Here is a 55,127-nt window from a genome sequence, read left to right as displayed (position 1 = left end):
AGGATACTTAATTACGAGACCGCTATACCGCCGATCGACCTATATATCTAGGGACTACGGACCTCCTACTTAGGCAAGTCGGCATAGTACCTAGTATAGAAGGTTATCGCTAGTATAGTCGTAAGGGCCCGCGAATTAGTACTAGCGTATAAGGGCATTCGACCCGGAAACGAGCCGAACTATCGGGTAAGGGACGAATAGCTAGTAACGCGATAGGAAGGTAAGAAGTCGTTTATAGAGCAACTATAGAAAGAGAGGTAGAATAACTAGGGTGTAGGGTATAGTAGACGCCCTTAGCTAGCGGGATAACCTAAGGAATAGTTAGCTATAAAATCCGCGGTTAAGCACCCCCCGAAGCTTATCTACTACCGCCTTACGAGGGTATAGAGTAGTATAGTAACCTAACTACGAAGCGAACATATCGGCCTCTAGGGGTACCTATTATAGAGGAAGGTTCTAGGATATACGAATACTAGCTGCCCCTACGGCTATCGCTCCTAGAACGTACGGTACGTACTCCTCGTCTATCCGAGGTAGTCGCTAGAAAGGGGGGAGTAGATAGTAAAGGCGAGGAACCGGACGATTAGGGTACTTCTTAATAACGCTAAGGACCTACGGCGTATTACGAACTAGATACTAGAGAAGGGCTAGCTAGAACAGTACCGCCTAGTAGGAGTAGTATAGGAAGAGAGGATACGACGTAGCGCGACGAGACCGGCTAGGAGCGGGGGCTAACGGGGTAGTAATATAGACTACGCACGTTTAGAGGGAAAGCTAATATAGATAAGGAGTAGTCGGGGGCGGGAAGGGTTTTTACCTATTCGGGTTTCCCTATAAGGGCGCGCGTATTATAGGGTCCGAACGAGATAGTTATTGTTCTACGAAGCTACGAAAGAGGAGCGCGAGGCGCGGCGAAGTTATAAAGTAAAGCTAAGCCGCGCTAACCCGATACGGAAGGTCCGCGGTCTAGCCGGGCCGACGTAGCTATAGTAGGGGGTCGCGGGCTACCCGTAATAGTATCCCCCCTCCTAAAATACGCCTTAGTCCTCTAAGCGTTATCTACCTTATAAGGCTACTTACCTATCGAGCTCTATAATCGCGCGAATGCCTAATTATCCTCTAGTACCCTGTCGTTATCCGATAACATTACATTCGCTCTATTAAGACTATCCTCGAGCGGCTTCCTTCGAGAAACATATTACCTAGTTAGCTAGCTTACCCTAGACCTACGTCTATCTTCGGCTAGTACTCGCGTATAATCCTTATAACCAAAGTTAGGTATTATTATAGGCTCTATAGGCTCTACTCGAGTATCGAATATATACGGAGCAGATTCTATTAGAGGTAAGGCTCGAGGCGACTTATTCGTAACGGTGTCTTTCGGAATAACCCTAATCGTGTTAAGCCCGAGTACCTTAGTAGCTAGTAGGGACTAGTTAGATAGAGCTACGAAGCCTATAGGCGTAGACAACTCCGGCCGGTTATAGTAAAAGTCTATAATAGCGGCGGCCGCGTGTTTAAGTATATCCTCTATAGGTTACTAGGTCTTACTATCCTTCTCGTTCTAATATCTAGCCTATTACACCTTATACTATATATCTACCTTACGCTTATGCCCCTTCTTCACCTTACCTACCCGCTTACGGGTGTATATATTAAGGATATTTCCTACCTCGTATATATACGTAGGTACTGCTACTATATCGGCTACTATATTAGCCTCGGTAGTGTTAGGTTCGATAGTTATCGGTAGTAGCGGCGCTAGATACTACCCTTCAAGTAGTAGGAAATCGGGGTGGTCGGCTCGTTATAGTAGTAAGGTGTAGAAGCAGTTATTAAGTCCTACTAGAGCGTCTAATAGTTTTAGTCGATAAGAGAGTCTAGCCGGCATAACTTCCGTGATCTAGTAAGGGCCGGCATATTTCCTATCTAGCTTCTTAGATAGTCGAGTCGTACGGATGTTCTTAGTACTAAGATACACCTAATTACCTACCTTATAGTCTAGAGGAATGCTTCGGTAGCGGTTTACTACTTCTACTTAGAGAGCTTATAACATTCGTATATTCTCTTAAAGGTGCTTATAAAGCTCGTAAATTCGACGTATAAAGGTTTCTACTAATCGCGTATCTAGTCGCTAGAGAGTAGTTAGTCCTCCCTCCTTTCTAGCGTTTAGGTCAACTCGCTCTATAAACTTAGGGTTATAGCCTAAGGTAGCGTAGAACGGCGATATACTAGTAGTCTCGGATAGGTAATTGTTAATCGCGAACTAAGTAAGGTATAGCTATTCTGCCTAGTTATCCTATACCTTATTAGTAAATATACGAAGATACTATTCTATCGCCTAGTTAGTACGTTCTAACTATCTATTAGTTTCTAGGTAATACGAAGAACTTAGCTTACGATTTGTACGGAGCATCTTATAGTGTTTCTTCTAGAAGGTAGTAACCTACTACTTACTACGGTCTAATATAATAGTGTTAGGAAACCCGCGCCGATAGAACATATATTTAAGGAAAAGCCTTGCCGTATTCTATACTATTATTGCGCTAATAGGGATTAGCTCGACTTCCTTAGTAAGCCTATTAGTAACGGTTATAATGTTGTTATAGACTATACCGTTAAGAGTGCTATCTAGGAGTCTAATAACGAAGTCGACTACAATATGTTTCTAAGGCCGATCTAGAATAGGAAGTGGCTATAATAATCCTAGTGGCTAGGAGTGTAGAGATTTTGTTATACGGTAGGTACGGTAATTCGCGGTATATCTACGTATAGATCTCGCTAATCTAGGCTAGTAGAATTTACGTACTACGAGTTTATAAGTACGAGCTCGTCCTAGATAGCCTACTACTAGAGCGTTATAGTTTATCTTAATTATCCTAGTCTATAAGGCTTAGTCATTTAGTACCTATAAGCTCTAGCCGTCGTATTAATTTCGAATATATAGTAGGTCGCTATCTACTTTATAGTGTACTAGGTGAATCTTCGCTCTCTATAGTAGTATAGGAGTGCGGTCTTTCTATAGGTCCTTAATCGTAGTCTTAAGCTCGTTATTGGTTACGTACGCCGTCGACATTCGATACTCGAGTTCGGCTTCCCGTTAACTTTTACGCGTCGCCGGTTATTTAGTAGGCGCATCTCGTTCTATAGGCATGAACTCTTTAGCTTTAGGGTCTAGCTATACTAGTTCCTCTTCTTCCGGCGTATCTTCTACTATTGCCTATAGTAAGGCGATCTTAAGGAATCGCTTAGGAGGTAGTAATGTCTGATGCTAATGCTAGTTCCGAGGGTCGTTCACCCCCTACGGAAGGTCCTAGCTACGTCTCGTTAGGCTGTCTAGCTTTGTACCTTAAAGTCCTAGACGGTATATTATCTTGAAGTTAAACTATAATAAGAACTTAGCCTAACGCGCTTGTCGCCGATTTAGCTACTTTGTCTTCATAACGTATTCTAGGTTCTTATAGTCGGTATAAATCTTGACTAGCTATAAGTCCTTATTATCTACTTCGTAGGCGAGCTCGGGTCTCTATTCCTCAAAAGCCTTAATAATAGCTAATAGTTCCTTATTATAGATTTTATAATTACACTCCTATAGACTCAACTTCTTCGAGTAGAAGGCTATAGGATATAGTACACCATTCTCGTTATACTACGAAAGTACGCCGGCGTTCATAAAATCTAAAGAATCTGTCTCTACTACCGTTTCCCTACCTAGTATATAATGTACGAGTATACCGGCTTTACTAAACGTAGCTTTCAAATTGTCAAAGGCTCGTTAGCAATCTAGTGACCATTAAATCCTTCTATTCTTATAATTACTTAGTCCGTCCGACTTAGTCAGGTTTGTAAGAGGAGTAGCTATACGCGAAAATGCTTCGATAAACCGCCTATAGAAGTTAGTAAATCTAAGGAAGGCCTAGACATCCTTTAGGTTCTTAGGAGCTTCCTATATCTAAATATATTCGAGTTTCTCGGGGTCTATCTCGATGCCGTTAGGGGTTATAATTAGCCTAAGATACCTTACCTTCTATTAGTAGAATTCGCTTTTGTCGATGTCTACTATAAGTCCTATATCGCGTAGCTTAGTAAGAACCTTCCGTACGTATTCAATGTGCTCCTCTAAGGTGTCACTAAAGATAAGTACGTCGTCTAGGTAGGCCGACACAAAGTCGTCTAGGTGTTCTTATAAGACCTTATTAATATATAATTAGAACGATACTAGTCCGTTATATAAGCCGAATAGTAGTACTAGACACTCGTAGATGCCGTATCGTGTCGTAAACGCCGTTAACTACTCGTGCCCTTTAGCTATCCGTAACTTGTTAAAGGCTACTATAATGTCTAGCTTCGTAAAGTACTTCTTACCGTATATACGGTTAAGCGTCTCTTATATTAAGGGAATCGGATACCGGTTCTTGATAGTAATCGTATTTAATCCTCTATAGTCGATATAAACACGTAGCCTACCTCTAGGCTTACGTACTACTAGTACTAGTATAGGAGACTAGCTCGTCTTTTGCCCTACTTTCTGTACCTTCCCTTTAGATATTTACTCGTCTAGCTATTTCTTAACTACCTCGTTCTCCTTCTTAGCTAGGCCGTAGGGCTTGCGGTATAGTGGCTCTTATAGACTATTAGGCTTAATGTGAATCTCATGATCTACGCCTAGTCGGTAAGGTAGGAGTCCTTTATGATCCTTAGCTAAGAAAGCGTCCGTAATATCGTAGTATATCGGCGGTAACTTCTCCTTCGGGTTGTGATTAAACTGCTTGTTTAAGAATTGGTCTAGATTATTAGTAGCTATTATACTTAGCTTAAGCTCTCCGTCGTCGCTCTTACGCCTAGTAGGCATGATATAGAAGTACTTAGCCCTAGGCCGGTACGCGTACATTCCCTACGCGCGTTAAGAAACGCCTTAGTAGTCTACTTCTTCATCGTCTATATCTTCTAGGTCATATAATAAGACGTTTAGCTCCGCCCCTCCTACTATAAAGCTCGCTGCTTCTCTAGTAAAGGGCTCTAGTCCGTACCGTACTAGTGCCTACTTCTTCTTCTCGCGATAGTTTAAGGATTATACTATTATCGATGTCTTATTCTATAGATAGTAACTAAAGCAGTAATCCGATCTAAATGCTACCTCGCCTATCTCCTAGAAGATGTTTAGGTTATACGCTATAAGCTACGGTAGGCTAAAGACGATGTTATATTCGAGGTCGGTGACGTAGTATAATATTTGCTCGTAATAATTGCCGATAACTACGTCTATAAGGGCCGCGTATATAATCTGCCGTATAGTGGCCGTTCTATCTCCTAGTACTAGTCGTCGGCTTTACGTTAAAGGGATTAGGGGTATTTGTTAAGATATAGCATCTCAAAGGGAGTCAACAATTAGGAAGTGGTCTGGCAGCCTGAGGCATCCACGATAACTCAGCTTGTAGGGAGATACCTTCTCTCCCCTTTAGCTTAGATAGACATCCAACACAATCAACATATTGGTTCCTGATATATTGCTGCATGCTCGTGCTATTAGTCAGTTGAAGATTGATCTCTTACTCCACTCCGCTGCCATCCACCCGTACCTGTTCAACAGGTTATGAGCCCGGGTTTGTGCAGGAATAAGAGCAACCTATATCAGTACAGGTTACTTGTATCCCTTGCTATCGTAGCAGAAAACATCTGGGAATCAGAAGTCTACCCCGTCTATCCTATCAAGGAGCTTAGTTCGATACTAAGTGATAGGTAACCCAGACAAGGACTCTGTGCGGCTTACTCAAAGCCAATACCTTGAAGATACTCTGTAGGCAGAACTGCATCGAGATACTATTAAGAAGGACTTCAAGTAAGTCATTTGAAGCTCTGCTAGGAGAGACAGACCTGTGTCCTAGCCCCGAGACCTCACACCGCTCCTTCTTTACTTTACCAAGCAGGCCTTGGTATCCACACCTACGAACTTTCCCATTCTACACTAGAAGCCTCAGCAGGATCTGAGCCACCACCTTGGAACATACACACCTTGTTTCATTACATCCAATTTATTATGGATCCATACCAAGAGAAGACAGAGGAGAAGGGAGGCAAAATCCCAATTCTTGGGAGGGACAATTGGAAGAGATGGTTCAACCTTCAGAGATACAAGATGGAGAGCCAATCAGCATTCTTTGCAATTGATGACCTAATGGAAGTGTCTTTTGACAACATCAAGGGCAAGACTCTGAAACTCCAAGAAGAGGCTACAACCAAAGAGATCCTCAATACGCCAACATGGACAAGACACAATGCAGTATGCAACTTCAGTATCCTTAGTAGGATCACAGAAGAAGATGAATTTGAGCTTGAGGGCTCATATGAATCTGGAAGAGCTGCTGAGAAGTGGGTGTATCTCTGGAACAAGTATAGCCAGGTGCTACCAACCTATGCACATGAGCTCACAAAGCAATTTGTGACCTTTGAGATGAGTGAAGAGTTCACCATCAGATCTGCATGGACACACCTGGTTTCTCTTGGAAAAAGGATTGCTGATGTTGACCCAGAGGGTCAGCATTACAGGAAAGCTGATGTGAGGATGACCCAGCTCTTAAGCTCACTGCCACCTGACTACCATGTAGCCAGGGATACTATCATGGCTCAGCCAAAGATGGATCATGAAAGGACCTTAAAGATCCTTGAAGCTCAAGAAGCCAGGTTGGATCCCTCTAAGGCTGAGTATGGCATGGCAGCCACCTGGGTCAAGCCCTCAGGTCTAGCAAGACCACTCTCCTGCCTTCTCTGTGAGAAGGATCATCTGATCAAGGACTGCCCTAGTTTGCCTGAGGCAAGAAAGGTCCTTAGATCTCATTCCCAACCACCATCTTCCCAGAATACAACACATGTCAAGAAGAAGAGAACTCCACCACCCACTTCAAGGAGGACACCAAGAGAGAAGTCCTCTATGGAAGAACTTAAGAAAATGGTGAAGAAACTCAGCTCTGACATGCTGTCACTCCAGAAGAACCAGGCCCAGTCTTATACCTCTAAAGCAAAGAAGACTGGAAAAGGTTTCTCCGCCCAAGAGTCACCATGCAGCTCATCCCCAGAGACAATGTCTGATGATGATGAGTATGATGAAGTGGCTCACTCAACTGCAGAAGTCCAAGGCAAGTTCCCCTCGTCAGAGTGGTTACTTGACTCCTGTGCTTCATCCCATATGACTGACCAAAGCTGCCTCTTTAGATCTATGACTCCCTTGACAAGGAAGAAATGGATCAAAGTGGGAGGTGGGTTTTTATTGGCCACTCATATTGGGAATGCAGAGATGAGTGGGAGAGCTGGCAGAAAAGTTGTTTTGGAAGATGTCCTGCTTGTACCCAAGCTAGGAGTGAACCTGGTTTCATGGAACCAGTTTAGCAAGCAGTTTGGTGTGCAACCTCCATCATTTTCTCTTGTTTCCCCCTCTGGTGAGACTGTTGTCCAGACAAAGCTCCTTGGGGGGGTTCCATTCATTGATGAGATTTCTCCTCTCCTACAAGAACGGGCACATTACTCATCATGTGCACCACCAATGGAGAATGCCTTTGTGACTGCTCAATCAGAGACCGACCTGAAGCAGTGGGAGCTTTGGCATAGAAGATTTGCGCACTTTGGGAAGAATTTGCTCCAGAATCTTCACAAGGTAACAGACTTGAAAGAACCCATTCCTATCCCTAAGGATGGCTTTCACCAGTGCAGAGTATGCTCAATAGCAAAGATGAAGAAGTACAAAGGCAAAGTTACAGAGAGAAGACCTGAAAGACTTGCCCTTGTATCTATTGACATATATGGCCCACTACCAATCTCAAGACTAGGATTCAAATACTGGCTTGAGATTGTTGACAACTTCTCTAGGAAGAAGTGGACCTTTCCTCTTAGGAAAAGAGAAGATGCTCCAGTTGCTCTCCAGAACTGGAAGATCAAAGCAGAGAGGAAATCATCAGCGCAGCTGAAAGCAGTAAGACTTGACAATGCAAAAGAACTTATTGCATTAGTGAAGCAGTGGGAGAAGGATTTGGGGATTGGGCTCGAGCCGACTGAGGCATACAACTCTCTACAGAATGGACCAGTTGAGAGGTCAATACAAACCTCAGAGGACTCTATAAGGGCAATGCTTGAAGAGGCTAAAATGCCGGTTGAATTTTGGCCTGAAGCACTAGAGGCCCAAACTTATATGAGGAACAAACTGCCAAATGGCCCAGATTACGATGGGTTCAAGGTTTCACCAGATGAGGCTTTTGATGGTATCAAACCGACCATCAACCATTTGAAAGTTTGGGGATGCAAAGCTGTTGTCTATATAGACACAAGATCCCAACCTCAATAGGCAAGAAGTGACAAGCTAATGAATAGGGGTAAAGAAGCAGTATTTATTGGGTATATTGAAAACACAGCTAAAGCCTGGCTCTTTTGGGAACCAGACATGAGAGCTGTTAAACAACACACACATGCAGACTTCTTTGAGGACCAGCCTGGAGGTGATATGGGTCTCAATGTTCCAACATTGAATCTACCAAGCAGTGCACCAGCTAGGAAGCCCTTAGGAAGGCCGAGGAAGAACGTATCCTTAGGACAATCTACCTACCATTCAGGCGTCCATCAGAGCCCCCCCGAAATAGATCAGCCAATTGAGAGCCCTAAAGTCGCTCAGCCGAGAAAGCTGTTTGTGCAACTTCCCCAGCCTCCGGAGAACGTAGGGGAATTCCAGAAAATCGATCAGCCAATTGAGAGAAGCTCCCTAGATCCCCAGGAAATAGACGTTACTAGGTCACAAGTGACGGTCCCTAAATCATCCCTTAGAAAGAGAAAGGCTGACTATGATGTTGAGGGCTATGACATGAAACAGAAAGCCCCAAGATCCATGGTCCCTAAGCCCGAACTAACCACTGAAGTGGGAGAAGCAATGGACCTCTCAGAGAACCTTGCTGCTTTTCACCAAGCTTTCTTTGCAGCCATGCAATCAGTGGACAGTTCAATACCATGGGATAGCGAATTCCTGGAAGAAGTTGAGGAAATGGCCTTTGCAGCAACTGTAGAAGCCATTGCATACAAGCAAGAGGTCCCAATTCCAAAATCCTACAAGGATGCTGTGAATGACAAGAAATGGGGACATCTTTGGAAGGAAGCAATCCAAAAGGAACTAGATGCTCTACAGAGTAACAACACCTGGGAAAATTCTGTTCCACCAAAAGGAGCAAATCTGGTTACATCAAGATGGGTCTTTGATATTAAGAGAAGCATTAGTGGAGCTATTGAAAAGTTCAAGGCTAGACTAGTTGCAAGGGGCTTCTCACAGAAGTTTGGTGTTGACTTTATGGAGACATTTGCACCTACAGTAAGACAGGACACCCTTAGGGTGTTTATGGCTATTGTGTGTAAGAAGGATCTTCATCTTCACCAAGTGGATGTGAACAATGCATTCACAGAAAGCACCCTCCATGAAGACATCTTCATGTTACCACCACCAGGAGTTGAGCTTCCACCAAACATGGTGTTCAAAATCCTCAAAAGCTTGTATGGACTTAAGCAAGCAGCTAGAGATTGGAATCAACTCTGTGTGTCAAAGCTCAGAGAGGTTGGATCCACACAGTCAGAAGTGGATCCATGCCTACTTATCCATAAGAAGAGGGAGATCATAATCCTTATACATGTGGATGACATTCCAATTGCTGCACCAAAGTTGACAGATGTTCTCTGGTTCAAAAGAGAACTTGGCAAGATCTTCAAGATCAAAGATCTAGGTGAACCTGAAAAGATCCTTGGCATGAGAGTCACAAGGGACAGGAAGAGAGGAATCCTGAAACTTGACCAAGGACACTTTGTTAGGGACAGCCTAGCCAAGATGGGAATGAACCATGAGAAGGCAGCACCTACACACTCACCCATGGACAGCTATGAGGCCCTCAAACCTTCAAGCCACATGGATGAGAGGTGTGACAAGGCAGAGTACCAGAGTATTAATGGTACTTGGATGTGGCCAGCAACAATCACAAGGCCAGACATTGCTTTTGCCCTAGGAAGGATGAGCTCATTTGTGAGTGACCCATCCACCTACCACATGAAGGCTTTGAAGAAGATCACTAGGTACCTAAGATCATACCCTGATCTAGGACTTCAGTTCTCAAAGTCTGGAAAAGGACACCTTATTGGATACTGTGATTCTGATTATGCAATGGACAAAGCAGACAGAGTCTCAATCCTTGGGTATGTCTTCTTCCTCTGTGGGGCACCAGTTTCTTGGATGAGCAAGAAGCAAAAGTCTGTAGCAACATCCACAATGGAGGCTGAATACATGGCTATGAATGCATGTGCGAAGCAGTCCCAATTCCTAGCTTCACTGCTAAGGGAAATGGATTGTCCAGAGTTAGTGGGAGACTGTTCCCATCAACCAAGAATCACTAGAAACCAGGAGACTGTATCAAATTTGAGACCAGTCCAATTAAGAGGTGACAATCAAGCTGCCCTCACCCTAGTGAAAGATGCACATGTTCATGACAAGTCGAAGCACATTGACATTGCCTATAACGCTGTTAGGAAACTTTGGTGGAGGAGGCTTATTGCTATTGAGTACACCCCAACCTCTGAGATGGTTGCAGACGGGTTTACAAAACCAAAGACTGGTCCACACTTCCAGAGGTTTGTAAGCCAGCTGAACCTGTCATAAAAAGGTCCAAGTACTATTGACAGGAAGTGAGCAGACTGTAACCTCCTATACGAGATGAGTGGGAGTGTTAAGATGTAGCATCTCAAAGGGAGTCAACAATCAGGAAGTGATCTGGCAGCCTGAGGCATCCACGATGACTCAGCTTGTAGGGAGATACCTTCTCTCCCCTTTAGCTTAGATAGACATCCAACACAATCAACATATTGGTTCCTGATATATTGCTGCATGCTCGTGCTATTAGTTAGTTGAAGATTGATCTCTTACTCCACTCCGCTACTATCTACCCGTACCTGTTCAACAGTATTATATATTTACGTATAAATTTCTAGTTAAGAAAGAGAGAGGTAGAAGCATAATCTATAAGGCCTCGAGCCTTTCTATATTATATTATTACGGGTAATAATATATAAGGGTGTATAGCTAGCTGTTATTTATCTAGTACGTATACCGATATCTTAAGCTCCTTACTATAGTCTATTACCGTCTCTTACATTCCGTGTCTCTCAATCTTATACTCTTTCTGTCCTAGGAAGTTCGGGTGACCGCTATCTACTATACTTAGGTAGCGGTCGTACTATTTCCCTACTACGGATCGGCGGCTAGGGAACTAAGGTTCGCGTTCGGATTTAGCGTAGTATTACGTAGACGTAGTAGGCGATAGTCGCTATCGTACCTATATATTAGGCATTTAGGGTTAGTCGATACGTAAGAACCTATACGGTAACGGTAGCACTTACCCTACTTCTTAAGGTCTTCGCGCTACTTATAGTTAAGCGTAGGTAGGTTCTATAGATATATCGGTAGATCCTCCTTCTTCTTAGTACTAGCGTACTGTAGTAGGCGCTATACTAAGGCACCTACTATACCGGTAGCGGTACTAGTAACTACGTTACCGTTATTCTAGTTATTCTAGCCGCTATTACTATTCGAGTTACTATTACTACGGGGGCGCTCCTTCTACGGGTATAGTCGATCTGTCTCGTAGAAGCTCTCGTCTAGTACGGTGTACTCCTCGATAACGTCTTATATACTATCTAGGCGGCGGTCGACTTCGCGGTCGCCGAAGGTCTTAATAAAGTACTTACGGTTTAGTCGGTTACGGAATAGTATAAGCTCGGTCTTATCGGTCTATAACATCTAGGCGCGTAACTTCGAGTAGCGTATATAGAAGGCTATAAAGGTTTCGCCTTGTTCTTACTTATAGGTAGTAATATTAACTATAGCCTTAGTTCCTTCATTACGTATACTATATTAGCGTGTTATCTAATCTAATAACTCTTCTCTAGTCTTGAACTCGTTAAAGGACTACTATCTAGGCATAGGGATCCTCGGCTTAATACTTCGCTAAGGATCACCTTGCGTCTACCTATATACGAAGCGTAGACTATCTGCCTTAGTACGGAAGGTTACTATAGTTAGCTTTAGGAGAATACTACTATACTAGCTGTCAAAATTAGGGTTATTATTGTTCTTAAAGTGCTTAGGGTTAGGTACACCCTTACCGATCTCTATGCCGCGAGTAAGGGTGCGGTTAATAGTAAAGAGACGTTCTAGAAGGTCAACTAGTAGTGTCTAGGTACGGGTATTACGTATTCTCGAGTCACGACTATTATTAGGTCCTAGTCGCGGACGGTCGTTATTACGTCCTCGGCTATTATTACTACGGTCATAGTCGTCTCTATTGTTATTACTACTACCGCTACCGCTACCTCTACTAGTAGCTTCGCGATACCTACGTAATAGCTACTCGAGTAAGGTCTTACGTAGGCGGGAACGAGAGGGTCGGCGGCCTAAGCGGCCCCTACCTCCGTTCTATATAGTGTCTCCTACCTTAAGCCGAGCCTTTAGGTCATCGACTTCTTGTTATAGGGCCTAGTTCTTCACCTTAGCATCTTATGCCTTCTTCTTCTCCTTCTCGTAGATCTCGCTAAACTGCTTATATAGGTTATTAGCTTCCTTATATTTCTTCTCTAGCTCTTATAACTTAGCTAGGTCGTAATCCTTCTTACTCGTAAGATCTACTACTATTTTCTATATAACAAGCTCTTCACTTCGTAGCATCTTATAGATACGGTCGTATTCGGTGTATAGCGTAGTGTACTAGGTGTTCTAGAGGTCGTTAGCTCGCTCTATTATATCGAGTTGTCTACCCTTAGTAATCGCCGTGTTAACTACTTATAGTACGAAGTCGTAGGTAGTCTTCGGGTATTAGGATATAAGGGTCGTGAGGTTGTCTAGGGTGACATTCTAGTATTTAGATACGAGAATATGTTCTGCCTCGTCGAGTAATAGATACACCTCGTCTAGGTCGCCGCCTAGGTTCTCTTCGAGCTTAAACTCGAACAGTTCTATAAAGTCAATCTTACTACCTTCTTCTCGCTCGAAGGCCTTCTAGTAAGCTTTATTAATCTCTTGTTATAGCGCGACACCGGTGTCTACTATAACCCGCCGGTTGTCGTCCTATATCTAACTCTAAGGGAAAGAGGAGAGGTCGGGGAAAAGAGATGTACGCTATTTACTTTTGCCCTTAGGCTTAGGTAGCGGTAGTATACCGCCGTTTGCTATTTATAAAGTTATATTATCTAGGTTCGGGGGAGGCGTAACGGTGCCTATATCCTGACTATCTACGAGCGCGCGACTACCTACTAATAATATTGCTACGTTAAGTTCTCTAGGTATCTACGCGCTATACGCCTTACCGTGTTCTATATTCTAATACGACTCTACGCGTTCTCGAGTTCTACGGTTCTGTCTGTTCCTATTGTTACGCGTCCCTTACCTAGATCTGTAATCTAGGTAGAGTAGTAGAACAAACTATAAGGGCGCGCGTATTATAGGGTCCGAACGAGATAGTTGTTATTCTACGAAGCTACGAAAGAGGAGCGCGAGGCGCGGCGAAGTTATAAAGCAAAGCTAAGCCGCGCTAACCCGATACGGAAGGTCCGCGGTTTAGCCGGGCCGACGTAGCTATAGTAGGGGGTCGCGGGCTACCCGTAATAGTCTCGTCCTTATATATAGACGACGATAAGAAAGTGGACTATTAAGGCGTTAGTCGTCACGCTTAGGAGATATATACGTACCGGCCTAGGGCCGAGTACTTCTATATTCTGCCTACTAGTAACGAGTCTAGCGAAACGGATAGTAACGGCGAGTTAAAGCTAAGCGTAATGTTAGCTAACGACCTTAATTAGTTCCTAAATAAGCAATTTAACTACAACCCGAAGGAGAAGCTTCCGCCTAAGTACTATTATATTACGGACGCGTTCTTAGCTAAAGACTATAAAGGGCTCCCGCCTTATAGGCCGGGTAATAACTATAAAATCTATATTAAGCCCGACGGCCTATAAGAGCCTCCTTACCGCAAACCCTATAGGCTTATACCGTAAGAGAATAAAGTAGTTAAGAAATAGGTCACTAAGTAGGAGAGCGAAGGGAAAGTCCGTAAGGCTAGTTAGAAGACAAGTTAGTCCCTAGCTCCTATTCTAGTAGTACGTAAGCTAGGAGGAGGACTCCGAGTATATATTAACTCTCGAGGGCTAAATATAATAACTATTAAGAATAGGTACCCTATACCTTTGATCTAGGAAACCCTTGATAGGATATATAGTAAGAAGTACTTTACGAAGCTAGACATCGTCGTAGCCTTTAATAAGCTTCGTATTACCGAAGGGCATAAATAGCTAATAGCGTTCGCTACGCGGTACGGAGTATACGAATGTCTAGTCTTGCCGTTTGGTCTATATAACGGCCCGGCATCGTTTTAGTTGTATATTAGTAGTATGTTATAGGAACACCTTAACGACTTCGTGTCGGTATACCTAGATAATATACTAATTTTTAGCGATATACTCGAAGAGTATATCGAGTACGTAACGAAGGTTTTAATAAAACTACGCGATACCGGGCTAACCGTAGATATTAATAAATACGAGTTCTATTAGTAGAGAGTCAAATACCTAGGCCTAATTGTTACGCTAGAAGGCATTAAAATAGACCCCGATAAGCTAGAATATATCTAAAGCTAGGAGGCTCTAACTAACCTAAAGGATATATAAGCGTTCCTAGGCTTCGCTAACTTCTATAGACGGTTTATCGAAGCGTTCTCGCGACTTATATCGCCGCTAACCAACTTGACTAAGTCCGATAGCCCTAGTAACTATAAGAATAGAAGAATCGATTAGATAATAGAGTACTAGAAGGCGTTTGACGCATTGAAGGTAGTATTTAGCAAAGCGGGCATATTAGTACATTACGTACCGGGGAGGTAGATAGTCGTTAAGACGAACTCCTCGGATTCTATTAATACCGGCGTCCTCTCCTAATATAACGAAGAAGGCGTCCTATACCCGGTAGCGTTTTACTCTAAGAAGTTAAGTCTATAAGAGTATAACTATAAGATCTACGATAAGAAGCTATTAGCTATTATTAAGGCGTTTAAAGAGTAGAGGCCTAAATTGGCCTACGAAGTAGATAATAATACTATCGAACCGGTCAAAGTGTTTATAGATTATAAGAACCTAGAGTACTTTATAACGACGAAGTAGCTTAATCGACGTTAGGCGAGGTAGGCTAAGTTCCTCTCTTAGTTTAACTTCCGTATCGTCTATAGGCCCGGTGTTTAAGGCATAAAGCTAGACATTCTAACGAGACGTAGCTAGGACCTTCTATAGGGGGTAGACGATCCGCGTAATTAGTATTAGTACTAGACGTTACTACCGCCTAAGCGATTCCTTAAGATCGACTCTATACGCGTAACCGTAGAAGATGTTACTAAAGAGACGGAAACTCCGCTAAACCTAGAAGTAACAGAATTTATACTAGCCGAAGCCGCTATACCGGTAGAAGCTACTACCGTATCGAAGCCTACGATAGAGGCTAATTACGAGGCTGAACTCGAGTATCGAATAGTAATAGCGTACGCCGTAGACTAGGAGCTTAAGGTAGTAATTAAGATGCTATAGAAAGGTAACGTAATCCCGCTACTTCTTTAAAAGGCGAAGGTATACCTAGTATACTATAAGGTAGAAGGAGATATACTCTACGTCCGTAATTAGTACGGTAACTAGAGCTTATAGGTACCGGATAACTAGAAGCTACGGACTCGAATAGTAAAGATGAACTACGACGTACTAGTAGTAGGCTATCCTAGTAGAGCCCGTATATATAAGCTCGTAGTACGTGAATTTTACTAGCCTAGCTTAGTAAGATTAGTACGTAGATATACCGTAAATTGCCGAGTATATCGTACGACAAAATCTCTATATACCTAGCTACCTAGATTATTACATCTACTTTCTATACTAGAACGACCTTAGCGCTATATACTAGTCGACTTTATAGTAGACTTACTAGATAGCGAACTCGACGGTATGACTTATAATAACATTATGACCGTTACGGACCGCCTAACGAAAGAAGTAGAACTTATTCCTATTAGAGCTATAACGGCGAAGAATGTAGCGCGCCTATTCTTAAAGTACGTATTTAGTCGACGTAGGCTCCCGGATACGATCACCTCTAATAGAGGGAAACAGTTTATCGTAACTTTCTAGAGGTAGCTATATAAGATACTACGGATTTAACGTAAGCTAAGTTTATTATATTACCCCGAGACGGACGGTCAGTCTAAGCGTACTAATTAGAATATAGAATAGTACTTACGCGTCTACGTTAATAAGGTATAGAGCGGCTAGGCTAAATAGCTATACCTAGCTTAGTTTACTATTAATAACTACGTATTAGAGACTACTAGCGTCTTACCTTTCTACGTAAACCTTAGATATAACCCCGAGTTTACGGAACGTATCGACTTATAGGTAGGCGGGGATCGTCGCTAGATAACGACTCTTTAGCGACTCGATAGTAAATCCGCCGAAGTATTCGCCCGACGCCTTAACGAGCTACATTAGTTCCTCTAAGAGAACATAAGAATGTCCTAAGTCTTATAAGCTAAGGCCGCTAACCGATATCGCCGTATCTCGCCCGACTATAAGGTAGGCGATTAGGTGTTTCTTAGTACGAAGAATATCCGTACGACACGCCCTTCTAAGAAACTAGATCGACGATATACTAGACTATACTAGATTATAGAAGTTATGCCCTCGAAGCTCTCCTATAAGCTAAAGCTCTCCGATACGTTAGCTAGACTCGATAACTGTTTCTATACGTCGCTACTATAGCGCGCCGACGATACTAACCTACCGCCGCTAGACGGACAGTATCTTATACCGCCGCTACCTATAGTTATAGTTCCTAATACGACGGAAGCTAATGCCGAGGCCGATATTATAGCGGTACCCGCGGCGATCGAGTACGAGGTAGACAAGATCTTAGATATATATACGAGGAAGCGTACTAGGAAGGTAAAGAAGGGGTATAAGCGTAAGGTCGATATATAGTATAAGGTACGATAGGTCGGATATTAGGATATAGAGGATAGTAAAACTTAGTAACCTACTAAGGACCTATTTACGAGGGTAGCCGCCGCTATTATAGACTTTTACTATAACCGGCCGGAGTTATCTATACCTATAGGTTTCGTAGCTCTATCTAACTAGTTACCGCTAGACGCTAAGGTACTCGGACTTAATATAATTAGGATTAATAGAGACACCGTTATAAATAAGTCGACTCGAGCCTTACCTTTAATAGAATCTAATCCGTATATATTTACTACGTACCGCTATATAAGTCAGGTTACGGGAAAGCCTACTCTCGTAACTAGGGTTACCGGTATAAGTAAAACTCGCCGCCCTTAGCTCTACGACCGTAACGGTAGTTATACCGATACTCGAGTAGGACCCGTAGGGCCTAGAATAATACCTAACCGTAGTTATAAGGATTATACGCGAGTATTCGCTAAAGATAGGCTTAGGCCTAGGGCGTACTAGCTAACTAAGTAACGTATTTCGTAAACGGTAAAGGCTAAAGATAAGGAGGCTATACGGTAGATAGAGTAAGATCTAGAGGATAACTAGGCGTTTATAAGGGTATAGAGTTTAATAAGTAAGTGGCCGTATAAGACGGTAGGCGTACGAGTAAATATAGACGCTTAGAGGACTAAGACGACTTTTAGAAGGGGGGGTACTATTACGGGCTACCCGCGACCCTTTACTACCGAAGCGTTAGCCCGGCTATTCCGCGGACCTTCCGTATCGGGTTAGCGCGGCTTAGTATAACTATATAACTTCGCCGCGCCTCGCGCTCCTCTTTCGTAGCTTCGTAGAATAATAACTATCTCTCTCGGACCCTATAGTACGCGCGCCCTTATAAAGGTCGTTTAATAGGGTAATAGAGAGGGAGTAGAGAGATAGCGTATTAGATAGCTCTTATACGAAGTAAGATTAGTAAGCTACGTAAGTCTAACGAGGCCCTTATATAGCGGAAAGTACGAAAGCGTAAGTATATTTAGTCTAGAGGGTCTCTAACCTTCGATAAGGCGTCGTAATTAATACCTCTAGAGGAGACTAGGAGGTAGGAAGTGAGTAGAGAGTCGCTAGATAGTATTCGGCTAGTACTAAGGCTACGACGCTATAAGCGATATAGCGAGTCGGGGCATAACGTACGTACCTATTAAGTAGACTCGCTAGATAGCGAAGAATCTGAAGAGGAATTGTCCTCCTAGTAACGATTCTATAGGATGTCGTCGTATTAAGATACCGTCGTAATTAAAGTAGAAGTAGTATAGTTCTTAGTAAAAGTGGCCCGCTCGGTAGTATAGCCCGCTCGGTAGTGAAGCACGTTATATCTATCTAGGATAGATAAGTATTACTCTCAAAGAGGCTATAGGTGACTAATCAGTTACCTAATTCTTGGCGTACGTGGCCTCAAGTTTTGATGATGGGCTGTTGCCTATATGCACGCTTGGATCGCGACAGTATGTTTCTAGAATTAGATCCTTCGGGATAAGCAAGAAACACGATATACATATATATATCGTCGTTACGATAGCTTAAATATCGAGCGAAGACGCAAGGTGGACGAACAGAAACTCGAAATCTACGCGAGAAACACAAGTCCGCAGGGCGCGATGTTGCGGAAGTCGAAAAAACGAAGTAGGAGTTAATTCCTGCCGTCTCACTGACCGCCCACGCGTCTGCGCTAAACGACGACGTAACCCTTCGAGCCCTGAAACTACCTAGGTACCTTAGCGTGGATGGCACATGTAACTGAATAATGAGCGCACCTCCGAGCTGAAGGTTTGCTCACCCACGCAGAAAAGTTCCCCTCCTGTCATACATCTGCTGTCATACAATGCTTCTTCGATAGCACCCATACACCACAGTCCACCTGCTGCATGCGGACCAGCACGACAACCGCCGCACCGAACTTCGTAGAGGTGGAAACACCGCAAGTGCCAGCAATGGTGACTTCTCCAGCAGAGCCAGCGGCCACGGTCAAGAGCCAAGCCAGCGAGGCACTGCGGGACATCCTCTATGGCTCCATCGCTGGTGCCGCCGGCAAGGTCATTGAGTACCCTTTCGATACGGTCAAGGTGCGACTACAGACCATGCCGGACACTATTCCTCCGCTCTACACAGGACCCTGGGACTGCTTCAAGAAGAGCTATGCAGAAGGTGGAGTGGCGAGTCTGTACCGCGGCATTGAAGCTCCAATGTTTGGTGCAGCTGTCGAGACTGCCTGCCTTTTCTGGACCTACCGTCTGGCAAAGGACTTCCTGGGAAGCACCGTACTTCCTGCGGACGTGGGCGAGCATTTGCCACTAGGTGCTCTTATAGCAGCAGGCGCTATGTCTGGTGGTATCACGTCTGGAGCCTTGACTCCCATTGAATTGGTCAAATGCCGCATACAGGTACCTGTCGAATCTGGCATCGATGCGGCAAAGCCTAGAGTGTACAAGCAGCTCAACCCACTGCTTGTGATTGGAGAAGTCTACCGCACAGAAGGTATTCGAGGGTTTTGGCGAGGTCAATTGGGAACTTTCTACCGCGAGACGGGAGGTAGTGCAGCATGGTTCGGCAGCTACGAAACATTGTCAATATGGTTCAAGAAGCGGGCCGGGTCGAACGATATTCCCATCTGGCAACAGATGGTGTCAGGAGCTGCGGCGGGTATGAGCTACAACATCTCGACCTTCCCAGCCGATACGATCAAGAGCAAGATTCAGACTGGCGAGCTGACGAATGTTCGACCTACTTTCATGAATGTTGGTAAAGAGCTGTGGCGGGCTCACGGGCTCAAAGGCTTGTACAGAGGATGCGGAGTTACCGTCGCCAGAAGCGCACCGAGTTCGGCGCTCATCTTCACGTGTTACGAGGCGATGCGCAAGCAGTTTGGTTAAACACGGGGGGCAATTCGGCATAGATCGGTTGGGGGAGCGTTGCGTTGCATAGCGTTCTTTGCATGGCGAGGCGTTCTGGCGTTCAGTTTCTTGGAAAGAGTCTTTGGGAGGAAGAATACCGCTTCAACCCGGCATGATGGGCAAGATGAAGCATAGATGAGTATGGCAGTAGATGTATAGACTGCGTCACTGAAGAGATGCAGGAATCGAAATACTTTCTGATACTCTATGGTATCATATCACGACGTCACTCATGTTCGCACGTTGCCCTTATCCACCGGATTAGCGGGCCCGCCTCTCTGTCCTAGCACACCACCAACATCGAACCCCTCCTGCTTCTCCTCCTGCACCTTCTGCCTCGCCGGCGCCTGCTCAGCCTTTTTGCGATCAAGATCCGTCTCCAACCCTCTCTCACCACCAGAAGCTCCCATGGGGTTATCCACTGCATCTGCGACCTTGCCCTCACCAGGTGCGCCCATCTGTGCGGCATCCAGCTCCTGTGACCGGTCTAAAGACTGCTGCGTGTAGCCCTTGGTCTCTTCGCCGGGGCCTGCGCCTCGGATGCCTTGGGCCATGGCCGTGGGGGTGGCTTTGCTGTAGTCCTCGGTTTCGTTGGGGTTGCGGTGGGCACTGGGGGAATGTTAGAGAGATGACACGGGGTATAGATGAAGGTAACTCACACTGCACCCTCAGCTCGTGCGTTCTCCTGGGCCTTGCACTGTTCTATGGGCTCCTTGTCTGTGGGGTTGCCTGCTGTCTCGTAGGCCTGGTCGAGGCGTGGCTGCGAGGGACCGCTGGGTCCATGTTGGTTATCTGTCTGCATTTTGATTGATGCGGTGTATTCTTGGTACGTTGTCAGATCCAATGTACTTTTTTGCTTGTGACTGATCAAGAAGTGAAGGAATACATGTACTGTATTGTACTGATCTGAATGCAGGGAACATTATTCTGGCCCGCGTTGCAACTCAATCTTGGATCTGCCCCACCACGCGTCATGTTGCGCTCATTGAAGCTTCGAACGATCGACGCTATAACAAAACACCCACGCCAAACACCCGCGAACATACATCCTCTAAACTCAATTGCTGTATCAGAAGCTCTAACACTCGACAACAGACTCGCCTTCGATTACATACACCAGAAACGACCAACATGGCAACGACAATGTCTCGCACCGAGGTCTTGAGCAAGGTCTACAAGATGGTTCCTCCAATGCTGGAGAAGTTCCATAAAGGTATATCGCCACACGTGCTCGAATATTTGTGTTGTAGCAGATGCTAATGATCTAGAACAGGCCAGCTTGGACGAGTCGCAGTCATCGGTGGAAGCGAGGACTACACAGGAGCACCCTACTTCTCAGCAATGGCATCAGCAAAGCTCGGCGCCGACATGGTAAGTCAATACCGCAAGCTCACCAATACTTGGTTCATACTGACTTAACTTTGAACAGTCCCACGTAATCTGCGAACCCGGCGCTGGCGCTGTCATCAAAACATACTCACCCAATCTTATGGTCCACCCTTACATGCGGCAACAAAAGAACCTCGCCCAGGGCGAGACGATCGATTCCATCTCCGACAATGTAGTGGCCATGCTCGACCGCTTACACGTGGTTGTCATCGGCCCAGGCCTCGGCCGTGACCCAGCCATGCAGGAGACCTGCGCGAGAGTCATCACGGAAGCAAAGAAGCGGAATATCTCCTTCGTATTAGATGCAGACGGTCTGTATCTGGCACAGACGAGGCCAGATCTGGTGCAGGGCTACAAGGAGTGCATCCTCACCCCCAACGTTGTGGAGTTTGGTCGACTGGCGAAGAGCAAGGATATCGATGTATCGAAGGAGGATCCGGAGAAGTTGTGCGAGAAGCTGGCGAATGCATTCGGCGGCGTCACAATCATCCAAAAGGGTGCCAAGGATTTCATCTCGAACGGCAAACAGACTCTCATCTCAGATGGCGAGGGAGGTCTGAAGAGATCTGGTGGCCAAGGTGACACTCTGACCGGATCTCTTGCAACTCTGCTGGCCTACCGACAGGCATACCTGGATAAGATCTGGGACCACGAAGGTGACATGAAGCCGGATGAGCTCCTCACATATGTGGCGTATGGCGGATCTGCTATTACGAGGGAGTGCTCGAGACTGGCGTACAAGCAGAAGGGACGAAGTCTGCAAGCGGCAGACTTGACGGAGCATGTGCACACCGCTTTCCTGGATGTGATTGGCGAGAAGCCAACGGAGGAAGCTAAGTTGTGAGAAAGGAAAGCAGTGGTTGAATGTAAAAATAGTTCTATTGCATTGCATTGCATAGCATAGCGAGGCGCCGGGTCTGCAGTACTGGCTGGCATGATATACATTGCATGAGACATGACAGTATCTCTTGAGGCATCATCGTCAAGTGCAAGATGAAGGGATGAGCGAGGTATTCCATCATCTTTCACTGCTTGTCCAGCTCGATGCCATGCCGCGATCAATGCAGACCGCCATATTTACGCCTCTCCAACCAAAATCTTCCAAGCGAACTGGCGTATAATTTCCCCTTATGGACATTGTTCAAACTATCCTATTTGCTATCTCGAAAAAGCGCTACAGCAGGTCCTCTCCGCGGTCCGGCCATCGGCTTGGTTTCATGTTGAGCGCTCTGTGCCCACGGCACACCACAATTCCGGATGATCATCACCGCTATCGATATGATGCGTACTAGGATCTCAAGATCATGGAGTCAGAAATGGATCCCGTATTACGGTCTGCTGCAGCTGTCTGCTTCGGCTACACCTCCTCGGTCTAGAGAGCCGCTGTTGGAAGATCATTCGTTGCTGACGCGATGCTCATCTGTTTTCGCCTGAACATGAATCTGCCGTTTACGATGTGACCCATGGAGAGTTGCCAGACCCCGAAATCGTACCTCAAGCTCCTAATGAGCTCCAAACATATGGTTGAAATGTCCTTGATCGAACAATCATATATCTCGTCCAGCACAACACTTCCCTATCGTGACTGCTCGGGCGGAAAGAGTATAAAGCCAACCTCAACACCTCCTCCTCCTCCTCCCCTTCTCCATCCTCCATCAGCATCATCCGCCCAGTCTCTCGTTCCTAACCACATTCGTTCAAGCCATCGACCGGCTCACCACACTCTTTCACACCCTTGCCCACTCCCCCACCCACCTTATCCCTAAACCAATCCGCACCATGAAGCTCGCCATCACCACCCCCTCCCTCCTCCTCTCCCTCGCCATCTCCGTCTCCGCCGCTCCAATCGAGAATGAAAAGCGCCAACTCGGCAGTGGCCTCTCCCTTCCCTCCCTGTCCAGCGGCTCCCCCCCAACCAGTCTCGGCTCCTCTGGAGGGCCTAGTACTGGGCTCTCAAGCAGCAGTGGAACAACCGGGACTGGAACTGGAAGTCTGGGGACAGGATCAATTGGTGGTCTCGGCGGCCTCACGGGCTCTTCAGGGCTAGGGAGTCTTGGAGGCTCATCGACGTCCGAAAGCAGTGGACTGGGGAGTCTCGGCGGGCTGACGGGCCCGAGCGGTAGTACCTCAGGTCTGGGAAGTCTGGGTGGCGCTTCGAGCGGTCGTCTTGGTTCGTTAGGCGGACTCTCGAGCTCAGGCAGCAACTTCACGGGCTTGAAGGAGAAGCGGCAGTTCGATCTTGGTAGTTTGCTCGGTGGAAGTTCTGGAAGCGGTACTTCTGGCCTGAGCGGCCTGACTGGTTCTGCAGGAACATCGGGTTTCGGATCTCTGGGTTCGCTGGGAGGTCTGACAGGAACGGGAACCAGTACAGGGACCAGCACTGACAGTACCGCGGCAAGCTCTGGGACCTCCGGCACTAGCACTGGGACTTCAACGACTTCCGCCGATGGGAGCTGCAAGTGTAAGTACGCCATGAATCAGCTAAGGAGGCAGCATCGCTAACAGTCTCCAGCCGTAACCTTACTCTTCGCGCGTGGTACCGGCGAAACAGGCACCATGGGCTCAGTGATCGGTCCTCCCCTCGCCAGCGCTCTCGAAAGCCAACTAGGCGCGGACAAAGTCGCCAGCGAGGGCGTCGACTACGCAGCAAGTGCAGGCGGCAATGCCAACCTCGGTGCTTCCGGTGGTCCGGTAAGTGCCCTTCTTTCAAAGCAACCACGGACAATGCTAAAATTCGCGGCCAGGCAATGGCCTCCCAAGCACAATCCATCCTGAGCTCCTGCCCAGACACCAAGCTCGTCCTTTCAGGCTACTCTCAGGGCGCAATGGTCGTGCACAACGCTCTTAGTTCGCAGGGCCTCGATGGCAGTAAAGTTGCTGCGGCGGTTCTCTTTGGCGATCCGTTCAATGGCCAGGCTTTGGATGGTGTTGATGCGTCGAAGGTGAAGGAGTTCTGTGGAGGTGCTGATACCCTGTGCTCAGGTGGTGGCGGTACTACTTTGTCGGGCTCTCATTTGAGCTATGGTGGCGATACTGAGGCAGCGGCTCAGTTCGTTGTGTCCGCCATTGGAGCTTGATCTGGGTTGCATCCAGGGCGAGCGTTGTGATGGACTCACGTCGGATGGTGCTGGTCATTTGTCCGGGATGTATGCGCATCGCGTTGGCTGGATTTTGTACATGAGGGTTAGCATTGGTTGCAATGGTGGGTTATCGGATATGCAAAGCAGATAGGAAAAGAAGCAAAAGACGATCATTATTGGCCCACCTGGTCACAATTGGCTTCCTAGTCGTCGTGCGATCGAGTGCGGCTGGTTCGCGCGCTTGGGATGATACATGCCGTATATACAATACAAGTCTGGGTTGCATGGGCCCACCAGCGGAGTGCGTCTCACTTCTAGCACTTTACACTAGTTGGGTGTTAGCATATGCATATCAATGGTCGGATATTCTCAGACTTACCTCCAAGGGTGCTCCTCCTCTCCGTACTGTATGCCTTCTATCCAGTCCTTCATCTGCAAGCACACTGGACCTACCTCCTCGCCTTCTGGGATGCCGCAATCCACGAGTTTGCCCTTGTACGAGATGGCTCGTACAGGCGACACGGTCGCGGCAGTACCAGAGCCAAAGACCTCAATCATGCGGCCCTCATTTGCGGCATCAACAAGTTCGCGCATCGCGAACCTTCGCTCCGAGACCTTCCAGCCTTGTGGTGCTAACCTTTCTCTTGCCAGTGCGAGTACTGAGTCGCGCACTACACCTTCCAGGATCGTTCCATCAAGTGGCGCAGTCATCAGCTCTTTCTGACCCTCCGTGTTCACAATCGCAGCGAACAGGTTCATTGTTCCGACCTCAGTGACATAGTCCTCCTCGATGCCAGTAGCTGGATCCAGCTCCTTGAAGAGCCATAGATTCTGGTGGAATCCTCGCGAAGCAGCTTGCATCTGCGGCACAATGCACGGAGCGTAGTTGGCGCCAAGCTTGCTAGCACCAACGCCGCCTGGCCAGGCACGTACAGCATAGTCCGTAGCTTCGAGCGAGACAGCCTTGAAGCCTGTTGGGTAGTATGGTCCCACCGGCGAAGCAATGACATACAACATCGCACTGCCTGGCGGTCCAACGCCGAGTGTACGCTGTGTCCCAATCATGTTCGGCCGGAGGTACAAGCTAAAGCCACGCTTCGATGGGATGAACCTCTCCTCCATCTTGGCGAACCTCTTGATCAGATCTATCACAGCCTCGCCATCGAACGTCGGCAGAGCTATCCGGGAGACGCTCTTGTTCATGCGCGCCATGTTCTTGTCGGGTCGAAATAATCGCACGTTGCCTTCTTTGTCTTTGTATGCCTTCATACCCTCGAATGCCTCGAAGGCGTAGTGTAGTACGCAAGTCGCCGGGTCAAGAGAGAGATTCTGGTAGGGTGTTATCCTCGGTGGCAGCCATCCATCTGTCGCTGTCCACTCGAGCGACATCATGTGGTCTGTGAAGGCGCGGCCGAAGACGAGCTCCTCATTGGGCGTGATTGGCTTCGGTGAGGCGGTCTTGGTGATGGACAATTGGGAGACGTCGATGGCGCTGAGCCTGGGATCGCTAGCATCTGGCGCTCGTAGAGGCGTGCTATATTGTCGTTTTTGTGCTTGACCGACGGCGCATCGTGCACTCTTCTGGCCGGCGCTGGCGAGTCCTCTGGTCGACCGCGGAAGCAGCGTCCGTAATGAAGAGGAAGCCATTGTTGGTGCGTAGAGAGATGTGCAGTTCCTGAAGGTGATTGGTGATGATCGGGGTTGAAGCTTTTCTCATCTTTGTACGACGCCCAATGCCTCTAATGCATGTAGGTCTACTGCAGCGAGGAGTCGGCTTCGGTGGAAGGGCACGCCGCACGCGTGCAGCTGCGAGATCGGCCGAAGCCATCGTTTGGTCTACATATGTGCATATGTAGGGCTAGGCTACATAGTATCCTTGCGTCTCACGTCTCACGAAACAGTCAGACGGCAACAACACAGCTCACAGCCCGCCGAACATTGCTATGAACAGCCACGTCTGACACGAAGACAGCGAGCTCTTGAACGCCGTCGACGTTGTCTACGCTTTGCTTCAGAGCGCTATGGGCCCATCGGACGACATCGCTGGCGACTGACCAATCTGAGTGGGCATTGTCTCCAGTTCAAACCGGGGCCCATCAGGACATGCTGCTGTATGCAGTGTGTGAATAACCATCACACCTAACCGTCCTCAGCCTTACAAAACTGAAGTGGGCGTTGTAGACTTCACTGCTGCAGCAGCACAGCCGTCCACAGATTCTCAGAGCAGACGAAGCGCTGTTCGACGGGTGGACGGGCATTTAGGCTCGCGGCCATGCTGATCATGTACCGAAGCAGAGGCGTGAGCTGTTGATCACCGAGCCATCGTTCAGACGCAGCACCCAGGACCATTCAAGCGCCACGCGATTGTTGCGGGGAAGGTGCAGAAGGAGTCCAAGGCAAAGAGAAACATTCTGTGGACTGTCTGACTGTGCGTCTCCTACAGTAGTCCACACCTCGCAGGACCCCGTGCCTGCTGTGGCCTTTGACCTCAGCTGCCCAGTGTCTCTCTTAACATTGCCCGTCATCGCGCATCCCGGTGCCATCAGGCGCCACAACTTTCGGTTGAGCTTTACAAATCTGCATCTTCGCTGCAGGAACCATCTTAAAATCCTGCGACAAGAGACACAAGCATGAGCGCTCGCACTGCCGGCAAGGCCCGCAGTAACGCCACTGCTGTAGACAAGGAAAAGCCATGGGCGTCCGGTCGTGTCCTGACGGCAGAGCAGCGAGCGCGGAAACAGGAAGCCGATAGGAAGGCCAACCGCTTCTTGAAGAAAGAAGTCCAGGACCGACTTGCCTTGCTGGAAGCACGCGTGCTAGAGCTGGAGGGGAAACCACCAACGTCCAATCTAGAGCGTCCTGCTGATGTCTTTGCACCCAACATAGTGGATCCTGGCCAACATGGCGTGCAAGGTCCTGGTCGAGTTGTCGAGAACTACGCAGGTGAGTCTTTGGCCCTCAAGCAGGGGTGTGATATTTGGCTGACGAGACCTCCCCCAAAAGACCCCAGCAATGCGCAAGCCGCACTACTGGAGTCCTCCTCGGTACACTCACATCCCGACAGCTTCTTTGCGAATGGCGACACTGCAAATGCCAGCCAGATCTTCAACGGCGCAAACGCCATGATGCCAGGAGACATGAACGAAGACTCCCAACGTGTGGTACAGCCAGACTTTTCGGATGTGGGTACTACCGCGCGAACTCGACCATCGGGTCGACATATGACTTGCTTCTTGAACAATCTCGTAAACTACATTCGACATCTGGCGCCGAATTCCGTCTGCTTCGATGACCAATACAATCAAGACCTCATCGTCAGCGCAGTTGTCAAAGGCTGGGAGATGACTCTCTATCGATATCAACAGAAGTGTCCCTTATGGGATGTTTTACGGCTGGTGGATATCTATCTCTTCAAGGACTGTAACATGGTCGAAAGAATCAGCATACTCAGGATGCTGCATAAACGATATCTTTTCGAAGTTAACGCAAATCTTCCAACTGCTGGACCACCACCTCCTTGGTTTAGACCACAGTAAGCGAAGCTCATATAAAAGGTCTGGAAATTGGCTAACTTGACTAGATTCTCGGAGAAAGTCTTTTTCCACGATCCAGTCATAGATCATCTTACTTGGCCTCGTCTCCGCGATCGACTGGTCCAGTCAGAGAAAGACAGACTAACCAACAGGTTTTGGTCCATCTACATCAAGAACATCCGGGTCACTTGGCGGCATGAACCATTCGACATCATGAGCTTCGACGGCGATCGCCAGCTATATCGATTGTCCCCAGCCTACGAGACTGCACTTTTGGACATGAACAACTGGAAGATGGAAATGGACTTCTTCCGAGGTATCCCTCAGCTCGCTGGAGATGTACCGCCATTCAACTATATGCCGTTGCGAAGTATAGAGCCCAACTTCGGTGCTGTCCAGGGTCGGCGGCCGTCCCAGCGCAGCTTGTCGCCTAGGTTTGGGATACAGGAGGAACTTCAAGGTCAGCACCAACCAGGGACGCTGACGGGAGAAGATGAATGGATCACTGGAGTGTCGCCCACCGGCGTTCAAGAGATGCCAGTGCATACTGTCCCAGTAGATACTGGCCAGATCCATATGCCCAAGATGTCCCCGAACGGCGTCAACGGCGTCTGGCAGGACTTTTACTCATGAAGTTTTTTCACGCGACCACCAGAAATAGAGAATGATACGTCCACAGCCCCAATCGGCACAAAGCAGATTCAGGATGCCATGAGCCTCCCATACACCAGTACAGGATATCGCGTGTTACGGGTCTACCTTCCAAGAGAGTCCAAGCGGCTCGTGGTCTGCCACGATTCGCACATCACACCAGAGAGCGGCATATACGCTTGTCTTCCAGGGTAGCTCGGCGAGCATGAACGAGAAGCAGCCTCTATTCATTATGCGAGAGCGAGGATCATGTCAATGTCGATAACGAAGCCGGAGTAGGAATTGGGAGGATGTAATATGTATAGAAGTCCACGTGACGTCGTGGCGGTGGATCGATACCCATGTATAGAGAGTGGGTCCCTTGGACCCTTGTTTGTCCACACCCGCGGTATCACTAAGCTCGATATCGTCCATTGCCTACAAAGTCCTCCGTCCATTCTTGACCATATGCGCACTTCATGTTCGCTCATGCCTTCGCATGAACGCCGCGGAAAGGCAACAATCGTAATGTCATGACACGGCATCAGCATTGGTCCTTTTGCAACACCACGGACGACCATAGCGGTTGATGCAGTAGTCAAGAAGGACTGCTAGTGGTCAGGATGTTCTCGTCGGCATTGAAATCCTTCTCCTCGAACATCTCCAGCAACTATACGATCGCGCCTCAACCAAGCTCTACCGCCGGACCATGGAAGATCTTCGACGCGAAGAGGAAACAGACGGGCAAAGCTGCGTCGGTGTTTGTGTTCGACAGAAAGAGCCTCGAGGCGCCAGGTGGAGGACTGGGAGGCAGAGGCGGCGCCAGCTCTGTGAAGCGCGCACACGATGAAGTCCTGGCACGCTTGAAGCAGGAAGCTGGTGCTCTTGCGCGCCTGCGACATCCTTCGGTGCTGGAACTCGCCGAGCCAGTGGAGGAGACGCGGAATGGAGGCCTGATGTTCGCGACTGAGCAAGTCGTGTCCAGTCTGGCGGGCCTGCTGCAAGAGAAAGATGACCGCGAGCGTTCTGCCGGGAGGGCTAGTCGGGTTGTGGTGGAGGAGTCCGATGGCACACGAAAGAGACGCGAGCTGGAGATTGATGAGCTGGAGATACAGAAGGGCCTGCTGCAGCTGGGTAAAGGGTTGGAGTTCCTGCATGAGAGTGCTGGCCTGGTTCATGCGAATTTGACGCCAGAGGCTGTGCTTGTCAACGCGAAGGGCGACTGGAAGATATCAGGGCTGGCGTTCTGTCGCCCGCATGAGAGCAGTACCTCCGCGACTTCGTTCCACCCCATAAGTCTCTACGAAGTCCTGAACCATGATCCGCGACTGCCTGGCTCAGTCCAGCTGGATTTGGACTACACCTCGCCAGACTTTGTGCTTGACAATACCCTCACCGCGTCTTCGGACATGTTCTCCCTCGGCTTACTTATCGTGGCACTATACAACAGCTCACACAAGTCGCCGCTCAATGTAGGTGGCTCGCTGTCATCATACAAGAGGCTCTTTTCCAGCTCGACCTCCATCCCGACGCAGAGCAACAATTTCCTCGTGCCATCTTCGCATACCCTGCCTCCGAAGCTATCTTCCGAGCTCCTCCCACGTCTCATCACCCGGCGACCAGCTCAACGAATGTCTGCGAAGGAGTTTCAACAGGCGAGCTACTTCGACAACATCTTGGTCTCTACTATCCGATTTTTAGAAGAGCTACCCGCCAAAACGGCCAATGAGAAGTCGCAGTTTATGCGAGGCCTGCCACGTATCATGCCGCAGTTTCCCAAGCATGTCCTGGAGAAGAAGGTCTTACCGGCGTTGCTAGAGGAGATGAAAGACAAAGACCTGCTAGCGCTTATTATGACGAATATGTTCGCCATGGTTGGGGCTATGCCCACGGGCAAACGAGCATTCACAGAACGAGTTGTCCCCAAGCTCCGAGAAATCTACATCACCAATCGTTCCGCCGAGAAGGATACGTCCAAGGAGGCTGGCCTCATGATCCTGCTTGAGAACATGCAGACGGTGGCGGAGAACTGCTCTGGCAAAGAGTTCAGCGAAGATATCCTGCCAATCATTTTACTGACTCTTGAGTCACCTACCCATGCTTTGGTTGACGCAGCCCTGAACACGCTGCCGTTCGTGCTCCCAGTTCTGGACTTTAGCACGGCGAAAAATGAGCTATTTCCAGTGATAGCGAATGTCTTCGCGAAGACTAGCAGTTTGGCGATCAAGATCCGAGGGCTGGAGGCTTTCTATACGCTTTGCGGCGGTGCAGCAAACGCCGATGACACGAACGACGATCTCAATGGTATTGGTATCGCTGACAAGAAGAAGAGCAATGCTTCCAATTCCGTCATACTGGATAAGTATACCGTGCAGGAGAGGATCGTACCTCTCATGAAAGGTATCAAGACTAAAGAGCCTGGGGTCATGATGGCGGCACTGAAGGTGTTCCGCCAGGTGGGTGAGGTGGCGGACTCGGACTTTCTTGCTATGGAAGTTCTCCCTATCCTTTGGAGCATGAGCCTGGGTCCGCTCCTTAACCTCCAGCAGTTCCAAGGCTTCATGTCTTTGATCACAAATCTGAGTGGCAAGATTGAGCGTGAGCATACACGAAAGCTGCAAGAATTATCAAGCAGTAATGGCAGTGTGGGTGTCGCACGAAGCAGCACCGCTGGGCATGCGACTGCAAGCACTTCCGCCATGAACGGTCTTTCCAACGGCGATGAGGCGGATTTTGAAAGTCTTGTCTCAGGCCGCAAAGCAGCCCAGAACAAGGACTTAATGAACGACTGGGGCACTGCTGCTGCTGTTCCAGCGAATCCAGGAAACGCATCATCAACGCAAGCCCCGACCTTTTCATGGCAGACATCCACACCTGCAGCTCGACCATCGAAACCCATGAACTCCTCACTACGACCTCAAGCAGCACCGCAACGAGCCATCACCCCCGATCTGGCCTCGTTCTCCGCGTTGACGCCCAGCAGCCAGTACTCTCAACCTCTACCACCAAGCCGGACACCCAGCGGCTCAACGGCCTCCACCATACCGATACGACCTGCTCAACCGGGCATGTCAGGATCCACGACTGCTGGGTCCAGTATAGACTGGTCTGCGGCGACGAAGAGTTCATCGTCGGCGTGGTCAACTCAACCACCTTCTCTGAATGGGTCTAGGACTACGAGCGGATTTAGCATTCCACCGCCTCCGACGAGTCCGCATAATGTTACACAGGGTGGTTACAATTTTCCTGGTCCGAAGGCTTCGGTAGGAAAGCCGCAGCAGCAGCCGCAGCAGCAGAATAGAGGGGGTGGAATGGCGGCGGAGAGTGGGTTAGATAGATATGAGAGCTTGATATGATAGATGTTGTCAATCTAACACCAAACCGTTCTCGATATCCATATTCAGTAGAAAGTTGTAGGGGAGCGTGATGAAATGATTGGCGTGGCCTTGCTATCCGTGCTTCCGTGGGTCTACTCTGCCCTCTCTTCGAGAGTGCCCGTCACCCATTTAATAATGGCCTTGGCGGAGGGTCACCTACCTTATAATGGCCGTAAATGACCCGTTATATGGTCTTTATATGAGGTGTTGCATTATCGGTCATTCATTGATATGTATAGGGTCATTCTGTGTTTCGTAGAGAGGGATATTAGCTATAGCTTAAGAGGACTAGCTATACTACTAAGAAGCCGGTGTCTTATCCACCTCTTTAATCTTCACTATGCCGTTACTATTGCCTACCACCTTGTACTTATCTAGCCAATATTGAGGTCGTAGATAAGCTACTATATACTTAGCTTTAGGGGCTTTATTGCGAGTATTAGGCTCTAGCTATATAAGGCGATATTGCTATAGATTGTCTTCGAAATAAGTATCGTCCGGAGTTACTAGTAGCTTATTAATATAGCTTAGCTAACGCCACTAAAAGGGGCTCTTAATAGGGCACGGTAATTGAATAAGCTAGTATAGTTATAGTACTCGTATAGGCCTAAATATATTTACCTTAACGAGCTTACTAGTATAGTACGTCTTTAGCTCCTATTGGCGCCTTAGAGTCTATTTAACGATATTACCAAAGGGATCGCTAGTCTTCGCGATATCTAGTAAGTACTTAAATACCTTTACGCCTTAATAGAAGTTACGAAGCTATAGCGGTATATCCGTAGTACGCTAAAGATACTAATAAGGGGGGTCTCTTATACTAGGTTATAGAGCCGTAATATCGTCCTTCGTTACTAATCTCGTAAAGTAGTTATTATAGGTATATTCGATACCGAGAGCTACTAACTACGGTATCATCTATAGGGGTGTTGTCTTTATTTTTCCTTTACCTCGAATAGTAACGTTTAGAGTATATTATATCCGGCGGCTATAGGAGAGGTACTTCGAGATAGTATCGGATTGCTACTTCTTTAGTAGTACTTAGGCATTAGTAGCCTTTGTCTTATTAGCCTAACGTATTATATCTCGAGCCTACTCTACGTATAATATACTACCGCGTTATAGTACCCTACCGCCTAGTACCTTAGAGCGGTTACGAGTAGCTATTGCTACCTCTATAAGTACTAAATTCGATATCGCTATATCGTACCCTATAGACTATTTAATACCGCCCTTTACTACGGCGTACCCTAGTCGTCTAGTAGGTAAACTAAGGTCGTAGTTAGTCTCTAGGCCTTTAAAATAGGCGTCCGCCTATAGCTAGAGCTACTACGTTATCGTAGCTATCTAGAATAGCTATAGATCGAGTAGTAGGCTCGATAGTATATAAGGAGAGGAAGAATTTCTAGGTATTTCTTACTTATTAAGCTCTTTCCTTCCTCGTTCTTTATCTCTAGCCTACGGCTCTATCTTAAGTAATATTAAATCTTATATTATAAGAGCCTTATATTACGCCGCCGCCTCTTCTTTAATAGCGCGCTAGTCCTTTAGACTATATACCTCTCGAAGAACTAATAGTACGCGCTTAGGATTGAGCGGGTAGATACTAGCCTTACGGAAGGCAGAACGGATAGTAGATAGCGTAAAGGTAAGTACGCGGATAGACTCGATTTCCCTTATAAGGTCGGTAATACTAAACTCTAACGTACCGTAGCGACTACTACGGTTAACGGCCTAACGATAATAGTACTTATAAGGCTAAAAGATTACGATATCGAGCGGCTATAGAAAGTAACTAGTATACGTAGGTAGGCTAATAACTATAATCTTATACTCGCGGGCGTAATTTAAGAACTAATAGAATACGTACGATCCGTAGTTATTATATACTAGTAATCGCTACTCTATTAGAATATACGGCCGAGACTCCTTTTCTAAATAGACAATCTAAGTAAGAGTAGCGTTATTACTTATATAACCGCTAACGTGCTTTACTACCGAGCGGGCTATACTACCGAGTAGGCTACTTTTACTAAGAACTATACTACTTCTACTTTAATTACGACGGTATCTTAATACGACGACATCCTATAGAATCGTTACTAGGAGGACAATTTCTCTTCAGATTCTTCGCTATCTAGTAAGTCTACTTAATAGGTACGTACGTTATACCCCGACTCGCTATATCGCTTATAGTATCGTAGCCTTAGTACTAGCCGAACACTATCTAGCGACTCTCTACTTACTTCCTACCTCCTAGTATCCTCTAGAGGTATTAATTACGACGCCTTATCGAAGGTTAGAGACCCTCTAGACTAAATGTACTTACGCTTTCGTGCTTTCCGCTATATAAGGGCCTCGTTAGACTTACGTAGCTTACTAACTTCGCTTCGTATAAGAGCTATCTAATACGCTATCTCTCTACTCCCTTTTATAAGCTAATATACCCCTTCCTATAACGAGTTTAGCGATAAACCTGCCCGGGCACGCATTTTGTTCGTTACTAGTGTCGATTGAGAGTCGAATTCTTTTGTAGTTCGTAGTATCTACGACTCCTAAGAGGTAGAGTCCGGAGCTAGAGGGGTTAGCGTATATAGCTTAATATTAAGCTTATCTATTACTACCTATAGATTGTATAGAACCAAACTAGCGCCTCTAAAGCTCGATAGGATGTTCTCCTGTCTAAATATAGCGTTATAGGCTATCCGGAAGGCGCGTAGGAACTCTACTTTATTAATATAAGTAATACGCTAGCGTACTAAGCCCGAGAGCTAAGTACCGTATACCTTCTTTAAAGGCGAATAGCAACCTATATCTAATAGCTAGAGTAAGTACGAGGCGTACGATAGTATATATAGGGCTAAGATCTTGTATTCCTTATATAGATTCTAGAATACCTTCGAGTTATAGCTCTCGTAGCTATCGAGAATAAGTAGTATCTATACCCTAGTCGTACGAGCTATAGTATACTTCTAGAAATGCTCTAGCTACCGTATACCGAACTTATTATTAGTCTAGCCGTTCTCTATTAGCCCGATTATCTAGTCTAGACCTAAGTTACCGTCTTAGTACTAGGTACTAATATACTGTTTACCTATAAGAATAACGTAGGGTAGGAGCGCTATTCCGTCTATATAGATAGTCTTAATCACTATTACCTATTCTCTATTACCCTATTAAACGACCTTCCTCTTTCTACTACGCCTTTCTAAACCCGTAACGACGCTCTAAGACGTAATGACACCTATTATAAACCCTATCTCGTCGAAGTTATAGGTGTCCTAGTTAAGGATGCTATACTTCTCCTTTATATTACGTATAAGTAAGAACTACTTCTCGATAACGTCTAGATCTTCTATTAGGGCTCGCTAACGATCGTATCTACGTATTATACAAACCTTTAGCTCACGATACCGCCTAATAAACCTGTCTATCTAATTAAGACTAGGGGGCTTAAGACCCTTCTCTTATAGTAATAAATCGGCTATTACTCGTATACTAGCCTTTAATAGCGGGAAACCTCTAAGATCTAGCTCGAGTATATACTTACGTATCACCCTCTCTTCTAGCTCTATAAGCTTCTTCGAATTAGGCTCGTAGTCACTCCGAGGAGGTCGTCTATTTAATCGATACCCTAGTATAGTTCGAGACGCGCTGTATACCTTTATAGTAAGTCGATTCGTAATTGTCGCGTCGCGTTTCATTAAGCTATTGTAGTGCCCTTTGGCCTATATAGCTATACTATCTTGTTTTCGTATATATAGAGGGGAAACCGTATTAGTAAAAACCCCTCCTCCTTCCCGCCTATCTTTTCCCCCTAGTTGTCGTCTTAGATTTCCCTTATTAGGGGTACGCTAGTATTATAGGCCTGCCCTAATAACTACCCTATCTATAACCCCCCTAGCTTCCGCCTCTTATCTATCTACTCCTCCGTCTCGCTAGCGAGGCTAAACTACTAGAGGTATCCCTACTATAGTATCTACCGAGAGATTTAGCGAATGTTACCTTTGTCCCTAATAATTAACTTATAGTCTCTCCTTCCCCCTTAGTACCTCTAACTTCCCCTACCTCTCGCCTACTACGGGCATCGTAGTAGTATATATTCTAGGTTTTACGATAGGTAGCTACACTAGTAGGCTAGGCTATAGATATCTAGTACGCGTCTCCTGAATAGGTAGGCCCTTAATCTAATATATTCGGACCTAATTTGGATCGCTATACTTGCTTCGGCCCTTATTAGGTCCCTATATAGCTAGTAATTATGTCTCTAGAAGGCTCGGAGTACTATCGGGCCTATTATCTTAGGGGGCTTCCTTTTCTAGTCCTACTCCTATAGGTAGCTCGCTATCTATTCCGCTAGGCTTTAGGTCTTAGCCTTGCTCCCGCCGGCCTAGCGAGTCCTACGCTCCTCCTCTTTTCGTACTAGCTATTCGGTACTTGTCTATACGGTCGTAAAGGTAGTAAGGTCATCCTCTTTTTAGCTTGTCCTATGTCCGGCCCCTCTCCGGTAGCGGCTTTCTATCTTATTCTTTACCTCCTAGATCGTAGTTTATACTAGGTAATCTATCGTCTTTACCGCGTATTGAATTCTTATTACCCGGATATGTTAGCCGATTAGTAGTGCTCCTATCTCTATTTCTACCGTACTTATTAACGTTATCTTATATACGCCTAGTATCCTACGTAGGTTACCTACCTAGGTCCTATTTAGGGGTTACTCTATCCGTTTCAGGATCGGCTTACCTACGCCTCCTATACCCTAAATCTATCCCCGTATAATATAGCTAGTCTAACGATTGCCTTATATATTACTCTTACCTTATCGAATGTTACTCCCTATATAGACGCCGTAAGCCTCTTTATCGAGGCTTCGTTAACTTACGCTCGACTCTAGGCTTTCTTAATCTATATATTCTAGCTTAGCTTTAGGACGAGCTAGATCCCTAGTACTCGTAGCTCCGCTAAAAGCTTAGTCTCGTAGCCTTAGATTCTTACCGCGGCCTTTATATTATAGTATGTTCTCGCTTTACTAAAGTATATAAGTTAGTACTTTTTAGGGGCGAACCGGGCACTATACTTCTTTGCCTACTCCTCGTATTTCTTGTGCCTATCTTTAAGGAGGCGATAGTTCTCTTCTGTCGAGTCTAACTAGGCTAGAATGTTTATATCGTCTACGAATCCTAATACTAAGGTTTACGAAGAGGTGAGTAGGGGGATTAGATTAGACATAAATATTAGAAACAGGATAGGGGAGAGAGTAGATCCCTAAGGTTATCTAGCCTCTACCTTTACCGGGTCGGACGTATACCTTCCTAGGACTAGGTATGTCGTCCGTTCCTAGAGAAAGGAGTAGACGAACTTCGTTACCTACTAGGGGATGCCTTTCTACTACAGGATATATATTAGCCTTTAGTCTAAGACGTTATCGAAGGCTCCTACGATGTCGAGGGATAGTAAGGACGCCGCTCGGTTCCTACCGTAGTACTAGAGGGTCTGAATTTGCTCCGTAATTAGCTCTATTACTATTAGTGTCGATCGCTAGCTTCTTCTCCCTATCTATATTGCTAGGAGTACGTAGTTATCCTCGGCTAGCTACGTAAGTCTCTAGGCTACTACCTTTTCTGAGACCTTCTCTATCGTGTTTAGAAGTACGATTAGTCTATACGATTTAGGCTAAGTATAGTCCTTATTCTATAGCTTACGTAGCACTACTATTATAGACTCTCTATACGGCTTCGGGTAATACCCTAGCCGTAGGTACGCACTAAATAGGTTTATAAGGCTCGGCGCGATCTCTTCTCTATACTCTTCTAGTAGTATATTTAGTATCCTATCTAGCCCTAGGGCTTTTCGTCCTTTTAGCTTACTTATAACTCCTATTACTATATTAGAGCTAACCGCCTAATCTATGTCTAGGGGTTCCGGGTATATACTCGGGTCGATGTCCGTAAGGTCTACCTCTACTTACGTCGAAAAGAAATAGTCGGCTAATACTTTTGCCTTGCCCCGGGGCGTAGCCTAGGCAATCCCTTCGCGGTCTACGATTAGAGGGAAGTAAGGGGTTTGTTACTCTTTAGGTAGTCGTGCCTATTTAGTAAGTCTCTATATCTATTCCGGGTTTTCTATAACGAGCCCGATCGTCGCTCTCTAGTCCTATAGCTTATCCCGTCTTATCTATGCCTTCTTCTCTTATATCGCGCGACAGTATTACTCCTACGTCTCTTAGGTGTACTCCTTCGTCTACTGTCGCCTTACCCTTCTAGCCTCCTTTACCTTCGTAGAGTATTTAGGGGTCTAGAAGGCCTTCTACTATATTAAGGGCCGGAGTAACGGCGTATATTGTTCCGCTACTTGCTATATAACCGAGGTATATAGGGACCTAGATAGAGGAAAGAGGAACCCTATATAGTAGGAAAGAGAGGCGTGACACGATGATAGCGATCGCAGGAAACGACCAGGAGCAGGAGAGTAACGAGTGGAAGGAGGTCTGCAGGAAGGCAGAAACAATGGCAATGGCAGGAGATGGCGAGCACCCAGAAAGAGCACTTAAGGGGATGATTTTGGAGCTCCTTGGAGGGCTAAAGGCACTAAGGAGCCAAACAGGACAGATCATTAACAGGACAGTAGCAGCAGCAGCAAAGAAGAGGACACAGGAAGGCCAGAAACTAAGCCAACCAACCTGGGCAGCAGTTGCATCCCAAAACCCTCCCCCCCAGAAAACAGCTATCAAGGTCTACATTTCCGACCAGCAAGAGCAGAAAGAGATTGAGGGCCTGTCAGGCAAGGAGATCATACAGAAGATTGGGATACAAGGCATCATTGGAGCCAGGAAAGAGAAGGGAGGTGTCCTTAAGCTGTTCACAGCACAGGAGCAAGACAGGAAGAGGCTAGAGACACAGAAGGAGTGGACAGTCAAACTAGGCAAGACGGCTAAGGTCTCACACCAACAAAATATGGTTATTGCCCATGGGATGACCACAAAGTTTGACATTGAAGGAGACCTTAAGAGGCTGCAGGACCAGAACCAGGCTGTATGCCCAGGGCTACAGATCACAAAAGCAGCATGGGTCAACAGAAAGACAAAGGACACAAAGAGAGAGTCTTCTCTAGTGCTCTGGATAGGCACTGTAGAACAGGCAAACACCGTGCTTGACAAGGGCATCTTCTGGGAATGCGAAAGAATGGACACAGAAATCCATAGAAGCACCCACAGACTACTGCAATGCTTCAAGTGCCAACAGTATGGTCATATCTCTACTAGATGCCCAAGCCAAAAGGACACTTGTTCCCACTGTGCTGGTAGCCACAAAGTACAGAATTGCACAGCCCCAAAGAGTGAAGCCAGATGTGCATGCTGTGGAAAGAAACACCCTTCCTGGTCCCAAGACTGCACAGCTAGGATTGAGGCAAAGAGGAGGGCAAGAGAAGCCAGGATCAACACCCCTATCAGATTCCAGACAGGGACAATCACCCAAGAACCCCTAAGGACTGTCTACAACCCTCTGAAAAGAGGCAGAACAGAAGAGACCACACAGGCCCAAGGCCACCCTGCTATGGGTAGACCAAAATCAATTGTGGTTGCAGGAAGAGACCCGTCACAAAGCAGGCTCAACCTTACCACAATCTCAAATAGCAGCCAGCAGCAGGAAGCACGAGAAGACCAGCAGGAGACCAGCATGGATGAGTCATGATTGAGACACCTAATCTTACCACTATCCAGTACAACGTCAACAAAAGCCAGCACAAGGTCCAGAGAAGCTTTCTCCAAGCACTGGACCCAAAGAAACACCTAGTTATTGCAGTCCAGGAACCTTGGATCAACAGCAAATCTAACAGACCATCTACTGCTAACGACCCAAGGTATCACACACTCCTAGCCAAACAAGGCACCCCTAGAACATGCATGTACATCAGCAAAGAGATGGCAACAGACAGCTGGGAACAAATCCAACAGGAAGGGGGAGACATCACCTCAGTCAGACTCAACACCAACCAAGGCAGCATCCACATCCATAGTGTATACAACCCACCCCCCAGCTCCAGAAGCAGCACCCAGCTGGGCACACTACAACAGCTGCCAGACATCCTGCAGAGTGACTCCCAACACATCGTGCTGGGAGACTTCAACTTGCACCATCCTACATGGGGATCAGACTTTGCACCTGCCCATCACTTCCTAGCTAACAGACTCCTCTCCACTACCCAAAGCAACAACATGCACCTAGTTACCCCAAAGGGCCTAACTACCTGGTCACAGAGAGCAAGCTCAAGCACCATTGACCTGTGCTTTGCATCACATGACCTGCAGCAGAAGGTCACCAGATGCTGGGTTAACCAGGACTTGGAGTCCTCATCAGATCACCTCCCAATTCAGGTGGAGTTTGAAACACAGACACAGCAGGAAGGAGACCTAGAACCTCAGCTGGCCTGGAAGGCAGCCAACTGGGAACAGATCAGACAAGACCTGGAACAGAAGCTAGCTGGACTAGAGACCAGGAGACTGGAAACAGCCTTAGACATAGACCAAGCAGTGGCAGAACTGGTTAGAACAATGCAGGAAACTGCGGCAGCCCACACCAGAGAAAAGAAACAGTCACTGTACCAGAAGCCATTCTGGACAAAGGAATGCTCAGAGAAGGTCAAGGCAGCCAGGCAGGCCAGGAGAGCCCTTACCCAGAGCCACTCCCAGGAAGCATGGGACAGATACAACCAGGCAACCAGAGACAAGAAGGCCCAGATCAAGAGGGACAAGATGCTGGAGTGGAGGTCAACAGTTGGATCCATTACCCAGAATCCTGAGAAGATGTGGAAACTAGCAAAGTGGGCAAGACAACCCACACAGGACAGAAACATGCTGCCCCAGTTTCCAAACATTGAAGACCAGGAAGGAGTAATCCAACACACTCTCCCAGGAAAGGCACAGGCATTGGGGAAACATTTCTTTGGCACACAGGTAGAAGCTGACCTGCAGGATCTGGAGGGCAGTGTGTATCCAACACCACTAGAGCAATCCTGCACAGTGGGAGAGGGAGAGATCAAGAGCATCATTAAGACACTCTCAGGAAACAAGGCCCCAGGACCAGATGGGATTCCAAACTTGTTCATTAAGACATGCAAGGACCAGATCTCCCCTGCACTGTCAAACATCTTTTCACAGTGCATGGCCCAAGGGCACTGCCCTAAACACTTCAAGGAGTCACTGACTGTGGTCTTGAGAAAACCACAGAAAGAGGACTACACAAAGCTAAAGGCATACAGACCTATTGCCTTGCTCAACACACTAGGCAAACTCCTGGAAAAGATCATAGCAGAAAGGCTGACAAACCTAGCTGAAGAACATGGAATCCTTCCTGAAGAACAGATGGGAGGCAGGAAACAAAGATCAACACTAACAGCTGTGGAACTTATCACAGAGCAGATCAAGACCCTATGGCACTTTGGGAACAACAAAGCAGCCACACTCCTCTCACTAGACATATCAGGAGCCTTTGACAATGTCTCACACCAGAGGCTGATCCACATCCTGAAACAGAAGGCTATCCCTAACTGGACAGTCCAGTTTATCCAGTCCTTCCTCAGAGGCAGAACCACAAGACTAAGACTGGGCAGATACAAATCTGACAGCATGCCTACAGAGACAGGAATCCCACAGGGATCAACAATGTCTCCAATCCTGTTTCTCCTCTTTATGGCAGACCTGCCAGCAAAGCTAAACTCCAGAAACACATCAGCCTCAGGGTTTGTAGATGACACAAACATCCTAGCCTGGTCAGACAGCACAGAAGAGAACTGCAGAATCTTGCAGAAGAAACACAAGGAATGTGAGGAATGGGCCAGGAAACATGGAGCCAGATTTGCCCCAGAGAAGTATCAACTCATCCACTTCAGTAGAGCCAGAAACAGACACAATATGCAAGCCCCAATCACTATTCAGGGACACACAACAGAACCCTCAAGTGAATTAAGGGTGCTAGGAATATGGATGGATCCAAAGCTCAGCTGGGGACCACAGGTCAAGAAAGCACAGGCAAGAGCAGACAACAACAGGCAATCAATTGACAGGCTTACAGCCTCCACATGGGGAGCCACATTTGCGAAAGCAAAGGTTATGTACAAGGCCATTGTGAAGCCAGCCATGCTATATGGAGCCCAGATCTGGTCAGCCCAAGACAAGATCCCAAAGAGAATTGCAGATCCCATCAGCAGAGCCCAAGCCTCCTGTCTGAAAAAGGTGCTTGGAGCATACAAGTCAACTCCAACAAGGGTGGTCGAAATGGAGTCTGGCTCCCCACCAGCCAAGCTCTACCTTCAAGGGTTGAGATACCAGTATGCAGGAAAGACGTCTGCATACCCAGCCCAGCTAGTAATCCAGAAGGCAGTCAACAAAATCAGGAGCCAGTGCACAAGAAGGCACAGACAAGCAAGACCCAATCCAGCCCCACAGAAGCAGCAGGACCTGCAGAAGTTCAAAGAACTAACAGAACAGCTGCACCTAGCCCAGCAGGAACAGGACAGAGGGGCTCAAGGGAGAGGATCAGCAGCCAGCCAAGGGAAGAAGCAACAGTCTCTAGCTGAAAGGATGGCAGGACTCCTCTGGAAGACTGAATGGACAAGAACCCCACAGAGGCCAGGAACCCCAAAGGCACTCCAACAGTTTGGTAGCCACAACTACCTACTGTACTCAGACCTGACCAGGTCAGAAGCAAGCATAGCAATACAAATCCGCTCTGAACACATCGGAGTCAGGGCATACCTGCATCAGAGAAAAGTCCCAGGTATCGAAGACAAGAGTTGCCCATGCGGCTACCTGTCCCAGAATGTCGAACATAGACTTCTGGTTTGCAAAGAATGGAGTACAGGGAGAGGTGAATGGAGGGCAAGGGCAAGGAACAGAAACTTCCAAGCCATGATCAGCAATAAGGGAGACCTCCAGAGAATTACAAGGTGGATCATCCACCAAGGATTTTTGGAGCAGTTCTCTCTTACTAGGGAAACAGAGAGATGGATTGAGGAGAGAAAGAAGGAGGAGGAGAGCAGGAAGAGGGGGACAACTCTAGGGTTGCAGACAAGGTAGTCAGAGGCTAACCACTATGACACTAGTGCACCCTAATGGAAGGAAAACTGAGAACTCATGGCAAGGAAGCTATTAGAGAAGGAGAGGAGGTTTTTACCTAGGAATAGGTTTCCTACCTTATGCAGTAACATATATAGACATAAACCCGCATGGGCCGGAGGGCACCATAACGGGTAAATGAATCATCTATCTATCTATATAACCGAGGTAATCTATTCCGCTACTTGATCTAGCTAAGCTGTCGTCTCGAGTTCTCTATACTATAGTAGGTTCGCTATTAGGAAGCCTCTTATATCGTCCTAGCGTACCTTCTTCTAGTTACGGCGTAGTTCGCTTACTAGCTCCTCTATAGCCTTCACCCCTAGCGTCGATTAAATAGAGATATAGTCTAAGAAGGCCTCTAGCGCGTAGTTTAGTCGGCATTAGACTAGTCTCCCTTTAAGTTCTCGTAATAGAAAGTATAGGTCGATTGTACTTATACTTATACGGGCCTTCTACGTCTCTATTCCCTTTAGTATTACTAAGGCTATTCCGTAGCGTACGGTTATATCTAGTAGCTTTCCCCCTAGAAACGCGTACGGGGGAGTGAATTCGAGTCCCTACTATAGGTAGTAGAGGTTAAAGTCGCTAAGGAGTACTTGCTTCGTGTCTTAGCTTAGGGTCCGCTCTAGGTAGGCGAGGGTTCCTAGTTTCCTACTCGTCCGACCCCGTAGTAGCGGATTATAAACGTTATAGATCTAGATAGAGCCTTATGTCGTATTAATCTAGATTGATATTATGTCTCCTAGGTTACCCTACTACGGTAGTATAACCTTCTACGACTCGAGGTCTATAGTCTTACTTACGTATATATATATCCTCGGGATAACGCCTCGTTAGCCCGCGATTATAGTATAGTATTTCCGGTCATTCTAAGTGGCTAGGAGTCCTACGTAGGGGTTGATCTATAGTTCCTATACCGTAATAACGTAGTACCGTAGCGGATCTAGCTCTTATAGAAAGTAGCGCTAGACCTTATCCCTACTTTTGTTTACGCTATACTATACGATAGTAATGTCGTCGTATAGTATTATTCGTTATCGATTATATAGCCAGAGTATATCTCGAAGCTAATTACGATATCGATCTATTATAGCCCTAAAATACGATATATTCGAAAGCTCTTATAAAGGCTATTCTAACGATCTATAAAGTAGGCCACTGCCTCTAGAATTAAGGGAGTTCTACCTTATTTAATCTAGACAGCTTGAAGTTCTCTTTTCCCTATTTCTTTAGCTCTAAACACCGCGGAGGTGCCTAGCTACATTAGGCAACTCCTAGGTAATAGTAGCCTAGACTACGGTACTACCGACGCCTACGGCTCTATAGGCAAAGCTCCCCTAAGACAACTAGTAGCAACTTATAGAGGACGTAAAAAGTATAGAAACTAACGATTAGCTCCTATACTAGTCTCTATAGGTAATGATTACTTAGCTACGTACGGCGCTTATACTATCGTATTACCGAGGGTAATAAGAAATAAGGACGACGTCTTAGGCGATTAGTAAGGCCACCCGGCATTAATACCCCTATAGCTAGGTATTGGTCGCGGTATCGATACTAGGCCCCCGTCTATCGTACGATATAGTTACGATCCGTATTATAGTAAAGGAAGACTAGGCCGAAGTTACGAAGCTATCGAATAAGGAGCTCGCCTAACGAATTAACTAACTAGGGGTAGTCGTAGTGAACTAATAGTCTAACGGCACTCTATATATCTATACTAGCTCTACTACTACTAGGATGTACCTAGAGGTATAGCTATAGTAGGTATCTAAGGTTACGGTATTAGCAAAGGTCTTAACGAAGTAATTTACGATCCTAGTCTACGATATACCTAAGGAGTTCGACCTAACTAACTAAGGTCACCTACGTACTCTCTAAGAGGACAACCCGGTCACTCTTAACTCTCTAATCTAGAAGGCGACTTAGCTCTATAGGAAATGGCTAGAAGGTAAGAAGGCCTCGGCGCTAATAGTATAGCTATAAGACGCGAAAGCGGCGGATCTAGCGATAGAACAAGGCCTAATCTAGTAATATAGCCTTAAGATAGTAGAAAAGCACTCCTTATCCTTTCGTGTCCTCTAATACTTCGAATGCTAATAGTATAGACACAAAACCTATACGTATATAAACAAGTAGGCCTGCTCGAACTATATAGGAGACTATATATCTAGGGACTATATATCGGCTACGAGACGGTACGCGAACTGTCCGGGGCACTACCTATTATATAGCGCGGAATGCCTATAGCGGAAACTAGCAAAAAACAAGGCAATCATAAACAGAACCGTCGCCCTAAGATTCTACGGCGACCGTAAGGCTAGCCTATACCGGAACTAGCTAGCGGCGGTCGGGTATAAGCGCCCTAGGGCCGAGAATAATATAAAGGATACGTAACCTAGGGCGTACGGGAGGCCACGTGCTCTACTAGCTACGGCGAGGGAATCTAACTAGGCCCGGCTCCCCTTTAGTATATAGCCGATAGGCGTAGACTAGGACGTATAGGGTAGTAGGACATAGGACGATATAGAGGAAATAATTGTCGATACCGATAACTAGCCTCGACACGCTTAGTATCATCTAGTATAACGTCAACTATAGCAAGGATATAGTCTATAACTATTTTCTATACGAGGCGGACCTATACGTCTACTACGTCCTAGTAATCTAGGAGCTATAGATTAACCCGTACTATAAGAGACTAACGACCTATAAGTTACTAGGCTATACGATATACCTACGAGGCGACGATAGACCCCGTACGTACTTCTATATTAGTAAGGACATACTAGAATCCGACTAGGAGGTAGTATACTACGTAGACGAAGAAGGCGGGGGCAATATTATCTCCCTCTACGTAGGTAGTACCTAGATATATAACCTATATATATAACCGCTAGCCTCGAGGTCTAGCCGCGACCTTAGGGTCTATAGACACCTAGATAGTGCGCTTAAGAGACAAGGGTACTACATCGTAGTAGGAGACTTCAACATATACTACCCTTCCTAGGAAAGCCTTATATAGCCGTACCCTATAGCCGACGAAGTACTCGACTTAATAGCGAGCAACGTAATTGCCCTTAATACCCCGAAGGACCTAGGCACCTAGAAGAGAGGGGGACTCTAAGGCACGATCGACCTCTTCTAGATCTTAGATAGCTACTACTATACGGTAACCTACTATAGGATCGAATATAAACTCGAGGCGTCGTCAGACTATATACTAGTCAGGACCTCTATTACGATATAGATATAACGTATACTAGCGAGAACCCCTAAGCTAAACTAGGGAAAGGCCTACTAGGCCAACATCTAGGCGTACCTCGATAACTCTAAGAGGCTAGTCTAGATCGCGTAGTAGCAATACAATAGTAAAGACGAGATAGACGAAGTAGTCTAGGGGTTAATAGACGAAATAAGAAAAGCGACCTTACTTCACGTTCCGCTTACCTAACTAACGACATAGTCTAAACTATACTAGACGCCGGAGTGCACTACGGTAGTAAGAGAAGCAAGGAGAGCCCGCCGGGTATAGACGAGCAGCTATAGCGAGGAGGCCTAGAACGTATATAGGGAGGCATACTAACAGAAGAAAGCTATAATACGAAGGGAGAAAGCAGTCGGCTAGAGGGCTATAGTAGAAGAAATCGCCGGCAAGCTAGAGAGGATGTAGAAGCTAGCGAAATGGGCCCGACAGGACCCTATATAGGGCCCCTCCTTCTCTATCCTAGCGCTATAATCGCCTAGTAGCCCGGTTAGCGACCCCGAGGCCAAGGCGTGTCTACTAGCTAGCAAGTTCTTCCCGCCCCTAGTCGAGGCTGATCTAAGCGACATAAATAGCTCTACTCCCCTAGCCCCTAGCATCGCGGTCTAATAGGAGGTATCCGAGGGAGAAGTTACCGCTATACTTAGGAAGTTACCGGCGAAGAAAGCCCCGGGGCCGGATAGGATCCTAAACGAGCTACTAAAGAAGTGTAGAGATTAACTAGCCCTAGTAGTCGTAGCGATCTTTAACGCCTACCTATAGACCGGATACTACCCGATAGTATTTAAACAATCGACGATAGTAGTCCTACGTAAGCCGTAAAAGGAAGACTATACGTAGGTAAAGTCGTACCGCCTAATTGCGCTCCTTAACACTCTTAGGAAGGCGCTTAAGAAGCTAGTTATAACAAGACTCTCCGAGGCGGTAGAGGAATACTCCCTACTCCCGGACACCTAGATAGGTACGCGTCTATAGCGATCGACGCTATCCGCGATAGAACTTATTACCTCTTAGGTAAAGGCTATCTAGTATAAGAATAGGGATAAGGTAGTATCCTTACTTAGTCTAGATATATCGGGAGCCTTCGACTACGTGTTATACCCGCGGCTACTCTATATCCTAAGGTCGAAAGGACTCCCTAAGTAGCTTGTTAACTTCGTACGGTCCTACCTCTAAAACCGTAGTACGTCGATCCTAGTTAGCTAGTATAAAAGCCTATTTTAAGTAGTCTATACTAGAATCCCGTAAGGCTTAACGCTAGTACCTATTCTGTTCCTCTTCTTTATAGCGACGCTACTCCTAGCCCTAGAATCCTAGAACACCGCTACGAGTAGCTTCGTAGACGATACGAACATCCTAGCGTAGTCTTCCTCGACTAAGGAGAACTATAGGCTACTAGAAGAGAAGTATAAGATCTACGAGGACTAGGCTAGGAGGTACGGGGCTCGGTTTGCCCTAAAAAAGTATAATCTAATACACTTTACGCGCCGGCTACGGTTCTATAATATATAAGCTTCTATCTAGATATAGGGGTATACGACTAACCCGGTAAACTAGCTTAGGATCCTCGGACTATAGGTAGACCCGGCGCTACGGTAGAGGAAGTACGTATAGGTAATATTACGGAAAGCTAAACAGAATATAGTATTATACTAGAGGCTTACTACGTCTATATAGGGGGCGGACTTTCGGTAGTTACGACTTCTATATACGGCTATTATACGGCTAGTCCTTACCTATAGTAGCTAAGTATAGTCCTTAGGCAAGAGGGCCTACCTATTAAAGGGACTCGTCGCGCCGTTAGTAAAGATCTAAAACCAATGCCTAAGGAAGGTCACCGGGGTATATAAGTCGATACTAATAAAGATACTTAAGTACGAGACCGCTATACCGCCGATCGACCTATATATCTAGGGACTACGGACCTCCTACTTAGGTAAGTCGGTATAGTACCTAGTATAGAAGGTTATCGCTAGTATAGTCGTAAGGGCCCGCGGATTAGTACTAGCGTATAAGGGTATTCGACCCGGAAACGAGCCGAACTACCGGGTAAGGGACGAATAGCGAGTAATATAATAGGAGTATAAGAAATCGTTTATAGAGTAACTGTCAGGGCGAGAGCCTGGCCTGTGAGATGCAAGGGTGAAAGCGAGAATGCAGGTGCGAAGTGCAGATGCAAAAGGGTATGGTATGATTGCTACACAAAACAAAAGACGAAGAAAGCAAGAGAGGCCTGGGGAAGGCCAGATATTTATACGCGACCCTCGCGAGTGCGTGTCCCCGCATCAACAGGGCTAACCCGTGCGAAGCCGCGCTCAGCAGCTTTGCTCAAAACCTTATTCCAACCTGCCCTACGTTCCGAGTCTTCCACGTGCTTCTTCCAGGGTCCAGCGCAGTCGCGGGTGCTCGCGGGAGTGCCGTGAGTCACACAGTCACGAGCCGAAGTGAATCTGTCAAGGTTTGGTAGAGGGGTGAATTTGGAGGGCTGGGTCCCGTAGTGAATGTTGCGGGGCATGTGATTCTTGGTGCTCACACACCAAGCTGGACTGTCACTTCTTGACGACTTCTGAGCACTCTGAGGCTCTTCTGTCCCCACCTTCTGTACACTCTGTGGGGAGACCATGACAGTAGCCCCCCCGAACAAAGCTGAGTTCCTACGAAGCCGTAGTAGTTCCACATATCGAGGATGTTCAGCTTCAGTACCAGGCCTAGGCCTGATGTCATGGTCGATACACCATTGGTAAGCCCCGTCGAAAAGCTCAGATTCGAAGAGCCTGCCGATGTTGACTTCTGGGCCGTCTGCGCGGGCGTGGTATTCTTCGATTGCTTGACGATTGAAGATGATATGTTGGATAGGTTCCCATGAGGTATCCCACTCAGGGCAACCTTGCCATTCGACTTCATACTTGATCGGCGGTAGTCCTTCAACGTCGTTGGGCTCTACGCGGATTCCCCGGATCTTGCGGACGGCATAGTCGTCAGAAGGTAGGTTAACAGGCTCGTCGACTTCTACTTCATCGGGAGGACCTGGCATGTCTTGGTTTTGGTTCGGGAATGGGTCCTCAGCCGACGGCCGAAGGCGTACGGGATGGAAGACGTCGTGGATCTTTATGTTCGCAGGAAGAGCTAGACGGTAGGCGTGTGAACTGATACGCTCGGTGATCTCAAAAGGACCTAGGTTCTTCCAGTTCAGCTTCTTGGAGGGGCGGTCTGTCTTGATGTTCTTGGAGTTGAGGTAGACCATATCGCCTACTTGGTAGTCGGGAGCTGGCTGGCGACGACGATTGGCTTGATCCTCGTAGATTGCTTGTGCGTACACCATCTCGTCGTGAACTTCTTCATGGATCTGTGAGAGCATAGTAGCGAACTCGTCTGCTGCTTGCTCGTTTGCGTCTTCGGTAGGCGGGAGAGGTTCTTCTGGTTCCATGCCTGTACGAGGGTGGTAACCTCTCGTAGTATAGAAGGGAGAGTAGCCAGTAGTCTCCGAGTCCCAGTTACGAGTAGCGAACTCCACCGCAGGGATATGCTGAGGCCAATCCTTCTGGTGGTAGTCGACGAAGCAACGAAGGACCTGCTCGAGGATAGCGTTCGTAATTTCGGTCTGGCCGTCGGTCTGTGGCTGGAAACTGGTCGAGAGGTTATGCTTGATGCCCAGGATAGCACACAGACGCTTCCAGAAGTGCGAGATGAACTGGGTGCCTCTGTCAGAGGTGATGCTATCCGGGAGGCCTTGAAAGCGCCAGACGAATTCGTAGAACAAGCGAGCAGTCTCCTTTGCGGTCATGCTCCAGCACGGGATCATGTACCGGTCCTTAGAGTGACGGTCCACGATCACTAGAAGGGCCTTTGCTTTCACGCCGCTGAAGGTCTTGCCGTGAGGAAGATCGGTGATAAAGTCCATAGTGATGTGCTTCCACGGACGATCAGGAGCCGGGAGAGGGTGCAAGAGACCGTGGGGACGGTGGCGGTTAGCTTTGGCTCTTCGGCAAGCAGCGCAGTTCAGCACGTAGCGGCGGACGTCCTTCCAGGAATGCGGCCACCAGTAATACCTAGCGAGGAGCTTGTGGGTCTTTGCTACGCCTGGGTGACCCCCAGAGGCGGAGTCGTGGATGATTTGAAGAATCTCAGCTCGGATATTAGAGCCTTCGGGCTGCGGTACGTAAAGCTTCTTACGGAAGTAGACGACACCTTCCTGGAGCTCGCACTCGGACAGCGAGAAGCCCGGGAATGTCCTCGCGCCAGATTCAAGGGCCTGAACTAACTCTTGGGCGTCTATGTCGGCATCGTACGCTGTTCGTACTCGTGCCATGATGCCTTCGGGCTGCTCCTCATTATCAAACCCCTCAAAGTCTGATTCGGATGAGCCGTCGGTCGTTACTGAGCCCTCTTCATCGTCGTTCAAGTCCTCAGCGTCCGAGGCGTATTCTTCAGGCTCGGATTCATCGTCACTCTCGTCAAGGTAGGCAGGAGCGAGCACGAGAGTAGCAAAGGAAGCGGCGAGCGTAGGCTGGCCATTCGATAGGTACTCTCGAAGCTCGGAAGAGAGGTTGTGCTCTTTGATGACTTGTTGCCCTGCGATTTGCCGGCCCCCTCTTCGATCAACTGGAGAGTCACCAGGGCGGCGGGTAAGGGCGTCGGCCATCGAGTTGGCCTTGCCGGGCGTGTACGAGATCACGAAGTTGAACCGGGAGAGGAACTCGCTCCAGCGGGCCTGGCGACGATTGAGCAGCTTGCTCTTCATAAAGTAGACGAGGTTCTTATGGTCGGAGCTTACTTGGACGGGCATAGCAGAGCCTTCGAGCTCGGGGCGCCACTCTTCGAAAGCTTTGACGATGGCGAGAAGCTCCTTGTCGTAGATCTCGTAGTTACACTCCGTAGCGGTCATCTTCTTGGAGAGGAAGGCGACAGGTAACCAGGGGGATTCAGGCGAGCGGCGTTGTAGCAGGACACCGCCCACCACGCCGTCGGATGCGTCGGTCTCTACACGGGTCTCCAGTTCGAAATCGAAGTGCCGTAGAAGCGGGTTCTCAACAAACTTCGCTTTGAGCAAGTCAAAAGCCTCCTGGCATTCGTCGGTCCAGGCGAACTTCTCACCCTTGCGCGTGAGCTTCGTCAAAGGGCGTACCACGCCCGAAAATGCGTGGATGAAGCGGCGGTAAAAGTTGGCAAAGCCTAGGAAACCCTGGACCTCTTTGACGTTCGTAGGAGCATCCCATTCGACGATAGCGTCGATCTTCTCTTGGTCCATCTTGATGCCGTCTGCGGTAATGATCAAACCAAGGAACTTGACTTCGGTCTTCTCAAACTCGCACTTGTCGATGTCGAGCTGCAAGCCGGCGTCTGCGAGCTTCTGAAGGACCTTACAGACGTGCTCGCGGTGCTCCTCCTTGGTCTCGCTGTAGACTAGGATGTCGTCGATGTAGGCAGTGCAGAACTGATCGAGGAACTCCTGAAGGATGTCGTTAATGAAGTTCTGGAAGGTACTAGGCCCGTTACAAACGCCGAAGGGCATAACGAGCGACTCGAACAGCCCGTAGCGAGTACGGAAGGCTGTGAGATACTCGTGTCCTTCTGCCATTCGTAACTTGTTGAACGCAGCGATGACATCGAGCTTGGTGAAGTACTTGGCCTTAGAGAGGCGCTCGAGCGTCTCCTGAATCAACGGTATTGGGTAGCGGTTCTTCTTTGTAACAGCGTTCAAGCCTCGGTAGTCTACGCAGAAGCGTAGACCACCGCCGGGCTTCTTGACGAACATGACGGGACTGCCAGCGCTGGAACGGCTCGCTCGAATGAACCCCTTCTTTAGGTTCTCTTCGAGGTATCTCTTGAGGACGATAAGCTCTTCTCGGGACATGGAATATAACGGTCCGAACGGTGTCTCTGCACCTTCTTCTAGCTCAATCTTGTGGTCGTGAGGGCGATGAGGAGGCAGCTCGTCTGCGGCTTTAGCATCGAATACGTGGAGGATGTGGTGTGCCCAAGGAGGGACCTTCGTAGCAGGGTCGGTAGGTGTACGCTTCTTGTCGAGCTTCTCGAGGGCGATGTCGATATCGCGGAGAGAGGCGGCGAAGACTTGAGCTTTGGGCTGCTTAGCAGCAGTGGTGAAGGCAGCGGCGTTCACCTGGAAGATCTTGGTATACTCAGGACCGCGCTGAGGCGGCGGAGAAGGCGGAGGTGCCGGAGGAACTTCTGGAGGGAAGCTGACAGTAAGGGAAGTCCAGTCGATGATAGGTCGGTGTCGTCTGAACCAGGGGAGGCCGAGGATAAACTTCTGATGCGGTAGGGACGTAAGGAAGCTAGTGATCGACATACGCTTGCCTCCGAGGGTGATTGACGTGTGTACAACATGAGTAATCTTACCAGTGGTAGTCTCCGTGCCGTCAAAGAGTTCAAGGGTGCGAGGGTACTTCAGTTCCTGGGGTTCGAGGTTGAGAGAGGTCGCGAGTTTATAGTCCATAAAAGACTCGCCTAGTGCGCCAGTGTCCATGAGAGTGAGATTGGAAGAAGAGAGTTTCTTTGAGCCGATATTGACATTCGTGACGAACGGTTTGCAAGCGTGGTCCTTGCCCGTCTCGTCGTACAGGTCTAGCTGTGCTGTATTGATCCTCAACTTCTTTCCTCTCTTCACTTTCGGTAAACGTTGTTCTTGGTCTTCATCGCGTCGATGAGGAAGACCTAGGCTTTTCCCTGCTCAGCGGGAGCAGCAGGAGCAGGCTCGATAGCGCCGACAGCGCCGCGAACCGGGTTGCGGGCGTTACGGGCAGCGAGCTGCGGACAGTTGGCTGCGATGTGGCCTGGACCGCCGCAGTAGGTGCAGAGTCCGGCCTGGCGACGGCGAAGCTTCTCTTCGGGAGTGAGCTTACCGTTGACGAGGCCCTGGACTCGAGGGACGGCGGCACCAGCGCTGAGATCCATAGCGTCACCTACAGAGACGGGAGGGAGAGCCGTAGGAGCGGCGGCGCCTAGTGGAGCAGCGAAGTGGCTTCCGGGACCACGAGGCTGACGACCTTGAGAACGGGAAGCGAGGAGAGAGGCGGTGTGTTTCATGTTGGAGTCGAGGCGCTGGCAGGTCTCGACGAGCTCACGGAAGCTCATAGCACCGACGTCCTTGTCCTCGAGGGCTCGAAGAAGCTCTGCTGACAAACCACGGCGGAGAGTGCTCTTCTTGGTCTCTTCGTTGTAGCCGGTGAACCCGATGTCGCGGTTGAAGGCCGCGAGGTACTCGGCGAAGCTCTTGTTCTTCTGGAGGAGGTTGTGGATGGCGTTCTGGGCGGTGGCTCTACGGTCTGGATCACCAAAGGCAGCACGGAGGTCCTGCATCAAGGTGAGGACGTCCGGGCAGCCGATAGTCTGCGTGGCGTTGTCGATGTAGTGTTGTACCTGAGCCGCGGCGTCTCCCCGAAGGAGGGAGAAGACGTACGTGACTTTGTCCTTCTCTTGCGGAAAGTGGTCGGCATTAGCCAACAGCTTGATGGTGAGCTGTGTCTCAAATGCCTCAAACTTGCTCTTGTTGCCGTCGAACTCGTCTGGGTCGTTGACCTTCTTGGAGAAGTGCTGGCGGCGGTTGTCGTCGGCGTGCGGGGCGAGGTTCTGGAAGGTGTTCACAATACCTTGAAGGTATGTTGCTTGGTTGTTTGCTTGCTCGACCTGCTGGGCGGTCTCGCGGAAAGAGGAGACGGTGCGGTTGATGAGAGCGTAGGCGGTGTCGGGGTTGGCGTTTGCCCAGGCACCGAAGGCAGCGGCGTTCGAGAAGGGGATGTCAGTCCACTCACTGAAGTGGAATGGAGTGTCTTGGTTGTCGAGGTTGACACCTCTATCGGTGGCGTGGTCACCCATGAGGATGACTCGAGTGGTTGACGGTTTGTTGGTCTTTTGTGATGTCAGGGCGAGAGCCTGGCCTGTGAGATGCAAGGGTGAAAGCGAGAATGCAGGTGCGAAGTGCAGATGCAAAAGGGTATGGTATGATTGCTACACAAAACAAAAGACGAAGAAAGCAAGAGAGGCCTGGGGAAGGCCAGATATTTATACGCGACCCTCGCGAGTGCGTGTCCCCGCATCAACAGGGCTAACCCGTGCGAAGCCGCGCTCAGCAGCTTTGCTCAAAACCTTATTCCAACCTGCCCTACGTTCCGAGTCTTCCACGTGCTTCTTCCAGGGTCCAGCGCAGTCGCGGGTGCTCGCGGGAGTGCCGTGAGTCACACAGTCACGAGCCGAAGTGAATCTGTCAAGGTTTGGTAGAGGGGTGAATTTGGAGGGCTGGGTCCCGTAGTGAATGTTGCGGGGCATGTGATTCTTGGTGCTCACACACCAAGCTGGACTGTCACTTCTTGACGACTTCTGAGCACTCTGAGGCTCTTCTGTCCCCACCTTCTGTACACTCTGTGGGGAGACCATGACAAGTAACTATAGAAAGAGAGGTAGAACAACTAGGTTATAGGCATAGTAGACGCCCTTAGCTAGTAGGATAACCTAAGGAATAGTTAGCTACGAAATCCGCGGTCAAGTACCCCCCGAAGCTTATCTACTACCGCCTTACGAGGGTATAGAGTAGTATAGTAACCTAACTATAAAGCGAACACATCGGCCTCTAGAGATACCTATTATAGAGGAAGGTTCTAGAATATACGAATACTAGCTACCCCTACGGCTATTACTCCTAGAATATACGGTACGTACTCCTCGTCTATCCGAGGTAGTCGCTAGGAAGGGGGGAGTAGATAGTAAAGGCGAGGAACCGGACGATTAG

General features: G+C 47.8%; 7 protein-coding genes across 7 annotated transcripts; 5 read left to right on the top strand and 2 right to left on the bottom strand.

The window, feature by feature from the left end:
- Nucleotides 1-18,965: 18,965 nt before the first annotated feature.
- Nucleotides 18,966-19,970, top strand: CLAFUR5_00435 (Amino-acid transporter arg-13; the record flags this gene model as incomplete). Its single annotated transcript, XM_047899583.1, has 1 exon — nt 18,966-19,970. The coding sequence occupies one exon, from the start codon at nt 18,966-18,968 to the stop codon at nt 19,968-19,970; it is 1,005 nt and encodes a 334-aa protein (XP_047757413.1).
- Nucleotides 19,971-20,221: 251 nt separating this feature from the next.
- Nucleotides 20,222-20,793, bottom strand: CLAFUR5_00434 (uncharacterized protein; the record flags this gene model as incomplete). The annotated part of the gene is made up of 2 exons (XM_047899582.1): nt 20,222-20,600; nt 20,651-20,793. 2 exons carry the CDS (start codon nt 20,791-20,793, stop codon nt 20,222-20,224), a joined length of 522 nt encoding a protein of 173 aa, XP_047757414.1.
- A 329-nt stretch (nt 20,794-21,122) lies between these two features.
- Nucleotides 21,123-22,224, top strand: CLAFUR5_00433 (ATP-dependent (S)-NAD(P)H-hydrate dehydratase; the record flags this gene model as incomplete). Its single annotated transcript, XM_047899581.1, has 3 exons — nt 21,123-21,204; nt 21,265-21,362; nt 21,421-22,224. 3 exons carry the CDS (start codon nt 21,123-21,125, stop codon nt 22,222-22,224), a joined length of 984 nt encoding a protein of 327 aa, XP_047757407.1.
- Nucleotides 22,225-23,159: 935 nt separating this feature from the next.
- On the top strand, nt 23,160-24,457 carry CLAFUR5_00432 (Cutinase; the record flags this gene model as incomplete). Its single annotated transcript, XM_047899580.1, has 3 exons — nt 23,160-23,841; nt 23,893-24,071; nt 24,125-24,457. 3 exons carry the CDS (start codon nt 23,160-23,162, stop codon nt 24,455-24,457), a joined length of 1,194 nt encoding a protein of 397 aa, XP_047757408.1.
- Nucleotides 24,458-24,774: 317 nt separating this feature from the next.
- CLAFUR5_00431 (Branched-chain-amino-acid aminotransferase, cytosolic) lies at nt 24,775-26,107 on the bottom strand (the record flags this gene model as incomplete). Its single annotated transcript, XM_047899579.1, has 2 exons — nt 24,775-24,787; nt 24,840-26,107. 2 exons carry the CDS (start codon nt 26,105-26,107, stop codon nt 24,775-24,777), a joined length of 1,281 nt encoding a protein of 426 aa, XP_047757409.1.
- Nucleotides 26,108-27,090: 983 nt separating this feature from the next.
- On the top strand, nt 27,091-28,626 carry CLAFUR5_00430 (uncharacterized protein; the record flags this gene model as incomplete). The annotated part of the gene is made up of 3 exons (XM_047899578.1): nt 27,091-27,403; nt 27,464-27,992; nt 28,041-28,626. The coding sequence occupies 3 exons, from the start codon at nt 27,091-27,093 to the stop codon at nt 28,624-28,626; spliced, it is 1,428 nt and encodes a 475-aa protein (XP_047757410.1).
- A 620-nt stretch (nt 28,627-29,246) lies between these two features.
- Nucleotides 29,247-31,979, top strand: CLAFUR5_00429 (uncharacterized protein; the record flags this gene model as incomplete). Its single annotated transcript, XM_047899577.1, has 1 exon — nt 29,247-31,979. One exon carries the CDS (start codon nt 29,247-29,249, stop codon nt 31,977-31,979), a length of 2,733 nt encoding a protein of 910 aa, XP_047756281.1.
- Between the last annotated feature and the right edge of the window lie 23,148 nt (nt 31,980-55,127).

This window comes from Fulvia fulva, chromosome 1 (genome assembly GCF_020509005.1).
Source record: "Fulvia fulva chromosome 1, complete sequence".
NCBI classification, from domain to species: domain Eukaryota; kingdom Fungi; phylum Ascomycota; class Dothideomycetes; order Mycosphaerellales; family Mycosphaerellaceae; genus Fulvia; species Fulvia fulva.
Note: the sequence above shows the minus strand (reverse complement) of the source record. Positions and strands in the feature narration are given on the sequence as shown.